Source organism: Rutidosis leptorrhynchoides, chromosome 6 (assembly GCF_046630445.1).
Source record: "Rutidosis leptorrhynchoides isolate AG116_Rl617_1_P2 chromosome 6, CSIRO_AGI_Rlap_v1, whole genome shotgun sequence".
Lineage (NCBI taxonomy): Eukaryota > Viridiplantae > Streptophyta > Magnoliopsida > Asterales > Asteraceae > Rutidosis > Rutidosis leptorrhynchoides.
The window spans coordinates 183996580-184068668 of NC_092338.1; positions in this window are offsets into that span (position 1 = coordinate 183996580).

Consider the following 72089-nt stretch of genomic DNA (forward strand, 5'->3'; position numbering starts at 1 on the left):
CCTCTTTATTCCTCAACCTTTTCACCTTTTCATCGAGTATAGCAATCGGCTCCTCAACATACTCTAACTTGTTGTTTAGCTCAATTTCGTCTAATGGCATCCATGAAGAATCATCCGCAAGACACTTACGGAGATGGGAAACATGAAATGTATTATGGATCCCCGCAAGCTCTTCGGATAATTCCAAACGATACGCAACTTCACCAACACGAGTTAAACTCTTAAATGGACCAATAAACCGAGGAGCTAACTTTCCCCATTTTCAAAACCGAATAATACCCTTCCATGGCGAAACCTTAAGCATCACCATGTCACCTTCTTGGAACTCAATCAATCGCCTACGTTTGTTAGCATACGACTTTTGTCTATCTTGAGCCGCTTTCAAATGAGTCCGAATTATCTCAATCTTGCTATTCGTCTCTAAAACCAAAACGGTACTCCCGATTTCTCTTTGACCCACTTCACCCCAACAAATCGGAGTTCGACACCTACGCCCATAAAACATCTCATAAGGTGGCATCCCGATACTAGTATAATAACTATTATTGTACGAGAACTCCACCAATGGTAAGTGCTCATCCCAACTACCCCCGAAATCAATAATACATGCCTGTAACATATCCTCCAATGTTTGATTCGTACGTTCGGTTTGACCGTCCGTTTTATAGTGACCCGAACTTTTCCATGATTATATATATTAAATGAAAACTATATTTGCATGATTGAATGTTTCCAACATGTTAATCAATCAAACTTGTTAAGACTTGATTAATTGAAATAGGTTTCATGTAGACAATTGACCACCCAAATTGACCGGCGATTCACGAACGTTAAAACTTGTAAAAAAACTATATGATGATATATATATGGATACATATATAAAGTTAACATGATATTATGATAGTAAGTATCTCATTCGGTATATTAACAATGAGTTATATACATAAAAATGAGACTACTAAGTTAAGAAACTAGAAACGATATATATAACGATTATCGTTATAACAACGTTTTACTAAATACATATGTATCATATTAAGATATTGTTACACTATATTTAACATGATAAAATGATAATTATATATATATCATTAAGTATGATAACAATGAACTACATATGTAAAACAAGACTACTAACTTAAGAATTTCGAAACGAGACATATATGTAACGATTATCGTTGTAACGACATTTTAATGTATATATACCATATTAAAATATATTCATACATCATAATATCATGATAATGTAATAATTTAACATCTCATTAGATATAATAAACAATGGGTTAACAACATTAAATGAGATCGTTAACTTAAAAGTTTCAAAACAACACTTACATGTAACGACTAACGATGACTTAACGACTCAATTAAAATGTATATACTTGTAGTATATTAAGATGTATTAGTACACTTTTGGAAGACTTCAAGACACATATCAAAATACTTGTACTTAACAAAATTGGTTACAATTGCATTCTCATACATTTTCATCAAGAATTCTACTCGTATTCATTCGGTACTCGTACTCGTACAATACCCAGCTTCTAATTGTATATACTATTGGTATATACATTCAATGGTCAGCTCTTAGCAGCCCTTAATGAGTCATCAAACATGTGTGAACCATTATTTGGCTACTAGCATGGAATATCTCACAAAATTACAAAAATATTATTAATCATTCATGACTTATTTACAAGAAAACAAACTTACACATCCTTTATATCTAATCCATATACCAACGACCAAAAACACACAAAAACACTTTCATTCTTCAATTTTCTTCATCTAATTGATCTCTCTCAAGTTCTATCTTCAAGTTCTAAGTGTTCTTCGTAAGTTCTAAAAGTTCTAGTTTCATAAAATCAAGAATACTTTCAAGTTTGCAAGTCTTACTTCCAATCTTGCAAATCCATTTCAAGTGATCATCCAATCTCAAGAAATCTTTCTTAATTACAGTAAGATATCTTTCTAATTCAAGGTAATACTCATATTCAAACTTTGATTCAATTTCTATAACTATAACAATCTTATTTCGAGTGGAAATCTTACTTGAACTTGTTTTCGTGTCATGATTCTACTTCAAGAATTTTCAAGCCATCCAAGAATTCTTTGAAGCTAGATCAATTTTTGTCACTTCCAGTAGGTTTATCTACTAAACTTAAGGTAGTAATGATGTTCATAACATCATTCGATTCATATATATATATAACTATCTTATTCGAAGATTTGAACATGTAATCACTAGAACATAGTTTAGTTAATTCTAAACTTGTTCGCAAACAAAGTTAATCCTTCTAACTTAACTTTTAAAATAAACTAAACACATGTTCTATATCCATATGATATGCTAACTTAATGATTTAAAACCTGGAAACACGAAGAACACCGTAAAACCGGACATACGTCGTCGTAGTAAAACCGGGGGCTGTTTTGGGTTAGTTAATTAAAAACTATGATAAACTTTGATTTAAAAGCTGTTCTTCTGGGAAAATTATTTTTCTTATGAACATGAAACTATATCCAAAAATCATGGTTAAACTCAAAGTGGAAGTATGTTTTTCAAAATGGTCATCAAGACGTCGTTCTTTCGACTGAAATGACTACCTCTTACAATATTGACTTGTAGCATGTATTTTCGACTATAAACTTATACGTTTTCTGTTTAGTTTCATAATTTTCAATTCATTATGAAACCATAGCTTTGAATCACTCAAAACGGATTTAAAACGAAGAAGTTATGGGTAAAACAAGATTGGATAATTTTGCTTGTTGTAGCTACGTGAAATTTGTAACAAATCTATACAAATTATAACTTAACTAACTTATATTGTATTATACATGTATTCTAACATATGTTATGTAATCTTGGGATACCATAGACACGTATACAATGTTTTGACATATCATATCGACCCATCTATATATATTATTTGGGAACAACCATAGACACTCTATTTGCAGTAATGCTTGAGTTAGCTATACAGGGTTGAGGTTGATTCTAAAATAATATATATACTTTGAGTTGTGATCTAGCCTGAGACTTGTATACACTGGGTCATGGATTGATTCGAGATAATTTATATTGATTTATTTCTGTACATCTAACTGTGGACAACTAGTTGTAGATTACTAACGTTGGACTGCTAACTTAACAAACTTAAATCGTTAAAATGTAATAAAAAATGTTGTGAATATATTTCGATCATACTTTGATATATATGTATATATTCGTTATAGGTTAATGAATCAACCCGTGGCCAAGTCTTATTTTCCCGATGAAGGAAAAATCTGTGAAAGTGAGTTATAGTCCCATTTTTACTATCTAATATTTTTGGGATGAGAATACATGCAGTTTTGAAAATGATTTACAAAATTGACACAAGTATTGAAACTACATTCTATGTTGAATCGTTATACCGGATATCGCCCTTGTTGAACTTGGTAGCCTAAGAATTGGTGTTTATTATAATTGCCACCAATTGACGCGAATCCTAAAGATAGATCTATGGGCTTTGACATGCCCCAGTCAGAGAATTTGAACTGCTTTAGTACTTCGATATTTATATATGGGGATATTCTAGATGCATTTGTTAATGTCGGTTACCAGGTGTTCAACCATATGAATGATTTTTATGCAGATTGCATGTTATTGAAAGATGAAATCTTATGGTCTCTTATTACAATTTGATATATAGGTTAAACCTATAACTCACCAACATTTTTGTAGACGTTTAAAGCATGTTTATTCTCAGGTAATTATTAAGAGCTTCCGCTGTTGCATGCTAATTTATGGACAAGAGTTGGAGTCAGCATGCTTGTATAATATTGTTTAAAAACTGCATTCGAAGACATATATTGTTGTGTAATATGATTGTAAACTATTATGTAATGGTCGTGTGAAAACGCTATATTTTAGATTATCATTAGTTGATAATCGTCGTAATATTTTAAAGGTTATGGTTTGTTTTAAGAATCGAATGCAGTCTTTGAAAAACGTCTCATATAGAGGTCAAAAACCTCGCAAAGAAATCAATTAATATGAAACGTTTATAATCAATACGAAAGGGACATTTCAGTTGGTATCAGAGCGTTGGTCTTAGAGAACCAAAAAATTGAATTAGTGTGTCTTACCGAGTTTGTTAGGATGCATTAGTGAGTCTGGACTTCGACCGTGTTTTCTTTTAAAAAAAAAATGATTGCTTAACACTTTTTGTTGGAAACTATATATTATTAACATGTAAATATTATGTGATATATTAATCTCTTAACGTGTTTGATATTGTGTGATAGATGTCTACCTCTAGTACAAATCCCATCGACTCACCTAATAATAATGAAGAGTCGAATATATTTTGGGAAGATTCACAAATTCCCGAGGAAGAACCGGAAGAGGAGGAACCGGAAGAGGAGGAACCGAAAGAAGAGAACCGGAAGAAGAAGAGGTTCCGAAGGAAGAAATATTAATAACTACAGAAAAACGGTTAAATAAAAGAAAATCCTCAACCAATGGACCAAAGTTAAAAATGGTCAATGGTGTTTCTGCCGAGGAAGCAAAATATTGGGAAAATTACCAATTTTCTGATGAATCAGATCCCGATGAGGATTCCAATGATATTATAGAAATTACCTCGACCCAATTTGAAAAAGCAAAAGAAAATAATAAGGGAAAAGGTGTGACGACCCGGAAATTCCCGACCAAATTTAAACTTAATCTTTATATAATTCCGACTTGAATAAGCAATGAATTTTAATAAATCTTGAACCTCCGGAAAGAGTTTTACACAAGCTTTTGGCCACCCTTTTATTCCGACGATTCACGAATGTCATAACTTGATTTAATTGTTTAATTGTTTAATTATTGTGTATATATATATATTTATATATATTTAACTTGAAAATATGATAATTAAATATCTCATTAAGTATATTAACAAAGTATTATATGTATATTTTCATACTACTAATTTAAAGAGTTTTCAAACAATATATATGTTACTATTTAATGGACGTAATTAACTTATGTTAAAATGTATTACGAGTGTAAATACATCCTTACAAATATTGAATACACTTTATAATATACCAATACATATAAAGGATAGCTATACTCGTATTTCCGTTCAATTTTCTCAAGAATTCTACTCGCATTCATACAGTATTTTTACCCGTATTATACACAGCTTCTAGAAGTATTTACTATTGGTATATACCAATAGAAATCTGCAATTATTTGTGTAATATGTCATCCATGACCTAATAAATTTAATATGTCATGCATGACTTAATACAATTTAACTTATCTTAGATATTTTCACTAAAAGCCAAAATTATAAGCTTATAAATAAGGACCATTTTAACTCATTTTTACTCTACATTTTCTTAAACTAAAAACACACACTTGAATGCTCTCATATCATACTTTAATCTCAGAAACTTTCCTCTTCCTAATCAAGGTAAAATACTTCTCAAAATCCTTGTTCAATTCCTTGTATAGTTGCTATCTTATTATACTTATAAAACTTGTAAAAACTAGAACTTGTTTTGGTGAACACCAAGCTTGTTTGAAAAACTAATATAATCTTTCTAAATTAACTCTAATAACACTTATTTATATGTATTATGATGTTATATTAAGTTAATATAAGAACTTATAACTTTTACATATGAAGAACACCTTGAAACTTAACATATATCCTTTAATCTCCATTCGGTAAAAAGCGGGCTGTTTTGGATTGGGAATTAAAAACCTATCTTAGACTTTGATTTCGAGGCTAAGACTTTTGAAATATGCTAATATATGTAAATAAGACTTCCAGTATTTGTTTCATGATTTTAGACAAAGTGGAAGTATTTTATCAAAAATCATATATTGGGTGGATGCTGGAATTTTTCCAAATCTATCCACCGACACAAAAAGAGGGTAAAGCTCTAAAAATTACTACTTGGGATGAACTTTTCGAATTGGTTTTGTATAATTTACTTCTTAAGGAAGCCATAGCAATTTGATTCACTTTAAACGGAGTTGTAATGAATATTTGGCGAGCAAAACAAAATCTGCTAAAATTAACGTTGTATGGACAAAATTTATATTCTAAAAACTATATTAACCATATCCTTGTTAACTTTTCCTATATCCTATATATATTTAGACATGTTATCAGTAGTATAACAAAATATTATAATCTTGGTTAATTTTGTGATTGTATATATGTATAATAATATTCTTGGTACGTCCTAACACAATAAGTATACAATACATTTTGATAAATCCTAAGACAATACGTACACAATACGTCTTAGTTAATTCTAAGACAATACGTATACAATACGTCTCTGGGTTGATGCAAAGACAATACGTATACAATACGTCGTGGGGTAATTCTAAGATTATATATATATATATATATATATATATATATATATATATATATATATATATATATATATATATATATATATATATACCGATTATTGGACTGTTGGACTTTTCGGACTATTTTGGACTACTAACAAAGGACTACTAACAATGGACTGCTAACATAAAATGTTAAAATTTATTATATAAGTATTCTATGAACTTGCTTTATTTTATTCATATGTCGTATCATTATCTGAATCGTTATTATTGTTATAGGTTCGTGAATCCAAGGACGACGGTCATATTTTTAATAAGTTGAAAACTTATTATTAATATACTTTTACTACTGTGAGTATATAGTCCCATTTCTAAACTCTAAAAATATTTTGGGATGAGAATACATGCATTTTATGTTTTACGCTATGGACACAAGTACTTAAAATATATTCTACGTTGAGTTATACCACTTTGCATATTTTTCCCTAATAGCTTGGTAACCAATATTTACATGTTGTAAGAACATGTAAGCGCGAATTCTATTGATAGATCTATCGGGTTTGATAACCCCAGCTGGGCTAGTCGCTCTAGTATCGTAAACAGTTGCATAGTACTTCATTTTTACTACACTTGGTACAGTGTAGGGAGATTTCATAATAAAGGGAATATGCCACATTAATGGTTAAGTATGGTTACTGAAGCACTCAACAACTTATAGAATACTTTTATACACTTGCGAGTGTACATATATTTATAACTATGAAATCTTGTGGTCTATATTTATATCGATGCCAAACCTATATATCTCACCAACCTTTGTGTTGACTGTTTAAGCATGTTTATTCTCAGGTCCTTAAGAAAGTCTTCCGCTGTTGCATTATCTGAGCAAGCTGTGCATGGAGTCTCATGTTTTTGTTTAATTGAAGTGTTGCATTCAATAAAACCTTCGTCATGTATTATATTCAACTTTTATGTCACGTGTGTAGTATTTGGAAACCGATGTATTATGGGAATTATTTCTTAAATAATCGGCCACTTGTTTAAAACATGCATTATGTATAATTATGGTGTGCTTTTTATGAAATGAATGCAATAATTTCTAAAACGTATCATACAGAGGTCAAATACCTCGCTATGGGACCAATGAATAACGTACTGCGTTTATAGTGATATGGACGAGTCGTTTCAGTTGATATCAGAGCGGTGGTCTTAGTGAACCATGTCTTGCATTAGTGTGTCTAACGGATAGTTATTAAGATGCATTAGCGAGTCTGGACTTCGACCTTAACTGCATGTCAAAAGTTTTTCTTATCATTTCTAGTCGGAAATCATCTGCTTATCACCCTTAGAAAATTACATGCTTATCATTATTAGTCTAGACACATCTTACTGCATTGATTACATGAATAGTGTATAGACGAAATTCATATCTTAGCGTATCTGCTAATTCATATCTTAGCGTATCTGTTACTATAAACTTTGCCTAACATATTTCGTAAATTCCTCCGTAATCTATGAAATCTTTTGCTCTATATATATAGATATTCTATGTAATTAGAATACCATCCGATAGCAGAAAATCATTTCATATCGAAAAATCCTTTATTCAATCGTACGAAATGGAACTCTCCACTAGTTCAAGTTGTAACATCCCGCGTTTTTCCGTTAAATTTATTTTTAACACCGTCTTTTTTTTAAATAATACCTTTCGTTATTTAAAATCGTAGTTTCCGTTGACTAACGTTCATAATATTCTCGTTATTTAATTATAACATCACTCGTTTACTCGAGTGTTTTTAAAATATTTGTTTGGTTAATTCCCGCACCCACTTTAAACTCGAGGGACCGAGGTTGCCAAGTGGGCAAATGTAACGACCCGTCAAAATCGCTATTGACGCAGCACGTTAATCATTGATTCCACAGTGAGGTTTTGACCTCTATATGATACGTTTTGATAAAATATTGCATTCATTAAAATAAGTGACTTTCTAAACATAGAAAGTTATAAACATGTGGGCGAGTGCTTAGGTATAAGCAAAACCCCAAAATACATAAGTCTTTAATTTACAGGTTGACTTCACAGTCCAATTATTTATTACACAACGCAGTTTTATTTTGAATGCAATAAACTTTGTACAAAGCATGAGAGACTCCATGCAGGCAACAAGCACATCACAGCGGAAGCATTCTAAGGACCTGAGAATAAAACATGCTAAAAAGTCAACACGAATGTTGGTGAGTTATAGGTTTAATTGCTCGAGTCATAAACATATATAAAGATAGACCACAAGATTTCATCAAAAGTTTATCAATAGATTCTACGTAACAGAGCACCCTGGTAACTAAACTTAACGCTATAGTGATAATTACCCCATTCGTTTTAATACACGCAAACCAACGTGTCTTAAACTCAAATAACATACGTCCGTTAAAAGGCTAGCGCTCTAGCTCGGACGGGGATGTCAAACCCTATGGATCCATATACAATTATTCGCGCCCACCAGTCCATATCCTATGTACTGGCAGCTACTAGTTACCAAAGCTAAGGGATTTCCGGTTTAACTCAGTGTAGAATTTAGTATGTACTTGTGTCTTATCGCGTTTAAAATAAATTGCATGTATTCTCAGCCCAAAAATATTTAAAGTATTTAAAAAGGGAGACTATAAACTCACAGTTCAATATTGCGATTCAATATTGTAGGCAAATTGCGTAGACGTAATGATGGTAGATGACTGTATGGTTGGCCTTGGATTCAAGAACAATACCCCGAATAATACCTAATATTTCCTTAGCTTAAAGCGGTTTGAAACCCGAATTAAAAACACCCTCGTATATACCTTATTATTATTAAACTTAAATTTAAAATTTTAATTATAATATAAATATAAATATTAAGAGAAATGTGAAAAACTTCGTCGAACAAACTGCGTATTTATATTACTTTTCGATTTACTGTAGCTCATGCGATCGCATGAGTTTTCAGTGTTTTTGCCATGCGATCGCATGGCCGCCTTTTCTGTTTCTGTTTGCTAGTTCGTCGACATCAAATAGTATTTACTGTAGCAAATAGTGTTTTACTGTAGCAAATAGTGTTTACTGTAGCAAATAGTGTTTGCTGTAGCAAATAGTATTTTACTGTAGCAAATCAATGTAGCAAAGTCGTTTTCACTGTAGCAAAATACGGTTTCACTGTAGCAAATAGTGTTTTACTGTAGCAAAGTCATTTTTACTGTAGCAATTAATGTTTTACTGTAGGAAAGTCGTTTTTACTTGTACATCTTATAATATATATATATATATATATATATATATATATATATATATATATATATATATATATACATACATATATGTATATTTACATAATATTAAATCATAAAGAGAATTGGTTTAAATTAGTCGAAATTTTTCGGGTCATCACACTACCTCCCCGTTAAAGAAAATTTCGTCCCGAAATTTTGAGTAGTACCTGTTTCATGAGCGTTATCAGTGAACAAATGTGGATACTTTTGCTTCATTTGATCTTCACGTTCCCAAGTAAACTCGGGTCCTCGTCTTGCGTTCCAACGAACTCTAACTATCGGTATTTTGCTTTGTTTTAATTGTTTGACCTCACGGTCCATGATTTCAACAGGTTCTTCGATAAAATGGAGTTTATCATTGATTCGTATTTCGTCAAGAGGAATTACGACATCCTCTTCAGCTAAACATTTCTTCAAATTTGACACGTGAAATGTGTTGTGAACACTACTAAGTTCTTGCGGTAGCTTTAATCGATAAGCAACTGTTCCAATTCTTTCCGTGATTTCAAAGGGTCCTACGTACCTAGGACTTAGCTTTCCTCGTTTACCGAATCGTACAACGCCTTTCCAGGGTGACACTTTCAACATGACTTTGTCGCCCACTTGAAATTCTAGCGGTTTTCTTCTTACATCAGCATAACTCTTTTGGCGACTCATGGCCGTTTTCAATCGCTGTTGTATTTGAATGATCTTTTCGGTGGTTTCATGAATAATTTCTGGTCCAGTAAGTTGTCTTTCTCCTACTTCACTCCAACAGATAGGAGATCTGCACTTTCTACCGTAAAGTACTTCAAATGGCGCTGCGTTGATGCTCGTATGATAGCTGTTATTGTATGAAAATTCTGCCAACTGTAAGTGTCGATCCCAACTGGTTCCAAAGTCAATCACGCATGCCCGTAACATGTCTTCCAATGTTTGTATTGTTCTTTCACTTTGACCATCTGTCTGTGGGTGATAAGCGGTGCTCATATCTAATCGAGTTCCCAATGCTTTTTGTAATGACTGCCAGAAACGTGATGTGAATCGGGTGTCGCGATCAGATATGATAGAGATGGGCACACCATGCCTGGAAACTACTTCCTTCAAATATAGGCGTGCTAATTTCTCCATACTGTCTGTCTCCTTTATTGGTAGAAAGTGAGCTGATTTAGTTAGACGATCAACTATCACCCAAATAGTATCATGACTACTTGCAGTCCTTGGCAATTTCGTAATGAAATCCATGGTTATTCTTTCCCATTTCCACTGCGGAATTTCTGGTTGTTGCAGTAATCCTGACGGCTTTTGGTGCTCAGCTTTGACCTTTGCACACGTTAAACATTTGCTTACATAAATAGCAATTTCTGTTTTCATATTAGGCCACCAATAAAACTTCTTGAGATCGTGGTACATTTTTCCGTTTCCTGGGTGAATTGAGTACCTCGTTTTGTGTGCTTCATCCAGTACTAGTTGCCTTAGGTTACCATGTTTTGGTACCCATATCCTACCAGTAAAATACAGGGTTCCATCGACTTTTTCTTCAAGTTGTTTTTCTAACCCTTTGCTTATTTCGCCTTTTTTGTTTTCTTCTTTTAAAGCCTCTAACTGTGCTGCTTGAATTTGCTTTGTGAGATCAGTACGAATTGTAATATTTAAAGCTCGGACCCTAAGAGGTTTTACTCTTTCTTTTCGACTTAGGGCATCAGCTACAACATTAGCCTTTCCGGGGTGGTAACGGATTTCACAATCGTAATCGTTTAACAACTCTACCCAGCGATGTTGTCTCATATTGAGTTGTTTTTGATCAAAAATATACTGAAGACTCTTATGGTCGGTGTACACTGTACACTTGGTGCCATATAGATAGTGTCTCCATATTTTGAGTGCAAAAACTACAGCTCCAAGTTCCAAATCGTGTGTCGTATAGTTCTTTTCATGAATTTTTAGTTGTCGTGAGGCATATGCGATAACTTTTGTGCGTTGCATTAATACACATCCTAAACCTTGGCGCGAAGCGTCACAATAGATCACGAAATCATCATTTCCTTCTGGTAATGACAAAATGGGTGCAGACGTTAACTTCTTCTTTAATAACTGGAATGAGGATTCCTGTTCCGTGGACCAATCATATTTCTTTCCCTTTTGAGTCAATGAAGTTAAGGGTTTGGCGATTCTAGAGAAATCTTGAATGAATCTTCGGTAGTAACCAGCAAGACCTAAGAATTGGCGAATTTGTGTTGGAGTCTTCGGGGTTTCCCATTTACTAATGGCTTCGATCTTGGCGGGGTCAACTTTAATTCCATGTTTACTGACAACATGGCCCAAAAATTGTACTTCTTGTAACCAGAAATCACACTTCGAAAATTTTGCGTACAATTCTTCTTTCTTGAGTATCTCCAGTACCAGTCTTAAGTGTTGCTCATGTTCTTCCTTGTTCTTCGAGTAAATCAATATGTCGTCGATAAAAACAATGACAAATTTGTCTAAATACGGTCTACAGATGCGATTCATTAGATCCATGAATACTGCTGGAGCATTAGTTAATCCAAAAGGCATGACTAGAAACTCATAGTGACCGTAACGGGTTCTGAACGCGGTTTTAGGAACATCTTCTTCCTTCACTCTCAGTTGATGATATCCGGAGCGTAGATCAATCTTAGAATAAACACTTGATCCTTGCAATTGATCAAACAAATCATCAATCCTCGGTAATGGGTACCGATTCTTGATCGTTAATTTGTTTAATTCTCGGTAATCTATGCACATTCTCATAGATCCATCCTTCTTCTTGACGAACAGAATAGGAGCACCCCAAGGTGAAAAACTAGGACGAATAAATCCACGGTCCGATAATTCTTGCAACTGGTCTTGTAATTCTTGCATTTCTGAAGGTGCAAGTCTATATGGAGATCGGGCTACAGGTGCAGCTCCTGGTATGAGATCAATCTGAAATTCTACACACCTGTGTGGAGGTAGCCCCGGTAATTCTTCTGGAAATACTCCAGGATATTCTCTTACAACCGGCATGTCATTAATGCTTCTTTCTTCAGTATCGATCTTCTTTACGTGTGCCAGAATAGCATAACAACCTTTTCTTATAAGTTTCTGGGCCTTCATACAGCTGATAAATTTTTGCTTTGAGTTGCTCTTCTCCCCATAAATCATTAATGACGTTTCATCCTTACGAGGGATGCGGATTGCTTTCTCAGCGCAAACAACTTCCGCTCTTGTTTTGGACATCCAGTCCATGCCAACGATTACGTCAAAACTTCCTAATTCTACGGGTATCAAATCGATTTTGAAGGTTTCACCAGCGAGATTCATTTCGCAACCATGGCAAATTTTATCGGCTTTTATCAGTTTACCATTAGCTAATTCAATAGTATATTTATCGTCTAGAGGTAATGATGCACATTTTAGTTTAAAACTAAAGTCTTTACACATATAACTTCTATCAGCACCCGTATCAAACATAATAGAAGCTAGTTGATTATTAACGGTAAACGTACCCGTGACAAGATTAGGATCCTCACGTGCTTTACTGGCACTAACATTAAATGCCCTCCCACGTGCGGGTTCTTTGTTCTTCTCCTTATCAGGGCATTGATTTATAAAGTGACCAGACTTCCCGCATCCATAACATTTCTTGACATCGGTCGATTTTGTCTTTACTTCAGAAACGGTGGCATAACAATCTTTCGCCACATGTCCTTTCTTGTTACACTTGTCACAGACCACTTGGCAATAACCTGCATGATGTGTGTAACATCTTTTGCAGAACGGATGGGGTCCCTTATAGTTTGGACTTGCAGTTGCCCCATCTTGGTTACCTTTAAAAGTTTCTTGTTTCTTCAGGTGAGTACTTTTGCCCTTATAGTCTTCCCATTTCCTCTTTCCTTCAGTTGTCTTGACTTCGGTAATTGGTGCCTTAATCGAACACTCTGTGATCTGGTCCATGAGTTGGTGTGCCATTTTCATGGCTTCCTGCATCGTATTCGGTTTGGATGATGTAACATTTCCTTTGATATTGATCGATAAACCGTCAATATACATTTCTATCTTTCGTTTCTCGTTTGGCACCAATTCGGGACACAACAAGGCTAGTTCCATGAAACGCTTTTCATAGTTATTGAGATTCGCGCCGATAACCTTCAGATTACGTAACTCAGATTCCATTTTTCTGATCTCGTTTCGAGGACAGTACTCCTCGATTAGCATCTTTTTCAGTTCTTCCCAAGAGATATCATATGCCGTATCTATTCCTTCTGCTTTAGCATAATTGTTCCACCAAGTAAGTGCACCGTCTTGCAACGTGCACGAAGCATACTTTGACTTGTCTCCGTTCGCACAATTACTGATTTTGAAAACGGACTCCATCTTTTCAAACCATCGGGTTAGACCGACTGGTCCCTCGGTTCCACTAAACGTCTGTGGTTTGCATCCTTGAAAAGTTTTGAATGAGCATTCGTTTCGTGAGTTTGTGTTTACGGCTGCTGCTTTGGCTGCTGCTTCGGCTGTTGCTTTTGCTGCCTCGCCTGCAGCAATTCTTTCATTCACACGTTTCTCGACTAGTTGCTCAAACTCAGCATCCGACATTTGAGACATGTTTCTTCAATAAACACAACAGATATAATTTAATCATATAGAATATTATAGGTAAAATGAGTTGTCAATAGTTAATCGTAGCATATTAATAATATGAACCGATTATTATAAAAGCCTTTTCTTCTTATTAGCATTTTATAATTATTTCTAGGGTATTACCTACCCGTTAAGTTCATACATAATAGCTAGTACAAGGAATCAACTACTAAAATCCTAATAATATTCCACTATGAAAATTATAGCGAGTTACTACATTATTATGTAATAATAATAATAAGAAGTAGTAATAATACAAATAATCATTCCATGCATTTATTATTAATAAACCAAAATAATACAATACCATACAATACTGATATTTTACATATGCTTATTTTACATAACAAGATAGAGTAGCACACATAAGCAATAAAATAGCGCATGGAAGATTTATGGTTGCGAGGTCGTTCATTCAGAACTATCAGAAACTTCTTCCCATTTGGTTCTCTCTGCCAATTGTTTGTGTGCACATGGTCCGACAGACATTCTGGCAGTGTATTTTATTTTTAGTTGGGGTTTTGAGGTACCCGTTGCCTCAGTGGGTTTAATACAATAAGGGTGGTTACGGATCGAATGGTCCTGTTCTTTTTTAATAATTAAGGACATTTTATTATTGTGGTTGTTTTTATTATCTATAGCAAGTTGGAATTTCTCCTTAGTGATCTCTTTTATTTCATTAGCGAAATCCTCCTCCTTACTGATCTCGTCTGATGACGAACTGTCTGAGTCATGTGTAGGAGAATATGATGACGAACTGCAAGAATAAGTACCGGTGGTCATGAACCGAAATCTGCCAGGCGTAATCGGCACAACCCGCCCGTCGGCGGTATATCTGGACCAATGTCCATATTTGTTTAGAAATGGACGATCCTCGTTTACTCCAGGGATCATGGGTCCATGCCAACGATACTGTGGCTCCGGAAAACTAAAGATGGGTGGAACTGGAACCTCCTCTGGGTTTACCAGGAGTTGAGATTCCCCGGCTAACACAATTTCTTCTTTAATAGGTATTGGAACGCCCTTTTCAGTTGTGGATAGAATAGATTCAGTGTCCGATTCCGAGTCGTACAAAATGATAGGATTAGAAGAAGTCATCTATCACATAATTGAAACAACAATTACGTTAGCATATAAATATATTACATATAATGTTTTTGACCAAATGATAAGCAAAAATCAGTAAAAACAAATATGGTCATAGTCCAGACTCACTAATGCATCCTAACAATTACCAGTTAAACACACTAATGTAATTTCTGGTTCCCTATGACCTCAAGCTCGGATACCAACTGTAACGACCCGTCAAAATCGCTATTGACGCAACACGTTAATCATTGATTCCACAGTGAGGTTTTGACCTCTATATGATACGTTTTGATAAAATATTGCATTCATTAAAATAAGTGACTTTCTAAACATAGAAAGTTATAAACATGTGGGCGAGTGCTTAGGTATAAGCAAAACCCCAAAATACATAAGTCTTTAATTTACAGGTTGACTTCACAGTCCAATTATTTATTACACAACGCAGTTTTATTTTGAATGCAATAAACTTTGTACAAAGCATGAGAGACTCCATGCAGGCAACAAGCACATCACAGCGGAAGCATTCTAAGGACCTGAGAATAAAACATGCTAAAAAGTCAACACGAATGTTGGTGAGTTATAGGTTTAATTGCTCGAGTCATAAACATATATAAAGATAGACCACAAGATTTCATCAAAAGTTTATCAATAGATTCTACGTAACAGAGCACCCTGGTAAATAAACTTAATGCTATAGTGATAATTACCCCATTCGTTTTAATACACGCAAACCAACGTGTCTTAAACTCAAATAACATACGTCCGTTAAAAGGCTAGCGCTCTAGCTCGGACGGGGATGTCAAACCCTATGGATCCATATACAATTATTCGCGCCCACCAGTCCATATCCTATGTACTGGCAGCTACTAGTTACCAAAGCTAAGGGATTTCCGGTTTAACTCAGTGTAGAATTTAGTATGTACTTGTGTCTTATCGCGTTTAAAATAAATTGCATGTATTCTCAGCCCAAAAATATTTAAAGTATTTAAAAAGGGAGACTATAAACTCACAGTTCAATATTGCGATTCAATATTGTAGGCAAATTGCGTAGACGTAATGATGGTAGATGACTGTATGGTTGGCCTTGGATTCAAGAACAATACCCCGAATAATACCTAATATTTCCTTAGCTTAAAGCGGTTTGAAACCCGAATTAAAAACACCCTCGTATATACCTTATTATTATTAAACTTAAATTTAAAATTTTAATTATAATATAAATATAAATATTAAGAGAAATGTGAAAAACTTCGTCGAACAAACTGCGTATTTATATTACTTTTCGATTTACTGTAGCTCATGCGATCGCATGAGTTTTCAGTGTTTTTGCCATGCGATCGCATGGCCGCCTTTTCTGTTTCTGTTTGCTAGTTCGTCGACATCAAATAGTATTTACTGTAGCAAATAGTGTTTTACTGTAGCAAATAGTGTTTACTGTAGCAAATAGTGTTTACTGTAGCAAATAGTGTTTTACTGTAGCAAATCACTGTAGCAAAGTCGTTTTCACTGTAGCAAAATACGGTTTCACTGTAGCAAATAGTGTTTTACTGTAGCAAAGTCATTTTTACTGTAGCAATTAATGTTTTACTGTAGGAAAGTCGTTTTTACTTGTACATCTTATAATATATATATATATATATATATATATATATATATATATATATATATATATACATACATATATGTATATTTACATAATATTAAATCATAAAGAGAATTGGTTTAAATTAGTCGAAATTTTTCAGGTCATCACAGCAAACTAGTTGACTAGGTCAACTAGTCAACCCACTTTCCACCACCCATTCATTTGATACTTCCACCTCCTCATCCCTTATCCTCTCAAACTCAAGAACACCATTTTCATCTTCTCTATTAATTCATCATCCAAATCCGAATCAAGAAGTAAACATCAAAACAAATTACATTTTCATGATCCTCTCTTCATCCTCTACATTTTGGTACCAATTTCATCTCTTTTGGGTAATGTTTCTAAAACACTAGATTTCTCTAAATTCGTTTTATATACTTGAAATGGTGTTAATTAGTGTCTATGGCTCAAGTATAACATGAATATATGTTTTGTTTGCTCAATTTGTTGTTTTTGGAGTAACTAGCATGAACTTGAAATGGGTTTGCTTAATCTTGGATTTTGGATGATTAAATGTTGTTTAAATGCTAAAGTTCATGTTTTAATTGTGTTACTAGTATCACTAGCTTCAATTTGATGTGTAGGTTGCTTTAGAAAAATTCATAAACTTGATTATTGATTTTGGTAATGTTGGTTAGGGTTTGATAGAGCTAAATGTGAACATTTGATGCATTGAATGCCATGAATTATTGTTGGTAAGTGTTTGGTTGGATTGTATGCTTGATTACCTTCGAAACGGCATATCATACATGTAAATTGGATTCCCGAATCATGAAATGCATTTTGCGAACTTGAGACTTTGATTATGAACATCTAACGATCATTTGACAAGGTTTTTGTTGTTGTAAATGATGAACCCGATTGATGATATGTGGTTAGTTGTATTCCTTGTCAAAATACCTTTCCAACAATATAAGATACATGTTCTAAGTGTTTTCGGTTCACTAATTGTGTTAGTTTGAGGTTTGGTTCGTGCACTTGTGTGTTTCAGCAAAACAGGGTCTGTATGCTGATCTTGACGCCGCCCAGACTCTTGGACGCCATCCATACCTTCACATCTGGATGCCGTCCAGACTCTTTGGACGCCGTCCAGATGAACTGCCAGATTCTGTTTCGCTTGGTCGTTCACCGTTTAATTCTAACTATGCTACGCACCTCCTATTAACATGAAACTTGGCCAACATGCTCATATATGATTATATAACTTAGAAAAATTGTCGGATACCCGACCCAACTCCGTTGACTTTGACTTTGACCAAGTTTTACTTTTAGTCAAACTTAACCAAATACTTATGCAATCGTCCTAATCTTTCTTTTATACTTGATTCTTGCATGAAACTTGACAACGTGACTCACATGCTATATACATTCGAGTCGTAACGAGCCATAGGACTAATTGAACACATTTTGCCCGACCTTGTGTCGTAACCGGTTAATTGATACAACTTACTTGTTTAGGTCAATGCGAAGCAACTTTCATGCACACGTTTACTTGGTGAAGTACATTTATACTCGTGCACTCGAGGTGAGATCATAGTCCCACATTTTCAACAACTTTTTATACTTTTAAATTGTGGGCTGAGAAACATATACTTTGTTACATTTTGTACTACTTACTTTTATACTTTGAACACAAGTACGATGAAACAAACATTCCACAGCGAGTTAGAACAAAAATCCTCAATTCGATTATCATTAGTTACACTTGCAGGGTGTAAGCGAGAACTTATATTGTGAGGCCATACGGGTTTGACAAACTCTCATTTCGGATGATTCGCTACCGTCTACGGATGAAATATATTTTTGAGAAACAGTGTATGTTCTAACACTATTGTGATGGGGTTCTATGGAAGGATACGTTAAGTCTTGATAATTGGGTGCTCGTGAACAATACTTTTGGAATGCAAACGATTTTGATAATCAACGTTATGGGAATACTAAATCTTGTTGTTCAAAAACAACGTTTATTACAAACACCTATGATTTCACCAACGTTTTTCGTTGACAGTTTTCTATATATTTCTCAGGTTCATACATGGCTTTTTGATACATGCTTCCGCGTACACTCATACTTGCTTGAGGTCAAGCATACATGCATACACTCTGATTTCTTGCTTGGAGTCAAGCATACATACATGCATACACTAGTGATAGCACCTTGGGATTCAAACATATTGTTTACATACTTACGCTATTTATAGCAACCGTGACTTTCAACTTATATTATGTCGCAAGTTTATCTCATTTATACATTATACTTTTGTAAACTTAAACTTGTCGTCGATGCATTTGGTAAACTAAACTTTGTAAGTCTTGTACTTTTCAAATGAATGCGACATAATTTTGGTCAAACGAGTCTCATATAGGGACTACGACCACGTAACGGGACCTAAGTTAGCGGCGCCGTCAATGACGATTTTGTCGGGTCGTTACACAAGTCCCTCGAATTCCGATATGGAGTTTCACTCGAGCTCCGAAAGTAGTGTGACCGGAATGGATCAACCAATTAGCCATCATCTATTTTGGATGAATTGGGGATGGGTTCGTAGTCTACTTAATCATTGGAGACAAGAAGAAGGTGATCCCTTCCATCCACCACATTGCTCTCTTGGTGAAGAACATGAGGCACTTACCGGTGAACCCGTTCGTAACACCATTTTCTCTCTCCTTTCCAGGATATGTTGCAACGAGTATAATATTACTAATATTATTGAGGCTATCCGACCTTTACTCCGTATCTTGCATGGTGAATTTTTTAGTAAAAAATAAAAATAAAAAATTACTGTCATGAAAAGCAAAACTTCATTAGCAAGTGCATCCTACATCATTTCATTACCTTTATAAAGCTCTTGACCTCTCTTTTTATTCAAGAAACTTTAAACATCTTCTTTCACAATACAAAACAAAACAAATTCTCATCATCTATACTCACATCAAACCACTACCAGCACCAGCAGCAGCAGTACCAACAACATCACAAGCCTCAACATCGCAAGCCGCATTACGAGCATCAACATCATACGCACCGCAGACACTGAGGGATACCAACAATAATGAGTGATGAAGTATTAATTCATTATTTCATTTACGTTGAAGAAATATTCCGCGACGATTATGTAATCTCTAAAGTTTTAGGGATTATTCATTTCTAGTTCCAACCGTAAACCAAATGAGATTAATATAATATTAACTCATTAAATCCATATTACATCTGAAGAAAATATACATACATATATTTTCATAAAGACTGTAATAAAAATTCTTTTGTACAAAATATTACTTGTGAAATTTTATTTTAACGGGTAGGTGATACCCGAGAAATACTTAAGTTCACATTAATATGTTACACTGTACATTTTCAATGATGTTTCGATAATCGTTAATTATACTCTCTCCTTTCATAGCAATATACATCATTTCACAAAATTCAAGACAACCATTTTCCATACCAATTTAATTACATATTCTGATTTTGACAGATCAAAATCCAAGTCAAGATTTAAGAAGTGCCATCAATCTTAAATTCCTACATCCTTCAAAATCATACTTTAAATTCAAACTATAATAGAACATCACTTTCATTCACAGAACTCATAAAGATATTCGTATCATTCAAGATTTACGACAAATTCATTATACGGATATTGACGATGACAACCCGCGTCTAAACCCTTCAAAATTCTTGAAAACACCTCAACTAAGGAATAATCGAGAGAATGAATCAATCACACAATACATATGAAGAATATATGCATATAGATATGCATTCAGAGGACACTTGAACCTAAGAAAAGGTTCAACACGTATCCGTGTCAGATCCTTTAGCATTATTATTACCCAAAATAACTTTACAATCCCTTTTCAAAATAGCGAATTTTGTCACAGCTCCAAAAAGACAACTTCGACTTTTCATCCGGAGTAGCCTTATTATAACCTTGACATATACGTTGTCTTTTCGCCATCGTTACCGGGGAATCTTTTATATTCCACCACATTAGTAGTAAGCTTACCAGCAACTTTATTGCTCTTTGACTTAAATCTCTCTGAAAGATCACTATACCTTGTCATGTACCCATCTACATCTTGTAACAATAATTGTCATACCAAACCCCAGGAAGCATCAATAATTATTCTTGAATCTCACATCATTTCTGCATATACATATAACGTTATTTCCTGGAATTATAATTCTGAAATTTGGAATAGCACTTCAGCCTATGAATCAGTACTATGAAGTTTTGAAAAAGCTGAATGAAGCAGCAGAAACTGTAGACAACCGTAACAGTCAAAAGTTGATGATAAAGAATATTGTGTTAGCAAAGCACAGAAAAAGAGAAGGTTTGGAATTGGAAAACGGATTGAGCAAACCCTGAAGGAGGCTGTGGACAAATCACAAGGACCAAATCTGCCTTCAAAGAATCCAAATGATTCAGTGTCTGCTGAAGTCTTTAGCGAATACCTTGCTCCTTACTCTAAACCCTTGTGGACAATATTTTTCACCATCCTCTGATCTTAGATATTCTAAGATATCATCGTATCTTTCATTATAAAAATCCTTCATATTTCTGAAGATATTTTCATAACTATTCTTATCTGAAATAATTCATCTTTTCGCGCTATCTATGTTAAATCATAAAAGAAACTATTTTAGTTTCTTAATTCTGGAACCTTCGAGTTTAAAATATGAATGTTTTGAAGTAGTGTTAGGAACTGAAGCATGAGTTAGTATAATATAATGACACTTGATCAACGTGATTATATTACAGTAAGTCATGCTGAGTTTCTAAATGGAACGTAATGATTCACAGACCATAACGTCATCATGTGCCATGTTACATGACTCTTACATTCAATCTAATCTCTAAACATATCAAGAACATATTCTATTGATAGTTCTATCTTTTCCTTTGGATTTTGGTAATTTCACAAGTCAAATTGTGCTATTACAATTTCTCTCTTAGAGCATTAGCTATGTTCATTCCGAATTTCATATCTATGAATTCTAGACCATTATTCGCATGACTTGAAGTCGGGAAAAGAAGACCGAAGCATGAAACTCCAAAATATAAGGAAAAATATAAGCACGAAGACAACGCAGAAATTACAAACCGTGTATATCGATGCGTATAGCAATATAAAGACATGGGATAACTAAGAACACTATAAACCCAAGAGCATAGTAGAAATTAACGGATTCCTCCGGTGGAAGATGAAAAAGAATAATGACAGATGTGATAGTCAAGAATATATCAAGAATCAAAACTGGATGGAGCATATTGACGAATGTTTTGAAAGTACGAAGAAAGGAAGAAAGTATAAAAGATGGGAGATGTGGAAATAAGGAAACGTAGGAGGTTGATTTATAGTAAAATATCCGACAGAGAAATTGAGACAGATTATTGCATTAAATCGAAGAGGGTCATAATTTCCTTAATCGCCGAAGAATCAAATCTTATATAGATTACAAAGATTTTCTTTAATCCGGAGATCAACCGTGATGACGTCAAAAGATAAGACGAATCCCTATTTTCTTATTTCACTCTTTTATGATAGCTTCACTCATACGTTTCGAGTAATCGAATTATTTTATCCATATTTCTCAATCATGATAAAACCCTATGAATCAACTTATATTTGTCATAATAACATTCTTATTGTTAGCCATGACGACCTCGATCAAATTTCGAGACGAAATTTCTTTAACGGGTAGGTACTGTGACGACCCGGAAATTTCCGACCAAATTTAAACTTAATCTTTATATAATTCCGACTTGATAAGCAATGAATTTTAATAAATCTTGAACCTCCGGAAAGAGTTTTACACAAGCTTTTGGTCACCCTTTTATTCCGACGATTCACGAACGTCATAACTTGATTTAATTGTTTAATTCTTTAATTATTGTGTATATATAAAGATTTATATATATTTAACTTGAAAATATGATAATTAAATATCTCATTAAGTATATTAACAAAGTATTATATATATATATATATATATATATATATATATATATATATATATATATATATATATATATATATATATATATATATATATATATATATATATATATATATATATATATATATATATATATATATATATATATATTTGCATACCACTAATTTAAAGAGTTTTCAAACAATATATATGTTACTATTTAAACGATGTAATTAACTTATGTTAAAATGTATTACGAGTGTAAATACATCCTTACAAATATTGAATACACTTTATAATATACCAATACATATAAAGGATAGCTATACTCGTATTTCTGTTCAATTTTCTCAAGAATTCTACTCGCATTCATACAGTATTTTTACCCGTATTATACACAGCTTCTAGAAGTATTTACTATTGGTATATACCAATAGAAATCTGCAATTATGTGTGTAATATGTCATCCATGACCTAATAAATTTAATATGTCATGCATGACTTAATACAATTTAACTTATCTTAGATATTTTCACTAAAAGGCAAAATTATAAGCTTATAAATAAGGACCATTTTAACTCATTTTTACTCCACATTTTCTTAAACTAAAAACACACACTTGAATGCTCTCATATCATACTTAATATCAGAAACTTTCCTCTTCCTAATCAAGGTAAAATACTTCTCAAAATCCTTGTTCAATTCCTTGTATAGTTGCTATCTTATTATACTTATAAAACTTGTAAAAACTAGAACTTGTTTTGGTGAACACCAAGCTTGTTTGAAAAACTAATCTAATCTTTCTAACTTAACTCTAATAACACTTATTTATATGTATTATGATGTTATATTAAGTTAGTATAAGAACTTATAACTTTTACATATGAAGAACACCTTGAAACTTAACATATATCCTTTAATCTCCATTCGGTAAAAAGCGGGCTGTTTTGGGTTGGGAATTAAAAACCTATCTTAGACTTTGATTTCAAGGCTAATACTTTTGAAATATGCTAATATATGTAAATAAGACTTCCAGTATTTTTTTCATGATTTTATACAAAGTGGAAGTATTTTATCAAAAATCATATATTAGGTGGATGCCGGGATTTTTCTAAATCTGTCCACCGACACAAAAAGAGGGCAAAGCTCTAAAAATTACTACTTGGTATGAACTTTTCGAATTGGTTTTGTAAAATTTACTTCTTAAGGAATCCATAGCAATTTGATTCACTTTAAACGGAGTTGTAATGAATAATTGGCGAGCAAAACAAAATCTGCTAAAATTAACGTTGTATGAACGAAATTTATATTATAAAAAATATATTAACCATATCCTTGTTAACTTTTCCTATATCCTATATATATTTGGACATGTTATCAGTAGTATAACAAAATATTATAATCTTGGTTAATTCTGTGATTGTATATATGTATAATAATATTCTTGGTACGTCCTAACACAATAAGTATACAATACGTTTTGATAAATCCTAAGACAATACATACACAATACGTCTTAGTTAATTCTAAGACAATACGTATACAATACGTCTTTGGGTTGATGCAAAGACAATACGTATACAATACGTCGTGGGGTAATTCTAAGATTATATATATATACCGATTATTGGACTGTTGGACTTTTCGGACTATTTACTAACAAAGGACTACTAAGAATGGACTACTAACATAAAATGTTAAAAATTATTATATAAGTATTCTATGAACTTGCTTTATTTTATTCATATGTCGTATCATTATCTGAATCGTTATTATTGTTATAGGTTCGTGAATCCAAGGACGACGGTCTTATTTTTAATAAGTTGAAAACTTATTATTAATATAATTTTACTACTGTGAGTATATAGTTCCATTTCTAAACTCTAAAAATATTTTGGGATGAGAATACATGCATTTTATGTTTTACGCTATGGACACAAGTGCTTAAAATATATTCTACGTTGAGTTGTACCACTTTGCATATTTTTCCCTAATAGATTGGTAACTAATATTTACATATTGTAAGAACATGTAAGCGCGAATCCTATTGATAGATCTATCAGGTTTGACAACTCCAACTGGGGTAGTCGCTCTAGTATCGTAAACGGTTGCATAGTACTTCGTTTTTACTACACTTGGTACAGTGTAGGGAGATTTCATAAAAAAGGAAATATGCCACATTAATGGTTAAGTATAGTTACCGAAGTGCTCAACAACTTATAGAATACTTTTATACACTTGCGAGTGTACATATATTTATAACTATGAAATCTTGTGGTCTATATTTATATCGATGCCAAACCTATATATCTCACCAACCTTTGTGTTGACTGTTTAAGCATGTTTATTCTCAGGTCCTTAAGAAAGTCTTCTGCTGTTGCATTATCTGAGCAAGCTGTGCATGGAGTCTCATGTTTTTGTTTAAATGAAGTGTTGCATTCAATAAAACCTTTGTCATGTATTATATTCAACTTTTATGTCACGTGTGTAGTATTTGGAAACCGATGTATTATGGGAATTATTTCTTAATAATCAACCACTTGTTTAAAACATGCATTATGTATAATAATGGTGTGCTTTTTATGAAACGAATACAATAATTTCTAAAACGTATCATATAGAGGTCAAATACCTTGCTATGGGACCAATGAATAACGTACTGCGTTTATAGTGATATGAATGGGTCATTTCAAAAGGCATCAAAATAGAGAAACCTAATTCCAACCCCGATGAACTCTACGTTAACATGAAATACCTTGATGGGGTGTACCATAAACACCAGTATTTCTTAAACTTTCACTATAAACCGGGAACATCTAAGCCACCAGGTTTTTCTAAACCATTTGTGTAAACGACGGCTCGCATTAGAGGAGCACCATATATCCCTAGGAAGTTAGCAAAACGAACCAAGTCCGAGGAGGAAGAAATGAGTGAGTCGGAATAAAGAGTTGTAATCATGTTGTGTAATATATGTATTGTAGCGTGCTTGTATTTTTATGTTATATGTAAAAATTGCTTGTATTGTTTGTTATTTATCTTTTACAAATCTAATCCTTGTCTATTTTACAGTATAAAACACACAATGGACGTTAAGGATAGACAACCAAAAATTTTAGAAGGCCTACCAGGGGATATGATTGATGAAATCTTGTCTAGAGTCGGTCAGAATTCATCGGCACAATTATTTAAGATGAAACTAGTTTGCCAAACATTTAAAAGACGTTCCAGGAATGCCTTAGTTAATAAAAGGCTTTCCTTTGATAGATGGGGTATATCACATTGGAGAGACCATAAGTTACGCCGTGTTTTCTTTAAAGCATTGAATGCGGGGAACCCAGATGCAATTTTACGCTACGGGTTGAGAGCCTATTTTGACTCGACCTATCCCAACATAGGACTTCGTTCTTTAGAAATAGCTTCAAACATGCAACATAAAGAAGCATGTTATGTCTACAGGTTAGTAATGTTCGCTTCTCACCAAATTGAGAAAAAGAACATAGGATTGCAACTACTAAATAAAACATTCCCACAAGTGACGGATTCGGTAGTTGGGGTGAGAAACAAGGTTTTTAGATTGTTACGGGGCTGTTGGGCATTACGTAACCCCCGTCCTTTTGACGACGTTACAACATGCTGCCTAGCCAACGGTCACAATGGTTATTTTCCACAAGACCAAGGATGGGAAATAATACTAGTAAAACCCGAATGCATGACTTGTTTCTGGACTTATGAATTACGTGTCTTTATTGCCTTTGCTGAACGACTTGCGTATTAACTAAAACTGTCTTCACAACTACCTTGTATCAAAGTTATTGTGTACTATATTTCATGATATATGTATAATAGCGGTATTGTAAGTTTGTAAAAATTATATAAAGGTTTGAACGCGAATTATTATGATCAGTTTTTCATATAGAATTGTAGTACTTGAATGGTATATTAGTTACTAAGTATGAACTTAACCTGTAGGTAGTACCCGAATTAAAACTTATAAAATGCTAATATGAAGAAAAAGCTTTTATAAATAAGTTCTTAATATTCTATATGATTAACTTAATTCTTTTATCTATTTTTGAAAGAAATGGCACCGACTACTCGTCAGAACTTGAACATGAGCGAGGAAGACTTCCGTGTTTTTCTTGCTACCAACATAGCCGCAGTACAGGCTGCAATGCAAAATAAAAACAATAACTCCGGATCTAGCAGTGGAAATAATTCTACAAGAAATCGTGTAGGATGCTCCTACAAAGAATTCACTGCCTGTAAACCTTTGGAATTTGATGGAACCAAAGGACCAATCGTATTGAAACGGTGGACCGAGAAGGTTGAATCGGTGTTTGCCATAAGTAAATGTACTGAAGAAGACAAAGTAAAGTACGCTACGCATACCTTCACGGGTACTGCATTAACATGGTGGAACACCTACCTCGAGCAGGTGGGACAAGATGCTACTTACGCACTACCGTGGTCAGCATTCAAGCAATTGATGAATGAGCAGTATCATCCCAGAAACGAGGTCAATAAGCTCAAGGTAGAGCTTAGAGGGTTACAAACACAAGGATTTGATATTACCACATACGAACGACGATTCACAGAGTTGTGCCTGTTGTGTCCGGGAGCGTTCGAAGATGAAGAAGAGAAAATCGACGCATTTGTAAAAGGGTTACCAGAAAGGATTCAAGAAGATGTGAGTTCACACGAGCCCGTCTCCATACAAAAGGCAAGTCGAATGGCTCATAAACTCATAAATCAGATTGAGGGAAGAATTAAAGAGCAGGCGACCGAAGAAGCCAACACGAAACAAGTCAAGAGGAAGTGGGAAGAAAACAGTGACAAGAGTCACCAACAAAACAACAGTAACTATCGCTTCAACAACCAACACAACAATCACAACTACAATCGCCCCATTTTTCGCAAAAACAAACGCAACAACAACTATCCCAACAACAACAACAACAACAACAACAACCACAATAACCGTCCTAACAACAATAACAATCGCAACAACAACCAAATCAATAACAACAATGGTAACAACAATTAGAACAATAAATGTCTAAGGTGTGGAGGGTATCATCCAGATAAGTTCTGTGTAGTAGTGTGTACCAAGTGTAACAGAACTGGACATAGTGTAATGAAGTGTGATGTCTATGGACCAAAGGCATATAAAAATAACAGAACAAATAATTCCATTATTTGTTATGGATGCGGAAAGCCGGGCCTTTTCAACAAAGCATGCCCTAATCAAGGGAATAATAATAGGCAAGGTCGTGGACGAGCCTTCAACATTAATTCGACAGAAGCGCAGGAAGACCCGGAGCTTGTTACGGGTACGTTTCTTATTGACGATAAATCTGCTTATGTATTATTTGATTCGGGTGCGGATAAAAGCTATATGAGTATAGATTTTTGTGCCAAATTAAATTGTTCATTAATGCCTTTGGATAATAAATTTTTACTCGAATTAGCAAACGGTAAACTAATTACAGCAGATAAAGTATGTCGGGATAGAGAAATTAAACTGGTTGATGAAACGTTTAAGATTGACTTAATACCAGTCGAGTTAGGGAGTTTTGACGTAATAATTGGCATAGACTTGTTGAAAAAGGTGAGAGCAGAGGTCGTTTGTTACAAAAATGCGATTCGCATTATGCGCGAAAAAGGAAAACCTTTAATGGTGTACGGAGAAAAGAACAACGCGAAGTTAAATCTTATTAGTAGTTTGAAGGCGTAAAAACTAATAAGAAAAGGTTGCTATGTCATTCTAGCACACATCGAAGAAGTCAAACCTGAAGAAAAGAACATCAGTGATGTTCCCGTAGCAAAAGAATTTCCCGACGTATTTCCGAAAGAATTACCGGGACTACCCCCACATCGATCCGTTGAATTCTAAATAGATCTTGTATCGGGAGCTGTACCAATAGCTCATGCTCCTTACAGACTCGCACCCAGCGAAATGAAGGAACTCCAAAGCCAATTACAAAAACTTTTAGAGCGTGGTTTCATTCGACCAAGCACATCACCGTGGGGAGCTCCTGTTTTGTTTGTCAAAAAGAAGGATGGTACATTCAGATTGTGTATCGACTACCGAGAGTTGAACAAACTTATCATCAAGAACCGTTATCCACTACCGAGAATCGACGATTTATTTGATCAACTACAAGGCTCGTCGGTTTATTCGAAGATCGACTTACGTTCCTGGTATCATCAAATGTGGGTGAAGGAGGATGATATTCCAAAGACTGATTTCAGAACGCGTTATGGTCATTACGAGTTTATGGTTATGCTATTTGGATTGACTAACGCATCAGCTGTGTTCATGGACCTCATGAACCGAGTGTATGGGCCATATCTTGACAAGTTTGTCATTGTTTTCATCGATGACATACTCATTTACTCAAAGAATGATTAGGAGCACGAAGAACATTTGAGAAAAGTGCTACAATTGTTGAGGAAGGAACAAATGTACGCAAAATTTTCAAAGTGTGCATTTTGGTTGGAAGAAGTTCAATTCCTCGGTCACATAGTGAACAAAGAAGGTATTCAGGTAGATCCGACAAAGATTGATACCGTTGAAAAGTGGGAAACCCCGAAAACTCCGAAGCATATACGCCAATTTTTAGGACTGGCTGATTACTACAGAAGGTTCATCCAAGATTTTTCCAAAATAGCAAAACCCTTGACTGCATTAACGCATAAAGGGAAGAAATTTGAATGGAAGGATGAGCAGGAGAAAGCGTTTCAATTGTTGAAGAAAAAGTTAACTACGGCACCTATATTGTCATTGCCTGAAGGGAACGATGATTTTGTGATATATTGTGACGCCTCAAAACAAGGCCTCAGTTGTGTATTAATGCAACGAATGAAGGTAATTGCTTATGTGTCTAGACAATTGAAGATTCATCAGCAGAATTATATGACACATGATTTGGAATTGGGCGCGGTTGTTTTTGCATTAAAGACTTGGAGGCACTACTTATATGGGGTCAAAAGTATTATATATACCGACCACAAAAAGTCTCCAACACATATTTGATCTGAAATAACTGAACATGAGGCAGCGTAGGTGGGTCGAACTGTTGAACGATTTTGATTTTGAGATTCGTTATCACCCGGGGAAGACGAATGTGGTAGCCGACGCTCTGAGTAGAAAGGACAGAGAACCTATGCGGGTAAAAGCTATGAATATAGTTATTCGTACTAACCTTACTACTCAAATAAAGGAGGCGCATCAGGGAGTTTTAAAAGAAGGAAAGTTGAGGAATGAAATACCCAAAGGATCGGAGAAACATCTAAATATTCGGGAAGACAGAAACCGGTATAGGGATGAAAGAATTTGGGTACCAAAGTTTAGAGATGTGAGAGAAATTGTACTTAAGGAAGCATATAAAACCAGATACTCAATACATCCCGGAGCGGGAAAGATGTACAAAGATCTCAAGAAACACTTTTGGTGGCCGGGTATGAAAACCGATATTGCTAGATACGTAGGAGAATGTTTGACGTGTTCTAAGGTTAAAGCTGAACATCAGAAACCATCAGGTCTACTTCAACAACCCGAAATCCCGGAATGGAAATGGGAAAAAATTACCATGGATTTCATTACTAAATTGCCAAGGACTGCAAGTGGTTATGATACTATTTGGGTAATAGTCGATCGTCTCACCAAGTCAGCACACTTTCTGCCAATAAGAGAAGATGATAAAATGGAAAAATTGGCACGTTTATACTTGAAGGAAGTTGTCTCCAGACATGGAATACCAGTCTCTATTATCTCTGATAGGGATGGCAGATTTGTTTCAAGATTCTGGCAGACATTACAGCAAGCATTGGGAACTCGTCAAGACATGAGTACTGCCTATCATCCACAAACTGATGGGCAAAGTGAAAGGATGATATAGACCCTTGAAGACATGCTACGAGCATGTGTTATTGATTTCGGAAACAGTTGTGATCGACATCTACCGTTAGCAGAATTTTCCTACAACAACAGTTACCATTCAAGTATTGAGATGGCACCGCTTGAAGCACTTTATGGTAGAAAGTGCAGGTCTCTGATTTGTTGGAGTGAAGTTGGAGATAGACAAATTACGGGTCCGAACGATAATCCAAGAAACTACCGAGATAATCATTCAAATTCAACAACGGTTGAAAACCGCCCAAAGTAGACAAAAGAGCTACGCGGACATTAAGAGAAAAGATATAGAATTTGAAATTAGAGAGATGGTCATGCTTAAGGTTTCACCTTGGAAAGGCGTTGTTCGATTTGGTAAACGGGGGAAACTGAATCCAAGGTACATTGGACCATTCAAGATTATAGATTGTGTCGGACCAGTAGCTTACCGACTTGACTTACCTCAACAACTCGCCGGGGTACATAATACTTTTCATGTCTCGAATCTGAAGAAATTTTTTGCTAAAGAAGATCTCACTATTTCGTTAGATGAAATTCAAATCAATGAAAATGTGATGCCCCGTACAAAATTAACGTGTACAGATCATCAACAACAGGATCATTACAAGGTCAAACACTATATGCTATTTTAAAATAAGTTTGCATTCATAAGAAAAGGTGACGTCATAACCAACGCCAAATGTTTAACATACGATAGTGTGCTTCTACGAATAGAAGGCAATAATAATAGTACGTGACCCAATGGTCATTACAAATTCATTGTTTCAAAAGTAACATAGTTTGAATGCAAAGTAAGTGTTTCATGCGGAGACATCTCTAACAGAAGCAGCGGGTGTCTACACAGCATTACTGAAGCGACCTGTCCTAATCCATCCAGATGAAGTCCACATCGATTATAAACGATTCACAATAGTTGATTACATTACGAGGTACTTGACCTCTATATGATACATTTTACAAACATTGCATTCGTTTTAAAAGATAAATTTTCATTTACATCAAAAGTTGACGGCATGCATACTATTTCATAATATATCTAACTATAATTGCCTAAATAATAATCTTGATGAACTCAATGACCCGAATGCAACGTCTTTTGAAATATGTCATGAATGACTCCAAGTAATATCTCTAAAATGAGCAAATGCACAGCGGAAGATTTCTTTCATTCTTGAGAATAAACATGCTTTCAAGTGTTAACCAAAAGGTTGGAGAGTTCATTAGTTTAACATAAATAATCATTTCCATCATTTTAATAGACCACAAGATTTTCATTTTCAGTTCTCATAAATAAACGTCCCATGCATAGAGACAAAAATATCATTCATATGGATTGAACACCTGGTAACCGACCTTAACAAGATGCATATAGAATATCCCCATCATTCTGGGAAACCCATTGGACATGATAATTTCGAAGTACTAAAGCATTCCAAATTCCAGAATGGGGCTTGTTGGGCCCAATAGATCTATCTTTAGGATTCGCGTCAATTTGGGGGTCTGTTCCCAAATTCTTAGGCTACCAAGCTAAAAAGGGGCATATTCGGCTTCGATCATTCAACCATATAATGTAGTTTCGATTACTTGTGTCTATTTCGTAAAACATTTATAAAAATTGCGCATGAATTCTCAGCCCAAAAATATAAAGGGTAAAAAGGCAAATGAAACTCACCTAATGTATTTTGTAGTAAAAATACATATGACTATATTGAACAATTCAGGGTCGGCCTCGGATTCACGAACCTATATCATTTGTATATTTATTAATATACATAAATGTAATCGAACACATCTATATATATAAATTTATTAGTTATATCTTTTTATATATATTTTTATTGTTATTTAGGATTTATTCTAAACTTCATTAGAAACATATTATTTATTTATGTAAATCATATCTTAACTTATATATTATATGGGATATTATTTTAATTATAGTAAAGGTAATAAGTATCTTTTACGAAACTAATATTTATTTGTTAAAAATGGTAGTTTTGATAATAATAAGTTACTAATAATAAAAATAATAACTTTATTAGTAATGATAATACTAATAATAATAATAATAATAATAATAATAATGATATTGTTAAAAATGATACTTTTATCTAATTATAAGATTAATGATACTAATAGTTACAAAAGTGATATTAATACTAATATTAATGAAAATGATGATAACTTGTGTTATTTCCATAATAATAATAATAATAATAATCCTATAATACTTAATAACAATACTAACAATAATTATAATACTTATATTTAATGATGATAATAATAAATTGTAGTACGATAGTTATAATATTACTTAACTTGACAATGTTAATAATAATATCCATTTTTGTAATTATAATCATAATGATAATAAAAAAATAATAGTTACTACTTGTATTAGTAATAATAATAACAATAACGAAAATTTTAATTCTAATACTAATAATAATAATGGTGATATTACTAATAATAATAATAATGATAGTACTACTAGTTGTATTAACGATAATAGTAATTCTATTTCTAGTATTAGAAATAATCATAAATAGCATAATATTATAGCAAAAGTAATTTATAATAACAATAACAATAACAATAATAATAAAAATAATAATAATAATAATAATAATAATAATAATAATAATAATAATAATAATAATAATAATAATAACTTTAAAAGTAAAGACTACCTTTAAAGAGCTATTTTTCTAAAAAGAAACACCACAGACAGGACTCGAACTTCCGACCTCCTGCTCACCCAGAAACACCTCATACCATCCCTCTGTTGCTACTTTTCTAATTTAAACCCAGATGAAAACTATATAACCCGTTAATATGTAGATCGGCCCACATTTCCTTCAGTCCAAAAACAAGTGGATTTCAGCCCAACAGCATTTCTAATCTTCGGCCCAACAAGGCTGCCCAATATGATTCAGTCCATTACATATGTTTGTGTGGCTCGACAGATGAAAGGAAAAGGATTGGAAACATAAGTGGAACAAGTAGGGTCTTGATGTTAGTTCAAATCTCTCCTTTTTTTTATATATATATTCGAACCTAAACAGGAAACATCATTGAAAGCATTCATCATCTTATCAATCATTTATTTAATCCCTTATACTAAACAACATCACTACCACTAATCTTCTCTTATTCTTATTGACTAAAAGAAGATAAACGGGGACAGAAGGAAGAGGAAAAAAAATATATAGAAGAGGTATGAAGGTGACGTGCTTGGAAGGAAATAGAAACAGACTTGAGGGTAGCGAAGAGCAAGGATTGCAACAGGTTTTGTGTGTTTAAATGGCGGTTTTAAATGGAAATTATAAGGGAGAAAAGGAGAGGAAGAGATGAAAGAGAGAGAAAAGAGAGATGAAAGAGGGGTTGTGATTGCCGGTGGTTATGGAGGTGTGGAGATGGCGAGTGATGGTGTTTTATGGAGGTTCATGGTGGAAGTGAGATTGTGGTAGTTGGTGGTCTTCGAAGGTTTAATGATGATCGAATGGTGGGTGTTTGGTTTCTTGAAGTAAACAGAAAACGAAATGGTTTCTTGATGATGATGATAGTAGTTCAAGGTGACGGTTGGAAGTGGTAAACTGATGGTTGTAGTGGTGGAGCCTTGGCCAAAAGCAAATGGCCTTTGTCCAGCTCGTTAATGAGCCATGGTTAAGTTGTGGTTAACTAAACGAGCTGTACAATCGGTTTCTTGTCGAGCGGTTGAAATAAAGAGATGTGTAACACTAGCCATCATCAGTTGTGTTTGATGATGGTTCTCGCAGAAGTAAAAAAAATATATTTATATATGTATATATATATCAATACTAGAGTTATTGATTCCGTTGGTTGTTCTTAATCGAGTAACATGACAAACAAATGGGTTTTGATTTCAAACAACTATTAGTATTGTTTTTGGGTTTGGTTTGATTTTTGTGATTAGCAAACACAACTGGATTTCTTCATTTGGTTCAAGTTTGGTGTTGGTTCAACTCGAGTTAACTAGAACTAAAGATGGTTTTGGTTTTGATTATAAATCGAACTAGAGTAAGTTGATGTTGATGGTTCTGATAAAATAAGAAGATGAGGTTCATATGTATATAATTGTATATGTATAAGCAAGTGGATGATGTGGTTTGTTATATCTCAATCTCTATGCCACTGCATATGTACATTAAATAAGAATATAGAATGAGTTAGTGGAAACATAAACATGACACATACTGTAACACATTATGACGGATAACCATCTGATAATATAAATATATAATATAATAATATTACTATAATAATAAATTTAGAAACATGTGAATTGAATTTAATCAATCAGGAACAGTGAAAACTAGTGAAGGAAAATTATATTTGAAACTTTATATATATATTGTTATATATAATTTCTGGATTAATGCAAATTTCACATTTTCTCCTCACGCATATATATATATATATATATATATATATATATATATATATATATATATATATATATATATATATATATATATATATATAATGTTCACCGTTTCGTTTGCCTAATCTTTATATATATAGTTATGTTTTAAATAATAACTACAATAATATCATATTTTGTTTTATCTTTCATAGTAAATTCAGATAATTGATTTATATAATATTTCAAATTAATATATATATATATATATATATATATATATATATATATATAATTAAATATGTACATATCTATTTACAAATGTTTGTTCGTGAATCGTCGGGAATGGTCGAAGGTCAATTGAACATATGAACACAGTTCCAAAATTTTCGAGACTCAATATTACAGACTTTGCTTAACTTGTCGAAATCATATAAAGATTAAGTTTAAATTTGGTCGGAAATTCCCGGGTCATCACAGTACCTACCCGTTAAAGAAATTTCGTCCCGAAATTTGAGTGAGTTGGTCATGGCTAACAATAAAAATGTTTTCATGACGAATATGAGTTGATAAATTGAGTTTTATCATCATTGAGTAATATGGATAAAAATAATTCGATTATTCGAAGAGTACGAATGAAGTTATTACCAAAGAGTGAAATAGGAAAGTAAAGATTCATCTTAACTTTTGACAGATTCAGGGTTGAATTCCGGAATTCAAGGGATTTAAAGAAAATCTTCGAAATCTAAAATATTTGATTCTTCGGCGAGTAAGGAAATTAAGATCTCTATAATTAAATAAGGTGATCTGCCTCGATTACTCTGTCTGATATTTCCATTATAAATTAAACTCCTCCGTTCCATTATTCTCACCATTCCTATTCTTTCTTTCTTAGTTCATACATTCAAAAGATTGTGAAAATACTTAGTCCAGTTCTAATCCCTAATATTTTCCTAATTATCATTTCTGTCATCCTTCTTTTCAATCTTCCACCAGAAAAATCTGTTTACATTTAATATAACCTTGGGGTGATACTATTCTTAATTATACCGTGTCTTTGTATTGCTATTCGTATAAATATCTACGGTTTGTAACCTCCGTGTTTTTATTGGGCTTTATATTTTCTCTTATATTTTGGAGCTCTTTGTCTTTTTATTATCTTCTCGACCTCTAGCAAAGCGAGTAACGGTCCATAATTTGTAAGTATGGAATTTCGAATGAACTTAATATTCTAAGCAAGAAAGAACGTAATAGCACGATTTGATTTGTCAAAATACCAGAATCACTGAGAATAGAACTATCAAGAATATACTTTCTTGATATGTTCAGAAGTTAAGCAGAATGAACGAGTTCTGTAACATGGCACATGATGACGTTATGATCTGTGAATCATCATGTCCCATTAGAAACTCAACATGACTTACTGTAATATAATCACGTTGATCAAGTGTCATTATATTATACTAACTCATGCATCAGTTCCCAACATTACTTCAATAACATTCATATTTTTAAGCTTGAAAGTTTACAGAATATAGAAACTAACAGTTTCTATATGATGTAACACTGATAGCACGAAGAGATTAATGATTTCAGATAAGAATAGTTATGAAAATTTCTTCAGAAATATGGAGGATATTTATAATGAAAGATACGATGATATCTTGGAATTTCTAATATCGAAGGATGATGATGAAAATTTGTCCGCAAGAGTTTGGAGTCAGAAGCAAGGTATTCGCGAAAGATTTAATCAGAAACAGAATCATCAGGATTCTTAATGTACAAGTTTAGTCCTTGTGAATTTTTCAGAGACTCCTTCGTAGTTTGCTCAATCAGTTTATTTTTTTTTCAGTTTCACACTTTTTCTGAGCTTTGCCAACATACAATTCTTTATCATCAACTTTTGGCTGTTGAGGTCGTTTACAGTTTGTTTTTTTTTTTTTTTTTTTTTGCTTCATTCAACATTTTCAAAATTCAGAGCATTAATTTGCAGACTGGGTGCTTTTCAGAATTTCAGAATTGGAATTCGTAAATTCAGGAGATAGAAGTTATATATATATATATATAAATTATTGTCGTAGAATCGCTGAGAATTTCGAGATTATCGATTGATGCCTTCCGGTACTTGGTATGGTAATTATCGTTACAAGATACCGATGAGTTCATGATAAGACTTCGATAGATAAATATATGGAGTTCATGATAAGACTTCAATAGATAAATATATTAATTTGTCGTAGAGATTTGAGCCAAGGAGCAATGAGGTTGCTGGTACATCTGCTGGTAATATAGTGGAATATAAAAGAATTCTTCGGTATCAAAAGGGTAATCGTATATATATCAGGATTATAGTAAGGCTACTTCGAATGAAAAGTCAAAGTTGACTTGCTGGAGCTGTGACAAAATTGGCTACTTTGAAAAGGGATCACAAATTTATTTTTGCTAATAAATGCCAAAGGATCTGATGCGGCTACGTGTTAAACTTTTACTCAGTTGCCGAGAGTTTCTCAGGTGCAATACTATATACATAAATCTTTCCTTCCGTAGATGAAGTGCGGTTGGTTCATCCTCTCGATTGAGGTGTTTTCAAGAATCATGAAAGGTTTGAATGCAGATTGTAATTGTCAAGATACAAATGAGGTTTAAGATGAAATCAAGTGGCAAACTTGAAGAATTGTTTAGTTTCATATGTTATAATCAATATTTTAATTCATTTTAATTGTCCAATGTTGATAGTCCTCAGTTGATAGTCCACAGTTAGCAATTCAATAATTCATATATAATTATATATATAATATTCGAATTAATACATATTGTGACCCGTGTACATGTCTCAAACTCGATCACAACTCAAAGTATATATATTATTATAGAATCAACCTCAACCATGTATAGAGAACTCGATCATTACTGCATATAGAGTGTCTATGGTTATTCCAAATAATATATATATGCATCGATATGATATGTCAAAACCTTGTATACGTGTCCCGATATTTAAAGTGCGTAAAATAAATACATAAATTAAATGACAATAAATAAAATTGCGAGAATGTAAATTGCGAGAATGTAAATTGCGAGAATGTAAATGTAACCAGTTAGCTAGGAACAGTTAGCGTGGATTCTTAACAAAATTCTTTTCATAGTTAAATTGTTTGTTTCTAACAAATTTTATTTTTCCAATGTTTTCTTCATTATGCCACTTGTTGGATTCTGATAGATCAAAATCCAAATATGAAATTGAATGAAAATGGTTATTCTGTGGTGAACGGATTCGTATATCTGTAGATGTAATTAGGATAGTAAATGAATATTGAATCAGATTTGAAGAATGTACAGTGTAACTTATTAATGTGAAATCTAAATATTTCTCGGGTATTACCTACCCATTAAAATATTTTCACCATTAACAGTTTGTACAAAAGAATTTTTAATTACAATCTTTATGAAAATATATATATACATATATATTTTCTTCAAATGTAATTATGGATTTAATGAGTCAATATGATATTAAACTCATTTGGTTTTTGGTTTGAGCTAGAATAAATAATCTCTAAAATTTTTAGAAACTACATATTCTTCGCAGAATATTTCTTCAATGAAGTTATGAATTAATTCTTCATCGTTCATTGTTGTTGTTACTCCTTGGTATCTATGGTGCGTATGACGTTGATGTTCGTGTGACAGATTGTGAAGTTGAGGTTTGCGATGCGGTTGTTGTTGGTGGTGGTAATGGTACTGTTGGCGTTGATGATGGTGGTACTGGTTATGCTGCTGGTGCTGCTGCTGGTGTTTGTAACCTTTGCACAATATTCTCCAAAGCCACTACCCGAGCGCGAAGCTCGTTGACTTCTTTTATTACACCGGGGTGATTGTCGGTTCAGACGAGCGGATAAATATGGTCTAGAATTTGGTATAGTATATAATCATGATGAGATACTCTGGAAATGAGAGAGAAAATGGTGTTTCAGACAGGTTCGCCAGTAATTGCTTCAGGTTCTTCGCCAAGAGGGCAATGTGGTAGATGAAAAGGATCACCTTCTTCTTGTCTCCAATGATTGAGGAGGCTACGAACCCAGCCCCAATTCATCCAGAATAGATGATGGCTAATCGGTTGATCCATTCCGGTTACACTGCTTTCGGAGTTCAAGTGGAAATCCATATCGGAATAGCTGTCGGAATAACTATCGGAATAGCTATCGGAATCTGAGGGACTCGAACTGGTTGCAGGATTCATCTCGTACGATTAGATGAAGGATTTTCGATAAGAAATATATTATAGTATGTAGATTAGTACCCTGAAATACATAATTTACATATGCATATATAATACTAAAATCCCATAAGTTACGGAGGAATCTACGAAATATGTCAGGTAGAGTTTACAGTAATAGATATGCTAAGATATGAATTAGCGGATACGCTAAGATATGAGTTTTTGTCTATACACTATTTATGCAATCAATGCAGTAAGAGGTGTCTAGACTAAGAATGATAAGCAGGTAATTTCCTAAGGATGATAAGCAGTTAATTTTCGACACAAAATGATAAGCAAAACTTTTGACATGCAGACACGGTCGAAGTCCGGACTCACTAATGCATTCTATCGACTTATGAGTTAGACACACTAATGCAGACCTGGTTCGCTAAGACCACCGCTCTGATACCAACTGAAGCGACCCGTCCTAATCCATCCGGATGAAGTCCACATCGATTATAAATGATTCACAATAGTTGATTACATTGCGAGGTACTTGACCTTTATATGATACATTTTACAAACATTGCATTCGTAGTAAAAGACAAATTTTTATTTACATCGAAAGTTGACGGCATGCATACTATTTCATAATATATCTAACTATAATTGACTAAATAATAATCTTGATGAACTCAATGACTCGAATGCAACGTCTTTTGAAATATGTCATGAATGACTCCAAGTAATATCTCTAAAATGAGCAAATGCATAGCGGAAGATTTCTTTCATACCTGAGAATAAACATGCTTTCAAGTGTCAACCAAAAGGTTGGTGAGTTCATTAGTTTAACATAAATAATCATTTTCATCATTTTAATAGACCACAAGATTTTCATTTTCAGTTCTCATAAATAAGCGTCTCATGCATAGAGACAAAAATATCATTCATATGGATTGAACACCTGGTAACCGACCTTAACAAGATGCATATAGAATATCCCCATCATTCCTGGACACCCATCGGACATGATAATTTCGAAGTACAAAGCATTCCAACGTCTAGAATGGGGCTTGTTGGGCCCGATAGATCTATCTTTAGGATTCACGTCAATTTGGGGGTCTGTTCCCAAATTCTTAGGCTACCAAGCTAAAAAGGGGCATATTCGGCTTCGATCATTTAACCATATAATGTAGTTTCGATTACTTGTGTCTATTTCGTAAAACATTTATAAAAATTGCTCATGTATTCTCAGCCCAAAAATATAAAGGGTAAAAAGGCAAATGAAACTCACCTAATGTATTTTGTAGTAAAAATACGTATGACTATATTGAACAATTCAGGGTTGGCCTCGGATTCACGAACCTATATCATTTGTATATTTATTAATATACATAAATGTAATCGAACACATCTATATATATATAAATTTATTAGTTATATCTTTTTATATATATTTTTGTAGTTATTTAGGATTTATTCTAAACTTCATTAGAAACATATTCTTTATTTATGTAAATCATATCTTAACTTATATATTATATGGGATATTATTTTAATTATATTAAAGGTAATAAGTATCTTTTACGAAACTAATATTTATTTGTTAAAAATGGTAGTTTTGATAATAATAAGTTACTAATAATAAAAATAATAACTTTATTAGTAATGATAATAATAATAATAATAATAATAATAATAATAATAATAATAATAATAATAATAATAATAATAATAATAATAATAATGATATTGTAAAAAATGATACTTTTATCTAATTATAAGATTAATGATACTAATAGTTACAAAAGTGATATTAATACTAATATTAATGAAAATGATGTTAACTTGTGTTATTTTCATAATAATAATAATAATAATAATCCTATAATACTTAATAACAATGCTAACAATAATTATAATACTTATATTTAATGATGATAATTATAAATTGTAGTACGATAGTTATAATATTACTTAACTTGACAATGTTAATAATAATATCCATTTTTGTAATTATAATCATAATGATAATAAAAAAATAATAGTTACTACTTGTATTAGTAATAATAATAACAATAACGAAAATTTTAATTCTAATACTAATAATAATAATGGTGATATTACTAATAATAATAATAATGATAGTACTACTAGTTGTATTAATGATAATAGTAATTCTATTTCTAGTATTAGAAATAATCATAAATAGCATAATATTATAACAAAAGTAATTTATAATAACAATAATAATAATAATAATAATAATAATAATAATAATAATAATAATAATAATAATAATAATAATAATAATAATAATAATGAAAAATAATAATAACTTTAAAAATAAAGACTACCTTTAAAGTGCTATTTTTCTAAAAAGAAACACTACAGACAGGACTCGAACCTCCGACCTCCCGCTCACCCAGAAACACCTCATACCATCCCTCTGTTGCTACTTTTCTAATTTAAACCCAGATGAAAACTATATAACCCGTTAATATGTAGATCGGCCTACATTTCCTTCAGTCCAACAATAAGTGGATTTCAGCCCAACAACATTTCTAATCTTCGGCCCAACCAGGCTGCCCAATATGATTCAGTCCATTACATATGTTTGCGTGGCTCGACAGATGAAAGGAAAAGGATTGGAAACATAAGTGGAACAAGTAGGGTCTTGATGTTAGTTCAAATCTCTCCTTTTTTTTATATATATATTCGAACCTAAACAGGAAACAATCATTGAAAGCATTCATCATCTTATCAATCATTTATTTAATCCCTTGCACTAATCAACATCACTACCACTAATCTTCTCTTATTCTTATTGACTAAAAGCAGATAAACGGGGACAGAAGGAAGAGGGAAAAAAATATATAGAAGAGGTAGGAAGGTGACGTGCTTGGACAGGAAACAGAAATAGACTTGAGGGTAGCGAAGAGCAAGGATTGCAATAGGTTTTGTGTGTTTAAATGGTGTTTTAAATGGAAATTATAAGGGAGAAAAGGAGAGGAAGAGATGAAAGAGAGAGAAAAGAGAGATGAAAGAGGGGTTGTGATTGCCGGTGGTTATGGAGGTGGAGATGGCGAGTGATGGTGTTTTGTGGAGGTTCATGGTGGAAGTGAGTTGTGGTAGTTGGTGGTCTTCGAAGGTTTAATGATGATCGAATGGTGGGTGTTTGGTTTCTTGAAGTAAATAGAAAACGAAACGGTTTCTTGATGATGATGATAGTAGTTTAAGGTGACGGTTGGAAGTGGTGAACTGATGGTTGTAGTGGTGGAGCCTTGGCCAAGCAAACGGCCTTTGTCCAGCTCGTTAATGAGCCATGGTTAAGTTGTGGTTAACTAAATGAGCTGTACAATCGGTTTCTTGTCGAGCGGTTGAAATAAAGAGATGTGTAACACTAGCCATCATCGGTTGTGTTTGATGATGGTTCTCGCAGAAGTAAAAAAAAATATATTTATATATGTATATATATATATCAATACTAGAGTTATTGATTCCGTTGGTTGTTCTTAATCGAGTAACACGACAAACAAATGGGTTTTGATTTCAAACAACTAGTAGTATTGTTTTTGGGTTTGATTTGATTTTTGTGATTAGCAAACACAACTGGATTTCTTCATTTGGTTCAAGTTTGGTGTTGGTTCAACTCGAGTTAACTGGAACCAAAGATGGTTTTGGTTTTGATTATAAATCGAACTAGAGTAAGTTGATGTTGATAGTTCTGATAAAATAAGAAGATGAGGTTCATATGTATATAATTGTATATGTATAAGCAAGGGAATGATGTGGCTTGTTATATCTCAATCTCTATGCCACTGCATATGTACATTAAATATGAATATAGAATGAGTTAGTGGAAACATAAACATGACACATACTGTAACACATTATGACGGATAACCAACTGATAATATAAATATATAATATAATAATAAATCTAGTACTATAATAATATTGCTATAATAATAAATTTAGAAACATGTGAATTGAATTTAATCAATCAGGAACAGTGAAAACTAGTGAAGGAAAATTATAATTGAAACTTTATATATATATATATATATATATATATATATATATATATATATTGTTATATATAATTTCTGGATTAATGCAAATTTCACGTTTTCTCCTCACGCATATATATATATATATATATATATATATATATATATATATATATATATATATATATATATATATATATATATATATATATATATAATGTTCACCGTTTCGTTTGCCTAATCTTTATATATATAGTTATGTTTTAAATAATAACTGTAATAATATCATATTTTGTTTTATCTTTCATAGTAAATTCAGATAATTGATTTATATAATATTTCAAATTAATATATATAAATATATAATTAAATATGTACATATCTATTTACAAATGTTTGTTCGTGAATCATCAGGAATGGTCGAAGGTCAATTGAACATATGAACACAGTTCCAAAATTTTCGAGACTCAACATTACAGACTTTGCTTAACTTGTCGAAATCATATAAAGATTAAGTTTAAATTTGGTCGGAAATTCCCGGGTCATCATAATTACTACAATAGCGGAAGTAATCAAACCTTTAAGCACCTGAGAAAACATGCTTAAAAACGTTAACACGAATGTTGGTGAGCTATAGTTTAAGTATAACAGTAATGTAAGGTAGGCCACGAGATTTCGGTATTTCAAAATAGTATGAAAAAGTATATGTTCAACCGTGGGCACTTGGTAACTAACTCAACGTAATATCACCCCCTAAAAGTACACTTGGCGAGTGCGTAAGTTTACGAAGTATTAAACACCCGTTAAATGCTAGCGCTACTAGCCCGAGTGGGGATGTCAAACCCTATGGATCCATATCTAAGATTCGCGTTCACCGGTTCAAAGACCAATGACCAAACGTTACCGAGCTAAGGGGAAAGCTTATGCCGTTGTATAACCCACACATATATAAAGTTTAAGTACTCGTGCCTAGTATGTAATACGTAAAACACGCATGTATTCTCAGTTCCCAAAATAGTTAAAGTAAAAAGGGATGCTATAACTCACAGTGAAAAGTAGTAAAGTCGGTACGAGATAAGTAAGCAAGTAGTTGGTCCGAAAGGTCCTCAACCTAAGTCAAAAGTTACTAAGTCAGTAAATCGTCCCCAAAGGTTTAAAATTATGTAAATTAGGTCTTAAGTGTCATCATCATTCATCATAAGTCAAAAAGGGTAAGTAAGTTTCAATCAAGAATAGAGTTCGAAACAAAGGCGGACTTCGTTCAGCTGCTACGACCTCTATATAAATTGAAAAGACGCGTAGTTAGTGGCTATGGATCCGTATGTGAGTCCTCCAACAACTGACCAATTTTCAGAACCAAAATTGTCTTCGTTTGACCGTGGTGATCGTTTAAGTGCGAGTAGGTCAGAAATTTCAGCACAACGTTAAAAGGGCGTAGTGATTTTCGGAAGGCTATAAATACTAAACCGTAACTCGGATTAAGACGAGGCCTAAACGGAAAATCATATAATCGAACCAAAATAACTGGAAATCAGCTTTCCAGTAGCCCAGGGAGCCTGATCAGACCGAGAAAATAGTAAAAAAAAGTGCACCGGTGGGTTCTTGGTGCTTGATGCTCATCACGGTTCTCATCCTTGATGCCTATAGCTTCAAGTGTACAACTCGTTGATGTGTTTGCATCATCTTAACCAAGTTTTGACCATCATAATACTAGTGTATGTCTAAGATATGTAGCACAACTCATTTAAGGGTTGTAAGTAGGTTGATGAACCAAAGTTACATCAAGATCTTAGATCCGATACATACATGAGTTCTAATAGTAACATTAAGCTATAAACTTGAAAGTAAACTAAATAAACAAGATCTTAAGTTGTAGAACTTAGATCTTAGTTAGATCTTAAAGATCCTAGACTAAAAAGTTTAGATCTAGTGTTCTTAAGTTAAACCCTAAGTTATGGAACTTGGATCTTCACTTTAATAAAACCATAAGTTATGAAACTTAGATTTTAATCTTGTAGAATGTATATATAAGCTTACAAGCTTTGTTTAAAACAAAATTGGAAGACCATAAGCTATAGAAACTTAGATCCAACATGAGTGTATGAAGTTATAACTAGAAAGTTAAACTTCTATGTTCTTGAACTTACAAAGTTTAAACTTTAGTTTCAAGAAAAATGAGATCAAGTTTAACTAGTAATACTTGAGTAAAATTATACAATCACAAATTTAAAAAAAGAAAAGATGAACTTCAAGTGTAGAACCATAAGCTAACAAGCTTAGATTCTTATTCTTGACTTCTCATCAAACAAAGGATGGAAGAAGCAAGATTACATGAAGATATAAAGTAGTAAGTTTGATCTTTAACAACAAACAACAAACTAGAAGAAATGATGATGATACAATTCGGTTTCAAGGAAGAAAAAGAAAGAAAAATAAAGTTTGTTACTTACAAATTTAGAGAGAAAGTTGAGAGAAATAAAGTGTAAGTATGTTGTGTGTGTGAAATGAAGTAAAAACTAACTTATAAGTAACAAAAAAAATTGAAAAATGAACTCCCTCCCCACCCTAATTGGCTGACGGTTTTGGGGGGTTCAAAAGGGAAAGTCAAGCTTGTTATTTCATGTGTGGGAAGGTGGTGAATGCTAGGAAGAGTAATAAGTTAAATACATGGGAAAGAGGTGGTCATGCATGCTTGAACATTTTGTCTCCTCATTAACTAATTAATCTAGTTTAAGCTTAATGAATTATTAGCATAATGGTGGGCTTACTAGTAGTCCATTAAGTGATGTAGGGTGGGCTTCCAAGTCCAATAATATAAGCCCAAGTAAGTATGCAATAATTAAATAAATAAAGGCCAAGTAATTAACTACTTGCATTAGTTAATTAGAAATGATTAATAATAATTAAACATGAACGTAAATAATATTCGAAATATTATTCGTGAAAAGCATGTGTCGAAAAGACGAGTCGGGACTTTGAAAGTCAATTACGGTAACAAGTAAAATGTATAAGAATACATTTATTAAAACGCAAGCATTAATAATAAATATTAATAATATAAGTCGAAAAATCCAGGGTCGTTACATTACCCACCTGTTAAAGAAAATTTCGTCCCGAAATTTTAAGCTGAGGTAGATGGAGGATTTGGGAAAAGGTGAGGATACTTCTGCATCATTTGATCCTCTCATTCCAAGGTAAACTCATGTCCTCGTTTGGCATTCCATCGAACTCGAACGATCGGAATCTTGTTGCGTTTCAAAGTCTTGACCTCACGGTCCATAATTTCGACAGGTTCTTCCATGAAGTGGAGTTTGTCATAAATCGTAAGTTCTTCCAGTGGTATGACAAGTTCCGGTTCAGCAAGACACTTCTTCAAATTTGATACGTGGAAGGTAGGATGAACTGAGCTCAATTGAGTCGGAAGATCCAGTCGGTAAGCAACGGGTCCAACACGCTCTAAGATTTCGAAAGGACCAATGTATCGCGGGTTAAGCTTCCCACATTTTCCAAAACGGATCACACCTTTCCAAGGTGAGACCTTCAACATTACACGGTCACCTACGTTGAATTCGAAGTCTTTACGTTTAAGGTCGGCATAACTCTTTTGGCGATCACGGGCCGTCTTAAGTCTCGCTTGAATTTGGACAATCTTCTCAGTTGTTTCATTGACTAACTCGGGTCCGGTGATTTGCTTTTCGCCTACTTCAGCCCAACAAATAGGAGAACGGTATTTTCGGCCATACAACACTTCAAAAGGTGCGGCGTTAATACTCGAATGATAACTGTTGTTGTAAGAAAATTCGGCTAGCGGCAAATGTCTTTCCCAAGCCTTTCCGAAATCAATAACAGAAGCACGCAACATGTCCTCCAAAGTTTGAATCGTGTGTTCGCTTTGTCCGTCGGTCTGTGGGTGATACGCAGTACTCATGTCGAGACGAGTTCCCAAGGCTTCTTGCAAAGAACGCCAAAATCTAGAAGCAAAACGGGCATCTCGGTCTAAAATAATCGATAAGGGCACACCATGACGAGATACAATTTCCTTTATGTATAGTTGAGCGAGTTTCTCCATCGTATCCGTTTCTTTCATAGCTAAGGAGTGTGCAGATTTGGTAAGACGGTCAACGATAACCCAGATGGTATCGTATCCGCCCACCGTCTTTGGTAGTTTTGTAATGAAGTCCATTGTTATCCTTTCCCACTTCTATTGTGGGATTTCCGGTTGCTGAAGTAACCCAGATGGCCTTTGATGTTCGGCCTTAACCTTCGAGTAAGTCAAACACTTCCCAACATAAGTTGCAACATCCTTCTTAAGATTAGGCCACCAATATTGTTCCTTGAGATTGTGGTACATTTTACCGGCTCCTGGATGAATCGAATATCTTGACTTATGGGCTTCGTCTAGAATGAGGCTTCGCAAATCCCCATAACTAGGCACCCAAATTCTTCCGGCGAAGTATCGGAGTCCAGTCTCCTTAACCTCGAATCGAGAGACGAGAATGTTCAAGTGTTCATGAGAAATATTCTCCTCTTTGAGAGCCTCATCTTGGGCTACTCGGATCTGGCTATTTAGATTCGAATGAATGGTGATGTTCAGGGCGCGGACACGAAGAGGTGTCATCCTCTCCTTTCGACTCAAAGCGTCGGCTACAACATTGGCCTTGCCAGGATGGTAACGAAGTTCACAATCATAGTCATTCAGTGTCTCGATCCATCGTCGCTGTCTCATGTTCAGTTGTTTCTGATCGAATATGTGTTGGAGGTTTTTGTGGTCGGTGAAGATAGTACTTTTAGTTCCATAAAGATAGTGTCTCCACAATTTGAGCGCAAAAACAATGGCTCCAAGTTCGAGATCGTGAGTAGTGTAGTTTTGCTCGTGAATCTTCAGTTGACGAGAAGCATAAGCAATGATCTTCGTTCTTTGCATCAATACGCAACCAAAACCATTTTTCGAGGCATCGCAGTATACGACGAAATCGTCACTGCCATCAGGAAGTGATAAGATAGGTGCGGTGGTTAACTTCTACTTTAAGGTTTGAAATGCTGATTCTTATTCGGTTTCCCAAACGAACTTCTTCCCTTTGTGAGTCAGCGCGGTCAAAGGACGTGCAATCAGAGAGAAACCTTCAATAAATCTTCGGTACTAACCAGCGAGACCTAAAAATTGGCGGATATGAGTCGGAGTAGTGGGGGTTTCCCACTTGCTGATAGCTTCGATCTTTGTGGGATCAACTTTGATACCTTGATCGCTCACAATATGACCCAGAAATTGGACTTCCTTCAACCAAAACTCACACTTGGAGAATTTGGCATAAAGTTGCTCTTGTCTCAAGAGTTCCAACACTAGTCGAAGATGTTGCTCATGTTCTTCTTCGCTTTTGGAGTAGATGAGGATATCATCTATGAAGACGATAACGAACTTATCCAGGTATGGCTTGCATACACGATTCATGAGATCCATAAACATGGCAGGTGCATTGGTTAAATCGAATGACATCACGAGAAACTCATAGTGACCATAACGGGTTCTGAACGCAGTTTTCATCACATCACTCTCCTTCACCCTCAATTGGTGATAACCGGATCGCAAATCGATCTTAGAGTAAACGCTTGATCCTTGCAGCTGATTGAAAAGATCGTCAATTAGGGGAAGGGGATACCGATTCTTGATCGTCAACTTGTTCAGCTCACGATAATTGATACACATGCGGAAAGATCCGTCCTTCTTCTTCACAAACAAAACAGGTACGCCCCAAGGCGATGAACTTGGTTGGATAAATCCACGGTCTAGCAGTTCTTGTAGTTGGCTCTGTAACTCTTGCAATTCGGAAGGTGCGAGTCGATAAGGTGCGCGAGCTACAGGTGCAGCTCCTGGCACTAAATTGATCTGAAACTCCACTGCCCTCGTTGGAAGTAATCCAGGCAATTCTTCTGGGAAGACATCGGGAAATTTGTTCACAATTTGTACATTATCCACGCTCTTCACCTTGGTTTCTAATGTTTTCACATGTGCTAAAATAGCAAGACGTCCTTTCTTCATGATCTTTTGTGCTTTCATGCAACTAATGAGGTTCAGCTTCGAGTTACATCTCTCTCCGTAAATAATCAGTGGCTCACCATCTCTGTGTGGTATACGAATAGATTTATCTCCACAGATAATGTCGGCCCTTACCTTGGTCAACCAGTCCATACCGACAATCACATCAAAACTTCCCAATTTGATGGGTATCAAGTCAATCTCGAAATCCACACCAGCTATGTTGATAATACCTCCTCGGCTAATTTGGTCAACTTTCTCAAGTTTTCCATTGGCTACCTCAACAAGCATACTCTCCTTTAAAGGAACTAACGACCAATTTATCTTAGAGCAAAAGTGTCTACATACATAACTCCTATCGGCACCAGTATCAAATAGGACAAAAGTTAATAGATTGTTAATAGTGAATATACCTGTAACCAAGTCGGGGTTCTCACGGGCATCCCTTGCGTTTACGTTGAAAGCTCTTCCACGCACTGGCCCGCCGTCCTTTCTCTTGTTGGGACATTCATTCCTGAAGTGGCCCTGTTATCCACACTCATAGCACTTCCTTGGTCCAGTTGGGTTTGTCTTCACAGTTGGGGTAGTGATCTTGCAGTCTTTGCCAATATGCCCAGTCCTTTTACACTTTTCACAGACCACGTTGTAGTACCCGGTATAATGCTTGTAGCATCTCTTGCACTGCGGGAGACTACCCTTGTAGTTAGGGTTCGAGGTAGGGTTCGGGTTGGGGTTCCTTCCGTCATTGTTTCCCTTGAAACTTTCATGCCTCTTAGCTGGATTTTGATCAAAGACCCTTCCCTTGTTGCTGTCCCACTTGCGTTTCTCATTACTAGTTCCCGATTCGGATTTCCCCTTTTCTGGTTCTTTGCTGGTAATTTGGTTCATCAGGGTGTGCGCCATGCGCATAACTTCCGGGACATCAGCTGGTTTTGAAGAGGTGACATTTCCCTGAATGGACTTGGGAAGTCCCCACAAATACCGTTCCATTCGCTTAAATTCCGGGGTAACCATCGTGGGACACATCAAAGCTAGTTCCAAGTACCTTCGGTTATAACCGTCAAGATCGGTTCCCACAACCTTCCACTCCCAAAACTCAGCTTCCATTTTCTGAATCTCTGTTCTGGGGCAGTATTCCTCGATCATAGCCCCCTTAAATTCCTCCCACGGTGTAGCGTAAGCCTCGTCAATACCCTTAGCCTGAGCAAGTGTGTTCCACCAGGTTAAAGCATTATCTGACAGTGTACAAGAGGCATACTTAGTCTTGTTCATTTCTGAGCAGTTGCTCACACGGAACACAGCTTCCAATTTCTCAAACCACCTTGTCAGTCCAACCGACCCCTCAGTACCACTGAAATTGTGGGGCTTGCAGCTTTGAAATTCCTTATAGGTGTACCCATTATGATTGTTCTTGTTAACAGGTGGAGCTTGGGGGTTGACATTCGCAATTGCTGCAGCTATTCGTTCAGTTATCATCTCCTCAATCTGTGCTGCTGTGGGCGTTGATCTTCTGTTTGCCATTGATCTTCGAAACAGAAATTTTGACTTAAGTCAAAATCCAGCATTCAATAAATAATAATACGGTATATGGTAACCAACATGGAATCAACACATCGTATGTTAGTTAAGTAATGCAACTACGTACAAATACCACAAAATCATCATATAGTAACGTAAATAGAACACCGTGCAGAAATTAAACAACACAAAGTTCCATTCATTAATAAGAAAGTTGCATACATTCGTATAAGGTTCGTACAATACATGAGTAAAATATGAAACTACAAATGGGATTACATAATGAAATCTAATACAATAGCCCTATGGTGACGGTGGGTAAAGGATATCCATCATGTGGGACACCTGGTCCTCGAGCTCAGTTACCCGAAACTACAAACGGGTTATGCTAAAGGTGTCACCTTGGAAAGTTGTAATACGTTTCGGCAAAAGGGGTAAACTGAACCCAAGGTATGTAGGCCCGTTAAAGATCATCGAACGCATTGGACCGGTAGCTTATCGACTCGAGTTACCACAACAACTCACCAGAGTACATAATACGTTTCACATTTCAAACCTTAAGAAGTGTCTTGCAAGGGAAGACCTCACCATTCCCCTTGAAGAAATCCAAGTCGACGAGAAACTACAATTCATAGAAGAACCAGTCGAAATCATGGACCTTGAAGTTAAACAGCTCAAGCAGAGCAACATACCAATCATTAAGGTTCGTTAGAATGCTCGAAGGGGTCTCGAGTTTACTTGGGAATGAGAGGATCAGATGAAACAAAAGTACCCATATTTGTTGAAATGTCCCGTTCTTATTGATTAAAAACGTTCCATATTAATTGATTTCGTTGCGAGGTTTTGACCTCTATATGAGACGTTTTTCAAAGACTGCATTCATTTTTAAAACAAACCATAACCTTCATTTCATAAATAAAGGTTTAAAAAGCTTTACGTAGATTATCAAATAATGATAATCTAAAATATCCTGTTTACACACGACCATTACATAATGGTTTACAATACAAATATGTTACATCGAAATCAGTTTCTTGAATGCAGTTTTTACACAATATCATAAAAACATGGACTCCAAATCTTGTCCTTATTTTAGTATGCAACAGCGGAAGCTCTTAGTATTCACCTGAGAATAAACATGCTTTAAACGTCAACAAAAAATGTTGGTGAGTTATAGGTTTAACCTATATATATCAAATCGTAACAATAGACCACAAGATTTCATATTTCAATACACATCCCATACATAGAGATAAAAATCATTCATATGGTGAACACCTGGTAACCGACATTAACAAGATGCATATATAAGAATATCCCCATCATTCCGGGACACCCTTCGGATATGATATAAATTTCGAAGTACTAAAGCATCCGGTACTTTGGATGGGGTTTGTTAGGCCCAATAGATCTATCTTTAGGATTCGCGTCAATTAGGGTGTCTGTTCCCTAATTCTTAGATTACCAGACTTAATAAAAAGGGGCATATTCGATTTCGATAATTCAACCATAGAATGTAGTTTCACGTACTTGTGTCTATTTTGTAAATCATTTATAAAACCTGCATGTATTCTCATCCCAAAAATATTAGATTTTAAAAGTGGGACTATAACTCACTTTCACAGATTTTTACTTCGTCGGGAAGTAAGACTTGGCCACTGGTTGATTCACGAACCTATAACAATATATACATATATATCAAAGTATGTTCAAAATATATTTACAACACTTTTAATATATTTTGATGTTTTAAGTTTATTAAGTCAGCTGTCCTCGTTAGTAACCTACAACTAGTTGTCCACAGTTAGATGTACAGAAATAAATCGATAAATATTATCTTGAATCAATCCACGACCCAGTGTATACGTATCTCAGTATTGATCACAACTCAAACTATATATATTTTGGAATCAACCTCAACCCTGTATAGCTAACTCCAACATTCACATATAGAGTGTGTATGGTTGTTCCGAAATATATATAGATGTGTCGACATGATAGGTCAAAACATTGTATACGTGTCTATGGTATCTCAAGATTACATAATATACAATACAAGTTGATTAAGTTATGGTTGGAATAGATTTGTTACCAATTTTCACGTAGCTAAAATGAGAAAAATTATCCAATCTTGTTTTACCAATAACTTCTTCATTTTAAATTCGTTTTGAGTGAATCAAATTGCTATGGTTTCATATTGAACTCTATTTTATGAATCTAAACAGAAAAAGTATAGGTTTATAGTCGTAAAAATAAGTTACAAGTCGTTTTTGTAAAGGTAGTCATTTCAGTCGAAAGAACGACGTCTAGATGACCATTTTAGAAAACATACTTCCACTTTGAGTTTAACCATAATTTTTGGATATAGTTTCATGTTCATAATAAAAATCATTTTCTCAGAATAACAACTTTAAATCAAAGTTTATCATAGTTTTTAATTAACTAACCCAAAACAGCCCGCGGTGTTACTACGACGGCGTAAATCCGGTTTTACGGTGTTTTTCGTGTTTCTAGGTTTTAAATCATTAAGTTAACATATCATATAGATATATAACATGTGTTTAGTTGATTTTAAAAGTAAAGTTAGAAGGATTAACTTTTGTTTGCGAACAAGTTTAGAATTAACTAAACTATGTTCTAGTGATTACAAGTTTAAAACTTCGAATAAGATAGCTTTATATGTATGAATCGAATGATGTTATGAACATCATAACTACCTTAAGTTCCTTGGATAAACCTACTGGAAAAGAGAAAAATGGATCTAGCTTCAACGGATCCTTGGATGGCTCGAAGTTCTTGAAGCAGAATCATGACACGAAAACAAGTTCAAGTAAGATCATCACTTGAAATAAGATTGTTATAGTTATAGAAATTGAACCAAACTTTGAATATGATTATTAACTTGTATTAGAATGATAACCTAATGTAAGAAACAAAGATTTCTTGAGGTTGGATGATCACCTTACAAGATTGGAAGTGAGCTAGCAAACTTGAAAGTATTCTTGATTTTATGTAACTAGAACTTGTAGAATATATGAAGAACACTTAGAACTTGAAGATAGAACTTGAGAGAGATCAATTAGATGAAGAAAATTGAAGAATGAAAGTGTTTGTAGGTGTTTTTGGTCGTTGGTGTATGGATTAGATATAAAGGATATGTAATTTTGTTTTCATGTAAATAAGTCATGAATGATTACTCATATTTTTGTAATTTTATGAGATATTTCATGCTAGTTGCCAAATGATGGTTCCCACATGTGTTAGGTGACTCACATAGGCTGCTAAGAGCTGATCATTGGAGTGTATATACCAATAGTACATACATCTAAAAGCTGTGTATTGTACGAGTACGAATACGGGTGCATACGAGTAGAATTGTTGATGAAACTGAACGAGGATGTAATTGTAAGCATTTTTGTTAAGTAGAAGTATTTTGATAAGTTTATTGAAGTCTTTCAAAAGTGTATAAATACATATTAAAACACTACATGTATATACATTTTAACTGAGTCGTTAAGTCATCGTTAGTCGTTACATGTAAGTGTTGTTTTGAAACCTTTAGGTTAACGATCTTGTTAAATGTTGTTAACCCAATGTTTATAATATCAAATGAGATTTTAAATTATTATATTATCATGATATTATAATGTATGAATATCTCTTAATATGATATATATACATTAAATGTCTTTACAACGATAATCGTTACATATATGTCTCGTTTAAAAATCATTAAGTTAGTAGTCTTGTTTTTACATATGTAGTTCATTGTTAATATACTTAATGATATGTTTAATTATCATAGTATCATGTTAACTATATATATATATATATCCATATATATGTCATCATATAGTTTTTACAAGTTTTAACGTTCGTGAATCACCGGTCAACTTGGGTGGTCAATTGTCTATATGAAACATATTTCAATTAATCAAGTCTTAACAAGTTTGATTGCTTAACATGTTGGAAACATTTAATCATGTAAATATCAATCTCAATTAATATATATAAACATGGAAAAGTTCGGGTCACTACAGTACCTACCCGTTAAATAAATTTCGTCCCGAAATTTTAAGCTGTTGAAGGTGTTGACGAATCTTCTGGAAATAGATGCGGGTATTTCTTCTTCATCTGATCTTCACGCTCCCAGGTGAACTCGGGTCCTCTACGAGCATTCCATCAAACCTTAACAATTGGTATCTTGTTTTGATTAAGTCTTTAAACCTCACGATCCATTATTTCGACGGGTTCTTCGATGAATTGAAGTTTTTCGTTGATTTGGATTTCATCTAACGGAATAGTGAGATCTTCTTTAGAAAAACATTTCTTCAAATTCGAGACGTGGAAAGTGTTATGTACAGCCGCGAGTTGTTGAGGTAACTCAAGTCGGTAAGCTACTGGTCCTACATGATCAATAATCTTGAATGGTCCAATATACCTTGGATTTAATTTCCCTCGTTTACCAAATCGAACAACACCTTTCCAAGGTGCAACTTTAAGCATGACCATCTCTCCAATTTCAAATTCTATATCTTTTCTTTTAATGTCAGCGTAGCTCTTTTGTCGACTTTGGGCGGTTTTCAACCGTTGTTGAATTTGGATGATCTTCTCGGTAGTTTCTTGTATAATCTCTGGACCCATAATCTGTCTATCCCCCACTTCACTCCAACAAATCGGAGACCTGCACTTTCTACCATAAAGTGCTTCAAACGGCGCCATCTCAATGCTTGAATGGTAGCTGTTGTTGTAGGAAAATTTTGCTAACGGTAGATGTCGATCCCAACTGTTTCCGAAATCAATAACACATGCTCGTAGCATGTCTTCAAGCATTTGTATCGTCCTTTCGCTCTGCCCATCAGTTTGTGGATGATAGGTAGTACTCATGTCTAGACGAGTTCCTAATGCTTGCTGTAATGTCTGCCAGAATCTTGAAATAAATCTGCCATCCCTATCAGAGATAATAGAGATTGGTATTCCATGTCTGGAGACGACTTCCTTCAAATACAGTCATGCTAACTTCTCCATCTTGTCATCTTCTCTTATTGGCAGGAAGTGTGCTGATTTGGTGAGACGATCAACTATTACCCAAATAGTATCAAAACCACTTGCAGTCCTTGGCAATTTAGTGATGAAATCCATGGTAATGTTTTCCCATTTCCATTTCGGGATTTCGGGTTGTTGAAGTAGACCTGATGGTTTCTGATGCTCAGCTTTGACCTTAGAACACGTCAAACATTCCCCTACGTATTTAGCAACATCGGCTTTCATACCTGGCCACCAAAAATGTTTCTTGAGATCCTTGTACATCTTCCCCGTTCCAGGATGTATTGAGTATCTGGTTTTATGAGCTTTTCTAAGTACCATTTCTCTCATATCTCCAAATTTTGGTACCCAAATCCTTTCAGCCCTATACCGGGTTCCGTCTTCCTGAATATTAAGATGCTTCTCCGATCCTTTGGGTATTTCATCCTTTAAATTTCCCTCTTTTAAAACTCCTTGTTGCGCCTCCTTTATTTGAGTAGTAAGGTTATTATGAATCATTATATTCATAGATTTTACTCGAATGGGTTCTCTGTCCTTCCTGCTCAAGGCATCGGCTACCACATTTGCCTTCCCCGGGTGGTAACGAATCTCAAAGTCGTATCATTCAATAATTCAATCCACCTACGCTGCCTCATATTCAGTTGTTTATGATTAAATATGTGTTGAAGACTTTTGTGGTCGGTATATATAATACTTTTGACCCCATATAAGTAGTGCCTCCAAGTCTTTAATGCAAAAACAACCGTGCCTAATTCCAAATCATGCGTCGTATAATTTTGTTCGTGAATCTTCAATTGTCTAGACGCATAAGCAATCACCTTCGTTTGTTGCATTAATACACAACCGAGACCTTGCTTTGATGCGTCACAATAAATCACAAAATCATCATTCCCTTCAGGCAATGATAATATAGGTGCCGTAGTTAGCTTTTTCTTCAATAACTGAAACGCTTTCTCTTGTTCATCATTCCATTCAAATTTCTTCCCTTTATGCGTTAATGCAGTCAAGGGTTTTGCTATTTTGGAGAAATCTTGGATGAATCTTCTGTAGTAACCAGCCAATCCTAAAAATTGACGTATATGCTTCGGAGTTTTTGGGGTTTCCCACTTTTCAACGGTTTCGATCTTTGCCGAGTCCACCTGGATACCTTCTTTGTTCACTATGTGACCGAGGAATTGAACTTCTTCCAACCAAAATGCACACTTTGAAAACTTAGCGTACAGTTTTTCTTTCCTCAATACTTCTAGCACTTTTCTCAAATGTTCTTCGTGCTCTTGATCATTCTTTGAGTAAATAAGTATGTCATCGATGAAAACAATGACAAACTTGTCAAGATATGGCCCACACACTCGGTTCATAAGGTCCATGAACATAGCTGGTGCATTAGTTAAACCAAACGGCATGACCATAAACTCGTAATGACCGTAACGTGTTCTGAAAGCAGTCTTTGGAATATCATCTTCTTTCACCCGCATTTGATGATACCCGGAACGTAAGTCAATCTTTGAATAAACAGACGAGCCTTGTAGTTGATCAAATAAGTCGTCGATTCTCGGTAGTGGGTAGCGGTTCTTGATGGTAAGTTTGTTCAACTCTCGGTAGTCGATACACAACCTGAATGTACCATCTTTCTTCTTGACAAACAAAACAGGAGCTCCCCACGGTGATGTGCTTGGTCGAATGAAACCACGCTCTAAAAGTTCTTGTAATTGGCTTTGCAGTTCTTTCATCTCGCTGGGTGCGAGTCTGTAAGGAGCACGAGCTATTGGTGCAGTTCCTGGTACAAGATCTATTTGAAATTCAATGGATCGATGTGGGGGTAATCCCGGTAATTCTTTCAGAAATACATCGGGAAATTCTTTTGCAATGGGAACATCATTGATGCTCTTTTCTTCAGTTTGTACTTTCTCGACGTGTGCTAGAACAGCATAGCAACTTTTCTTATTAGTTTTTGTGCCTTCAAATTACTAATAAGATGTAGCTTCGTGTTGCCCTTTTCTCCGTACACCATTAAGGGTTTTCCTTTTTCTCGTATAATGCGAATTGCATTTTTGTAACAAACGATCTCTGCTTTCACTTCTTTCAACCAGTCCATACCGATTATCACATCAAAACTCCCTAACTCTACTGGTATCAAATCAATCTTAAATGTTTCGCTAACCAGTTTAATTTCTCGATTCCGACATATATTATCTGCTGAAATTAATTTACCATTTGCTAATTCGAGTAAAAATTTACTATCCAAAGGCGTCAATGGACAACTTAATTTAGCACAAAAATCTCTACTCATATAGCTTCTATCCGCACCCGAATCAAATAAAACGTAAGAAGATTTATTGTCAATAAGAAACGTACCCGTAACAAGCTCCGGGTCTTCCTGTGCCTCTGCCGCATTAATATTGAAAACTCTTCCGCGGCCTTGTCCATTCGTGTTCTCCTGGTTCGGGAAATTTCTAATAATGTGGCCCGGTTTTCCACATTTATAACAAACTACATTGGCATAACTTGCTCCGACACTACTTGCTCCGCCATTACTCGTTCCGACACCATTTGTTCCTTTCGTTCTATTAACCCCTGGTCCGTAGACCTCACACTTCGCCGCTCTATGACCATTTCTTTTACACTTGTTGCAAAATTTGGTGCAGAACCCCGAGTGATACTTTTCACACCTTTGGCATAGCTGCTTCTGATTGTTGTTGTTGTTGCGGTTATTATTGTTGTTGGGATGATTGTTGTAGTTGCTGTTGTTGTTGTTGTTGTTGTTGTTGTTGTTGTTGTTGTTGTTGGGCCGTTTTTTGTAGTTGCGATTGATGTTGCGATTGTTGGGATAATTATTGCGATTATTGTTGTAATTGTTGTTGTTGTTGTATTGGTGATTCTTATCACCGTTTTCCTCCCACTTTCTTTTGACTTGCTTCACATTGGCCTCTTCAGCAGTCTGTTCTTTAATTCTTTCTTCAATCTGGTTCACTAGTTTGTGAGCCATTCTACATGCCTATTGTATGGAGGCGGGCTCGTGTGAACTTATATCTTCTTGGATTCTTTTCGGTAATCCTTTCACAAACGCGTCGATCTTCTCTTCCTCATCTTCGAATGCTCCCGGACACAATAGGCACAATTCTGTGAATCGTCTTTCGTACGTGGTAATATCAAATCCTTGGGTTCGTAACCCTCTAAGTTCTGTCTTGAGCTTATTGACCTCGGTTCTGGGATGGTACTTCTCGTTCATCAAGTGCTTGAATGCTGACCACGGTAGTGCGTACGCATCGTCTTGTCCCACTTGCTCTAGATAGGTATTCCACCATGTTAACGCAAAACCTGTGAAGGTATGCGTAGCGTACTTCACTTTGTCCTCTTCAGTACACTTACTTATGGCAAACACCGATTCGACCTTCTCGATCCACCGTTTCAATCCGATCGGTCCTTCGGTTCCATCAAATTTCAAAGGTTTGCAGGCAGTGAATTCTTTGTAGGTGCATCCTACACGATTTCCTGTACTGCTAGATCCAAGGTTATTGTTGGTATGTAGCGCAGCCTGTACTGCGGCTATGTTTGAAGCTAGAAAAGTACGGAATTCCTCTTCATTCATATTCACGGTGTGTCGAGTAGTCGGTGCCATTTCCTTCAAAATAGTCAAATGGAACAAGTTATTCATACAGAATATTAAGAGCAGTTAATAGTATTTCGTAGCATAATATGAACTCATTTATAAAAGCTTTTTCTTCATATTAGCGTTTTATAAGTTTAAATTCGGGTAGTACCTACCCGTTAAGTTCATACTTAGTAGCTAATATACAATTCAACTACTACAATTCTATATGAAAAACTGATTATAATAATATTTCGCGTTCAAACTTTTACACAATATTTTACAAACTTACAATACCGCTTATTTTACATATAGCATGAAATATAGCACACAATAAATTTGATACAAGATGGTTGTGAAGATAATTCTAGCTAGTACACAAGTCGTTCAGCAAAGGCAATAAAGACACGTAATTCATACGTCCAGAAACAAGTCATGCATTCTGGTTTTACTAGGATTACTTCCCATCCTTGGTCTTGTGGAACATAACCGTTATGGCCGTTGATAAGACAGCGTGTTGTAACGTTGTCAAAGGGATGAGGGTTACGTAATGTCCAACAGTCCCGTAACAATCTAAAAACCTCATTTCTTACCCCAATTACCGACTCCGTCACTTGTGGGAATGTTTTGTTTAATAGTTGTAGCCCGATGTTCTTGTTCTCACTTTGGTGAGAAGCGAACATTACTAATCCGTAAGCATAACATGCTTCTTTATGTTGCATGTTAGCCGCTTTTTCTAAATCACGAAGTCCAATATTCGGATATATTGAGTCAAAATAATTTCTTAACCCATTGCGTAAAATAGCATTTGGGTTCCCCGCAATATATGCGTCAAAGTAAACACATCGTAACTTATGGATTTCCCAATGTGATATCCCCCATCTTTCGAACGAAAGCCTTTTATAAACCAAGGCATTCTTGGAACATTCTTCGAATGTCTTACAAACTGATCTCGCCTTAAATAGTTGTGCCGAAGAATTCTGACCGACTCTAGACAAGATTTCATCAATCATGTCTCCGGGTAGGTCTCTTAAAATATTGGGTTGTCTATCCATTTTGTGTTTTTATACTGTAAAATAGACAAGAGTTAGATTCATAAAAAAAATACTTATTAATACAAGCAATTTTTACATATATCATAAAGCATAAGCACACTATATTACATATATTACACCACACGAATACAACTATCTTATTCTGACTCGCTTGTTTCTTCTTCTTCGGTTTTGGTTCGTTTTGCTAAGTTTCTAGGGATATATGATGTTCCCCTAATACGAGCTGTCGTTTTCCACATTGGTTTAGAAAAACCTGGTGGTTTAGAGGTTCCCGGGTCATTGTTACAACTTAAGGACTTCGGGGGTTGACGATACATATAAAGTTCATCGGGGTTGGAATTAGATTTCTCTATTTTTATGCCCTTTCCCTTATTATTTTCTTTTGCCTTTTTAAATTCAGTTGGGGTAATTTCTATAACATCATCGGAATTCTCGTCGGAATCCGATTCATCGGAGAATTGGTAATCCTCCCAATATTTTGCTTCCTTGGCGGAAACACCATTGACCATAATTAACCTTGGTCGGTTGGTTGAGGATTTTCTTTTACTTAACCGTTTTATTATTTCCCCCACCGGTTCTATTTCTTCATCCGGTTCCGATTCTTCTTCCGGTTCCGATTCTTCTTCCGGTTCCGACTCTTCTTCCGGTTCCTCTTCGGGAACTTGTGAATCAGTCCACGAATCATTCCAATTTATATTTGACTCTTCATTATTATTAGGTGAGTCAATGGGACTTGTTCTAGAGGTAGACATCTATCACATAATATCAAACGCGTTAAGAGATTAATATATCACATAATATTCACATGTTAAAAATATATAGTTTCCAACAAAATTTGTTAAGCAATCATTTTTCAAGTAAACACGGTCGAAGTCCAGACTCACTAATGCATCCTAACAAACTCGATAAGACACACTAATGCAAAATTCTGGTTCTCTAAGACCAACGCTCGGATACCAACTGAAATGTCCCGTTCTTATTGATTAAAAACGTTCCATATTAATTGATTTCGTTGCGAGGTTTTGACCTCTATATGAGACATTTTTCAAAGACTGCATTCATTTTTAAAACAAACCATAAGCTTTATTTCATAAATAAAGGTTTAAAAAGCTTTACGTAGATTATCAAATAATGATAATCTAAAATATCCTGTTTACACACGACCATTAGATAATGGTTTACAATACAAATATGTTACATCGAAATCAGTTTCTTGAATGCAGTTTTTACACAATATCATACAAACATGGACTCCAAATCTTGTCCTTATTTTAGTATGCAACAGCGGAAGCTCTTAGTATTCACCTGAGAATAAACATGCTTTAAACGTCAACAAAAAATGTTGGTGAGTTATAGGTTTAACCTATATATATCAAATCGTAACAATAGACCACAAGATTTCATATTTCAATACACATCCCATACATAGAGATAAAAATCATTCATATGGTGAACACCTAGTAATCGACATTAACAAGATGCATATATAAGAATATCCCCATCATTTCGGGACACCCTTCGGATATGATATAAATTTCGAAGTACTAAAGCATCCGGTACTTTGGATGGGGTTTGTTAGGCCTAATAGATCTATCTTTAGGATTCGCGTCAATTAGGGTGTCTGTTCCCTAATTCTTAGATTACCAGACTTAATAAAAAGGGGCATATTCGATTTCGATAATTCAACCATAGAATGTAGTTTCACGTACTTGTGTCTATTTTGTAAATCATTTATAAAACCTGCATGTATTCTCATCCCAAAAATATTAGATTTTAAAAGTGGGACTATAACTCACTTTCACAGATTTTTACTTCGTCGGGAAGTAAGACTTGGCCACTGGTTGATTCACGAATCTATAACAATATATACATATATATCAAAGTATGTTCAAAATATATTTACAACACTTTTAATATATTTTGATGTTTTAAGTTTATTAAGTCAGCTGTCCTCGTTAGTAACCTACAAGTAGTTGTCCACAGTTAGATGTACAGAAATAAATCGATAAATATTATCTTGAATCAATCTACGACCCAGTGTATACATATCTCAGTATTGATCACAACTCAAACTATATATATTTTGGAATCAACCTCAACCCTGTATAGCTAACTCCAACATTCACATATAGAGTGTCTATGGTTGTTCCAAAATATATATAGATGTGTCGACATGATAGGTCGAAACATTGTATACGTGTCTATGGTATCTCAAGATTACATAATATACAATACAAGTTGATCAAGTTATGGTTGGAATAGATTTGTTACCAATTTTCACGTAGATAAAATGAGAAAAATTATCCAATCTTATTTTACCCATAACTTCTTCATTTTAAATCCGTTTTGAGTGAATCAAATTGCTATGGTTTCATATTGAACTCTATTTTATGAATCTAAACAGAAAAAGTATAGGTTTATAGTCAGAAAAATAAGTTACAAGACGTTTTTGTAAAGGTAGTCATTTCAGTCGAAAGAACGACGTCTAGATGACCATTTTAGAAAACATACTTCCACTTTGAGTTTAACCATAATTTTTGGATATAGTTTCATGTTCATAATAAAAATCATTTTCTCAGAATAACAACTTTTAAATCAAAGTTTATCATAGTTTTTAATTAACTAACCCAAAACAGCCCGCGGTGTTACTACGACGGCGTAAATCCGGTTTTACGGTGTTTTTCGTGTTTCCAGGTTTTAAATCATTAAGTTAACATATCATATAGATATAGAACATGTGTTTAGTTGATTTTAAAAGTCAAGTTAGAAGGATTAACTTTTGTTTGCGAACTAGTTTAGAATTAACTAAACTATGTTCTAGTGATTACAAGTTTAAACCTTCGAATAAGATAGCTTTATATGTATGAATCGAATGATGTTATGAACATCATTACTACCTTAAGTTCCTTGGATAAACCTACTGGAAAAGAGAAAAATGGATCTAGCTTCAACGGATCCTTGGATGGCTCGAAGTTCTTGAAGCAGAATCATGACACGAAAACAAGTTCAAGTAAGATCATCACTTGAAATAAGATTGTTAAAGTTATAGAAATTGAACCAAAGTTTGAATATGATTATTACGTTGTATTAGAATGATAACCTACTGTAAGAAACAAAGATTTCTTGAGGTTGGATGATCACCTTACAAGATTTGAAGCGAGCTAGCAAACTTGAAAGTATTCTTGATTTTATGTAACTAGAACTTGTAGAATATATGAAGAACACTTAGAACTTGAAGATAGAACTTGAGAGAGATCAATTAGATGAAGAAAATTGAAGAATGAAAGTGTTTGTAGGTGTTTTTGGTCGTTGGTGTATGGATTAGATATAAAGGATATGTAATTTTGTTTTCATGTAAATAAGTCATGAATGATTACTCATATTTTTGTAATTTTATGAGATATTTCATGCTAGTTACCAAATGATGGTTCCCACATGTGTTAGGTGACTCACATGGGCTGCTAAGAGCTAATCATTGGAGTGTATATACCAATAGTACATACATCTAAAAGCTGTGTATTGTACGAGTACGAATACGGGTGCATACGAGTAGAATTGTTGATGAAACTGAACGAGGATGTAATTGTAAGCATTTTTGTTAAGTAGAAGTATTTTGATAAGTGTATTGAAGTCTTTCAAAAGTGTATAAATACATATTAAAACACTACATGTATATACATTTTAACTGAGTCGTTAAGTCATCGTTAGTCGTTACATGTAAGTGTTGTTTTGAAACCTTTAGGTTAACGATCTTGTTAAATGTTGTTAACCCAATGTTTATAATATCAAATGAGATTTTAAATTATTATATTATCATGATATTATCATGTATGAATATCTCTTAATATGATATATATACATTAAATGTCTTTACAACGATAATCGTTACATATATGTCTCGTTTAAAAATCATTAAGTTAGTAGTCTTGTTTTTACATATGTAGTTCATTGTTAATATACTTAATGATATGTTTACTTATCATAGTATCATGTTAACTATATATATATCCATATATATGTCATCATATAGTTTTTACAAGTTTTAACGTTCGTGAATCACCGGTCAACTTGGGTGGTCAATTGTCTATATGAAACATATTTCAATTAATCAAGTCTTAACAAGTTTGATTGCTTAACATGTTGGAAACATTTAATCATGTAAATATCAATCTCAATTAATATATATAAACATGGAAAATTTCGGGTCACTACATTTGTTTCCCGAGAACGCAAAATAGGTTCAACTTTAAAATTTCGGGACGAAATTTATTTAACGGGTAGGTACTGTAACAACTGGATTTTTCCGATCATTTTATACATATGAGATTAATATTTACATAAATTAAAAATTACCAACATGATAAGCAATCCAAATTGTTGAGTCTTGTGTTTTTGAAAAGAGTTTTACACAACGTTTGACCGTCCAATTTGACCGATGATATCACGAACTATATAACATACGATAATTATACGATTGTGTACATATACATATTTATAAATATTTAACATGATATAAGGATGGTTTAACATATCATTGTGTACTAATAACAATGAGTTATAAGTATACTTTGAGACTACTAACTTAAGTTTTCAAAACGGTAACTATATGTAACGTTCTTGGACATATATACCTATTACCTATAATGCTTATACAAGTATCGTATAAATACGTATTTAATCACTTTTTAAGGGTTTAAATACATAAAACAATATAAGTATATTCACAAAAGATAGTTATATTTGGATTCTCGTTCCGTTTCCTCAAGATTTCTACACGTATACCTAGGGTATATGTACCCTTATTGTACGCAGCTTCTAGATGTATTTACTATTGATAAATACCAATTATTAGATCTCAATTATCTGCTCATAGCAGCCTTTGTTACTTAACAACATGTGGGATCAAGTGTTAACATCTAGGAAGACTTATGAGCTAGAAATCAAAACATAAAATCCTTATATATACATGCATATATCACGCCTACATACACATACATACACTTTCATATCAACTTTCTTTCAAGCTAGATTATCTTCTAAACTCTCTTATATTCAACCTTCAAGTGTTCTTCAAGGTCTTCATAAGTTTCTAGCTTCATAATCAAGGTAAAACTATGTTTAAACTTTGATTCAATTCATGTAAGTTAATTATCTTAAATCAAGATATAAACTTACTTACAACATTTGTTTCTTTTCATGATTTCACTTCTTAATCTTCTAAGTCATCAAGTACAAGTTCATATCTTGTTTATTCAGTAACTTTCTTCATCATACTTGAGGTATAACCTTGGTTCATCATCTTGTTCAATTCATATATAACTATCTTACTACGAATATATAACAACAAGAACATAGTTTGAATGATTTCAAACTTGTTCGCAAACTAAATAGATCCTTCTAACTTGACTTTTAAAATACTTCAAGACCTGTAATATATCATAATGATATGCTAACTTAACAAGATACAACTTGATTTTACAAAGAACACCTTAAAACTGAATCTACGTCGTCGGAGTGCAACCGGGGGCTGTTTTGGGTTGGATAATTAAAAACCATCTTAAACTTTGAATTGGAAGTTTATATTCTGGAAAAATGATATTTCTTATGAATATGTTAACATATAAAAATCTCATGGTGTAACTCAAAGTGTAAGTATTTTTATAAAAATGATCATCTAGATGTTGTTTTTACGACGAAAATGATCACTTTCATATGATTCACCCAAGTTTGACCTATAACCTGTGATTTCGAATGCAACCAAGGTATTTACAGTTCATATTCATAAATAATGGCTCGATCCAAGGAAGTGGCAAGTTGAACCAACAAAAACGGAGTTATATTGAAGAAACTACGGCTAAAACAAAATTCGGTATCCGAAGCTAGTTTAGCTACGAAAATATTTTGAGTAAAACTAAACTAATCATATATTTGCTAATTAATATGATATTTTATATATATTTACTCATGACTTGATTTTATATATTTCAGGACCACCCGTAAACAACACGTGAAGATTAATTATAAGACCTCATGATTGTACACAACACGTCATTTGACAATACGGTACTTTGGGTCACAATTTTAAATCATAAGACACCATGTACATAATACGCCATTTGACAACACGGTACCATGGGTCAAGATTAATTCTGATCAATACGAATACGACGGGGTCTTTATTTTATTAAGCAACTAATTATGGACCACTAACATCGGATTGCTAACTACGGACTAATAGATATTAAAAGTATTATAAGTATATACGTAATGATTATTTGAAAAGAAAACATGTTGATATATTATATATGGTTAGGTTCGTGATATCTATCAGAGACCAGGTCGTGTTATATATCTACAAGACAAAAGTGAGTATATAGTCCCATTTTTAAACTCTAAATATTTCGGGATGAGAATACATGCATTTTATGATTTACGTTATGGACACAAGTGATTAAAAATATATTCTACGTTGAGTTGTACCATTGGCATACTTCCCTATAGCTTGGTAACTACTATTTACATGCGTTATTGTAAACGCGAATCCTGTTGATAGATCTATCGGGCCTGACAACCCCAACTGGACTGGACGACCAGTATTCAACGGTTGCACAGTACTTCGTTTCGGTGACTACACTTGGTACGGTGTAGTGAAATTTCACAATAAAGGGAATATGCGACGTTGATTAAATGTTAAGTATGGTTATCAAGTGCTCAACCACTTAGAATATTTTTATTAAAACGTTTAAGTATATAAAATCTTGTGGTCTATATTTTTAACGCTGCTAGCATTAAACCTATATCTCACCAACTTTATGTTGATATTTTAAGCATGTTTATTCTCAGGTGATAAGTAAAAGCTTCCGCTGCATTATGCCAAATTTAAGCAAGATTTGGAGTATGCATATTTGTATCAAAAATAAAACTGCATTTCGGAAGATTTGTAATGTGAAATATGTTGAAAATCGTATTGTTGTTATCAAATGTAAAGTTTGTAAGACTAAGATTATCGCTAAATGATAATCATTATTATGTTGTTTAAATCCTTTGGTTGTAATAAAGGTTATGGTTTGTATTATAAACACAAATGCAGATTTTGAAAAATGTCGCAAATAGAGGTCAATACCTCGCAATGAAATCATATGTTATTGTATTCGTCCTTATGGATTGGGATGGGTCGTCACATGTGGTATCCGAGCGGTGGTCTTAGCGAACCATATTTTTGTATAAAACGTGTCTAAACTAGTTTTTGATGCATTAGTGAGTCTGGACTTTGACCGTGACTGATTTTGGAAATTATTGCTTATCATTGTTGGTTAAAAATTAATATGTAAATATTATGTGGTACTAACGTGCTAGTTGTTGTGTGATAGATGTCTGGCTCAAAATTTGTTATCACATTCAGCGACTCCGAACCAGAATCTCCAGATAGTGTTCCAGTCATTAACCTATCCAACGATGAAAATGACACATTTGGGGAAGACTCACAATTTCTGGATGAACCAATTGAAGAGGAACCAGAAAGTGATCCTGAGGAGGAAGAAATACAGGAAATTACAAAAGACAAGTTCGAACGAGGAAAGAAACGAAAGGCTACTGAATTGGAAAATCCAAATCCTGAGTTTAGTGAGGATGTTGTGGCACCAACTCCACCAAATACTACCACCCCTATTCCCGCTATTCCTATTAGTTCTATCCTGGCATTCAGTTCTTCGGCCCCTTAGCTAAAATGCAGGGAGACAGCCAGGATAAGCGTTAAGCGATTTTTTTGAACACAAACGTTTTGGGTTAAATGATGAGCTGTTGTTTTAAACCATGGGATCATATGATGTTTTGTATAATATTACTAGTGTGGTTTGCTTAATGTTTGATGTAAGATAAGCATATGTAAAATAGTGAAGTGTGAAATGCAATAATTTTTCATGGTGGAGTATTATTTGGATGGTAGTAATTAATTTCCGTACTAAGCTATTAAGTATGAACTTTAACGGGTAGGTACTATCCTAGATATAATTATAAAATGCTAATAGGAAGAAAAGGCTTTTATAATAATAACTAGTTCATATTATTAATAAGGTACGATGTACTGTAAATACACACTACATCTATAATATTCTGTGTAAATAATTATTTTTTTTCCTTCTTATTGAAGAATATGGCGCGATTGAACCGAATGACGGAACAAGAAATCGAGAAACTCATCAATCAGCGAGTGAACGACAGAATGTTATGGGTCGAGGCTGCAATAGGTGCTGCATTTAACACAAATCCTCGTGTGGGATGCACCTACAAAACTTTTCAAGGTTGCAAGCCCTCATCATTCAGTGGAACAGAAGGACCGATCGGTTTAACCCGGTGGATCGAAAAAATTGAGTCTGTGTTTAAAATCAGTGGTTGTATTGAGAAGGACATGACCAAGTATGCATCGTGCACCTTACAAGATAGTGCACTCACGTGGTGGAAAAACTATGTGAAGGTCGTAGGAGGAGATGTAGCTTATGATACTCCATGGGAAGAATTCAAAACAATGCTAATCAACGAGTATTGTCCAAGGAACGAGGTTAGGAAGTTGGAAGCTGAACTACGAAGCCTGAAAGTTGTTGGTACTGAACTCACCAACTACAATCAGCGATTCATGAAATTAGCTTTGCTATGTCCCGAATTGGTACCAACCGAAGAACGGAAGATAGAACTGTACAAAGATGGTTTGCCTAAAAATGTCAAGGAAATGTTACAGCATCGAAACCCAAGACTATTCATGAAGCCATCACCATGGCAAATGAGTTGATGGACCAAATTATTCTGGATAAGAACACCGATGTTAAGACACAGGAAAACAAAAGAAAGTGGGAAGGTAATCATCAACAATCCAACAAGAAACAAGAAACCACGCAAGGTGCGGGTAGTGGTTCAAGTTCAGGTTACAAAGGATGAAATCCTTTATGTAACAGATGCCACAAACATCACTCTGGTTATTGTAATATGGTGTGCAACAATTGTAATCAAAGGTGTCATCTTGCTGAAGATTGTAGGATTCCCGTTACAAATACAAATGGCACCAAGACTCCTGTCACCAATGCAAATAGAACTGCCCTGGCCACTGTTACTTGTTATGGATGTGGGAAACAGGGTCATATTAAGAGCCAGTGCTCGAATCCAGAGAAGAATAACGGATCTGCACGTGGAAGAGCATTTATTATTAATGCTAGAGAGGCGTGTGAAGACCCGGAGCTTGTTACGGGTACGTTTACCATTAATAACTTATCAGTATCTATTATATTTGATACTGGTGCTGATAGAAGTTACGTATGTAGAGACTTTTACGCTAAATTGAATTGTTCATCATTACCTCTAGATTCTAAGTACATGATTGAGTTAGCTAATGGTAAACTAATTAAAGCCGATAAAATTTACCGTGATTGTAAAATAATTTAGCCGGAGAAACGTTTAAAATTGATTTGATACCCGTAGAATTAGGAAGTTTTGATGTAATAGTCGGCATGGACTGGATGTCCAAAATAGCAGCTGAAGTTGTGTGTGCCAAGAAGGCAATTCGCATTCCTCGTAAGGATAAAACGCCAGTAATGATTTATGGAGAGAAGGGTAACTCAAAGTTAAAACTCATTAGCTGTTTGAAAGCTCAAAAGTGCTTGAAGAAAGGGTGCTATGCTATCCTAGCACATGTTAATAAAGTCGAAATGAAAGAAAAAGAGAAGTGCATCAACGACGTGCCTGTGGCAAGAGATTTTCCCGAAGTCTTTCCGGAAGAGTTACCGGGATTACCTCCATTTAGATCTGTAGAATTTCAAATAGATATAGTACCAGGAGCTGCACTAGTGGCTCGTGCTCCATACAGACTTGCACCATCTGAGATGAAAGAGTTACAAAGCCAGTTACAAGAATTACTGGACCATGGTTTCATTCGACCGAGCACTTCACCGTGGGGAGCTCCGATTTTATTCGTCAAGAAGAAAGATGGATCCTTCCGAATGTGTATAGATTACCGTGAATTAAATAAGTTAACTATCAAAAATCGGTATCCACTACCGAGAATTGACGACTTATTTGATCAACTGCAAGAATCGTGTGTTTACTCGAAAATTGACCTAAGATCGGGCTATCATCAACTACGCATCAAAGAAGAAGATATTCCAAAAACTGCTTTCCGGACATGCTACGGTCATTACGAATTTTTGGTCATGCCGTTTGGATTGATGAATGCGCCAGCTGTATTCATGGACCTCATGAATCGAGTTCGTAGTCCGTATTTAGATAAGTTTGTTATCGTTTTCAATGACGATATTCTCATCTATTCCAAAAATGAGCAAGAGCATGAGCAGCATTTAAGGTTGGTATTAGAATTGTTAAGAAAAGAACAGTTATACGCCAAATTTTCTAAGTGTGCGTTTTGGTTGAAAGAAGTGCAATTTCTTGGTCACGTTGTTAGTAGCAAAGGAATTCAGGTTGATCCAGCTAAAATTGAGGCCATTGAAAAGTGGGAGACTCCTAAGACACCAACACAAATACGTCAATTTTTGGGTTTAGCCGGTTATTATAGAAGGTTTATTCAAGATTTTTCCCGAATAGCTAAACCATTGACAGCGTTAACGCAAAAAGGGAAGAAGTACGAATGGACCTCTGAGCAAGAGAGTGCATTTCAATTACTAAAAAGAAGTTAACTACAACGCCTATTTTATCGTTACCTGAAGGGAACGATGATTTTGAGATATATTGTGACGCTTCGCGACAAGGTTTTGGTTGCGTCCTTATGCAACGAAAGAAAGTTATTGCGTACGCATCCCGACAATTGAAGATTCACGAGCGAAATTATACGACGCATGATCTAGAATTGGGAGCAGTAGTGTTTGCATTGCAGATATGGAGACACTACTTATATGGGGTTAAATGCACTGTGTTTACCGATCATAAAAGCCTTCAACATATTTTCGATCAAAAACAGCTGAACATGAGGCAACGTAGGTGGGTCGAGCTGATAAACGACTATGATTGTGAGATTCGCTATTATCCCAGGAAAGCGAATGTAGTGGCTGACGCTCTAAGCAGAAAGGAACGAGAGCCAATTCGAGTACGAGCGATGAACATAAAAATTCGCGTGAATCTCAACTCACAAATCAAAGAGGCTCAACGAGAAGCTCTCACTAAAGAAAACATAGGAAATGAAATAATGAAGAAGTATGAGAAGCAAATTGTTATACGGGAAGATGGAATTCGATATTTCGCAAAACGTATTTGGGTACCAAAGTTGGGTGGATTAAGGAAGTTGATATTGAACGAGGCACATAAGACAAGATACTCGATACATCCTGGAGTTGGAAAGATGTATCAAGATCTTAAGACGCATTATTGGTGGC